Raw genomic sequence first — 64,113 nt, 5'->3', positions numbered from 1 at the left:
ATGAAAATAAGAAGTAAAGGCTTAAACTCTTCCAGGTGGTCTCAAAGATATTCTGCTTGTCAGTTCTGTCACCATCTGAAGTGAAATTATGCAAGGTAAAATGCAGAAGGAAGGACAGATAAAACTGTTTCTGCCCTGGTCTTTGCATGGGTTGGAAAAAAATTTCCAGACACGAGACAGAATGAGAGGAGAATAGAGTTTTTTAGAATGGCAGACACTCTTGGAACAGAGGGCCGGCTCAAGGGAGAGCTGACACTTTCCTGGGCTAGTAGCCAATTTTTATGGCCTCAAGACAAAGAAAATTCCTGTGGAAGGATGTTATTAGGTGACTGGTTAGTATTTTTACCTAGGAGCTGGCCAGTTTAGATTGGGGCTGGGGGGAGGGGGGAGGAGGGGTTATGGCAACAGTTGCTATGGGGCTCAGTGAGTTCTGGAGATGACCGTGGTGCTGGGCTCCTTGTCTGTGGCCTTAGTACAAGGTCTCTCACTTGTGACCTTGGTATAGGATTCCACAGTTTCCATTTGGGGACAGAAAGAAGACATTAAGTTTGAGGGAAGATGAACATATTCTACTTATGCCATCACCAAAGCATTCTATCCATACGACTAATAGGAACACATACAGGAAAATACAGACATACTTTGTATTTTTGTGCTTTTCGAATACTGCATTTTTTACAGGTTGAAGGTTTGTACCAACTCTGTGTGTCAGAGATGGTGAGCATTTTTCAGCAATAAAATATTTAAAAATTAAGCTATGTGCATTTTTTAAACACAACTATTTCACACTTAGTAGGCTATAATATCATATAAATATAAAGTTTATATGCACTGGAAAACCAAAACATTTGTGTGACTTGCTTTATGACAATCTTAACTTTATTGTGGTGGTCTGAAACCAAAACCACAATATCATGGTTGAATGAAATCTACTTGTTCCAAAGGAAGGTCAAGATATAAAATTTTACTCAAAATATAAAACATTTTCATTTCTTCAAAATGTTCCCTGATGTATGTTTGCAATTCATTTCCCTACCCTGTGGAAGCAGGCAGCCACTCACCTCTTATTAATGGAGATAAATTTTGCTGGTTTTAGAATTTTGTATAAATGGAAGCACACAGTATGCATTCTTTGTAAGTCTAGTGTCTTTTGCTCAGCATAAGTCTTTTGAGTTTCATCCATATGGTTGCAGAGACAAATGGTCCATTCTTTATTATTGCTACATGGTATTTGATTGTTTGGATTTATAAAGTTTTGCTTATCATTAGTCCATTGAATTGTTTCTGACTTTTTGCTACTGTATATAAAACTGGCATCAATATTTCTGTTAAAGTCTTTCTGTGGACATTTATTTTCTTATCTTTTGAGGAAATACTTGGGAGTAGAAATGCTAGGTCAGATACAAAATATGTGTTTTGTCTTTTCCCTCTCTTTTGTAATAAGAACACTCCAGTTGTGATCTGGAAGGTGATGAGTATGTTTACCATCTCAGTTGTGCTGAAGTTCTCATTGCTTATGTCCACACTCTTCAGATTGCATGCATTAAATACAAAACTTTTGGTTAGAAATTTTACCTCAAGCTATTTTCCTATTAGATGAAAATATATTTAAAACAGCTTATAAAAGTATAACATTTTCCAAAGAAATTGTACTATGCCCATCATTAATGTAGAATGGTTCAAGTGATTTCATACCAATGGCAACTTTTGATATGGTCAGTCTTTTTATTGTAATAATTCAGTGGTTTCTATGATGCAATTATGCCCAGTGTGGCTGATTGCAAGCTACCTTTGTGACATTACTGAATACCAGAATTTAATAGAGATGTGCAGTAGCAGATCTGTGTATAAATGCACAGTAATTCTATTATATAGATATGACAGATATAAATTAGCTTTTTTTATTCAGTTCAGTTCAGTCGCTCAGTTGTGTCTGACTGTTTGCAACCCCATGGACTATAGCTTGCCAGGCTTCCCTGTAAATCACCAACTCCTGGAGCTTGCTCAAACTCATGTCCTTTGAATCAATGATACCATCCAACCATCTCATCCTCTGCCTTCCCCTTCTCCTCCTGCCTTCAATCTTTCCCAGCATCAGGATCTTTTCCAATGAGTCAGTTCTTTGCATTAGGTGGCCAAAATTTGGAGCTTCAGCTTCAGCATCAGTCCTTCCAAAGAATCTTCAGGACTGATTTCCTATATGCTTGACAGGTTTAATCTCCTTGCAGTCCAAGGGACTCTCAAGAGTCTTCTCCAACACCACAGTTCTAAAGCATCAATTCTTTGGTGCTCAGCTTTCTTCATGGTCCAAATCTCACATCCATACATGACTGCTAGAAAAACCACAGCTTTGAATTTTTGTGTGTTTTTAATTACCTTTGGGTTTTTTTTTTTTTTTAAAAAAGCTTATTGGAGCATAGTTAGTTTCCAACTTTGTGCTAATTCCTGTTGTAAACCAAAGTGAGTCAGCTATACATATACACATAACCCCTCTTTTATGGATTTCCTTTCCATTTAGGTCACCACAGAACACTGAGTAGGGTTCCCTGGGCTATACAGTAGGTTCTCATTAGTTATTTATTTTACACATAGTAGTGTATATACTTTGCATTTAATGTGAGTTATTTTAGTTTAGATAATGTAATTTTCAATAATGATTATATTTAGTGATTGGACTTCAATTACTGAAAGAGAAAGCAGGTCCTCAGAAGGAAGATCTCTTCAATACCACGACTAGTATAAACCTTAATAAATGCTGAGTCCACACTCAAAGTGACTTTTGTTATAGCAACTTCTCAGGCCACCATAAAAAAAAAAAAAATGTGGTGGCTTAAACAATAGAAATTTATTTTCTCACAGTTCTGGAGACTGAAAATCCAAGATCAAGGTGCCAGAAGGTAGATGGCTCCTGAGATCTTTCTTCCTGCTTTACAGATGGTTGTCTTTTCACTGTGTCCTCATGTTACCTTTTTTTTTTTTTTTTTTTTTCTGTGTGCAAGAAGAGAGAGCACTCTCTGGAGTCTCATCCCTTTTAATTGGGGCACCAATCTTATCAGATTAGGGCTCCACCCAGTGTCTTCACTCAACCTTAATTATCTTGATCAAGGCCCTGTTTCCAAATACAGTCACATTTGAAGTTAGGGCATCAATGTCTGAACTTTGAGGGACAAAACTTAGCCCATAATTTTCCATCTTCTGGCTCCCTTAAGGCATGTCTTTCTCACATGTTAAATACATTCAACCTAACAGTCTCAAGAGTCTCAACCCATCCATCAATTCCAAATGCACAGTCTCACCAACAGAGATGGTGAGACTCCAGGTGTGATTCATCCCAAGGCAAAATGCCTCTGGAGCTGTGAAACCATCCAAGTTATGTGCTTCTGTAATACAGGATCAGGCAGGCTCAAGGCAAACACTCCCTCTCCAAAAGGGAGAAATCAGAAAGAATAAAGTAGTCATGGGTTCCATGCCAGTCCAAACTCTGGAGAGGCAAATTCCATTGGCCCTGAAGGTTCAAGAAATATTCTCTTTGACTGGATTTTCTGGGTCTACTGGAGCAGCAGTGTCATCTCCAGGGTCTTAGGTGGAGGCCCTGCCTCCTCTGATCTGAGTGATGTGATGGCCTTGTCCCTGCTGAAGCTGAGGAGGTGGCCCCACATTCAGAAATCCAGGAGGAAATAGTCTTGTCACCATTCCTCACCCCTGTTTGTTTCTGCATGCTCTAGGTTTATGGTGGGAGTAGTAACCTTGATGATCCCCAAATGGTCTTCAGGACCATCCTTCTTGAAGGATAAGGCATGTTCGCAGCTGGATATTTCCAGAAGTCTGAAAACAATCCTTATGTTAGCTTACCTCTGTCCTATTTATTCAAAACTTGCAACGTCTCTGTTGGTATATTCATGGCTTCTGATGATGGTGATGTGTGTTTGTGTATGCTTAGTCATTCATTCTTTTCGATCCCAGGGGCTCTAGCCCAACAAGTCTCCTCTGTCCATGGAATTTCCCAGGCAAGAATGTTGTGGCAGGTTGATATTTCCTACTCCAGGGGATCTACCCACCCAGGATCTAACCCACATCTCTTGCGTTGGCAGGCAGATTCTCTACCACTGCAACCCCTAGTGGGCTGATGATACAGCTAATTAAAATTATGCATAGTTTCTTTATGGAATGATTGTCTGGCCACACTTTTGGTCTTTTCTCCGGAGTATGTCTTTTTACTTCCTTTATATGGGTAGGCTGAGAATTTTCCAAATCTTCAATTTCGCGTTTCTTTTTTGCTTAATGATTCCTTAATTTATCTCTCTCCTCTCACATATTACCATAAATAGTAAGGACACCCTGGCAGAACCTTCAACACTTTGCTTAGACATCTTCTTAGCAAAATATTCAATCTCACGTCTTACAATTTCTACTTTCCACACACCAGAACCTAATTCAGCCAAGTAATTTGTCTATTTACAACAAGGTAGTTGAAAAGAGTCAAACAAAATAGCCACTCTTACCTTGAAACATACAGAATTTTATCTAAAAATCAACATCTTTTCATTTTCATTCACCAACATATCCTGTGTGGTTTTAGATAGCCCTGCCAGAGTGAATTTTGATTATTTTTGGACTTCCTTTTAGCTTTTGGTATATCATGCTTAGGAGAAATATTCAAGACTGAGGCTATCCTCTATTTTATTTTTCCTATTTTCTGGGTAATATTATAAGAAAACACTTGAGGAAATGGAGAATGAAGATGGCTATATGATGCTGAAATTCAAGAATCGCTTTGAATCAAGGAAAAAGTCTAAAGGTAGGAATATTATTCACCTTTATTTAGACTCCAGTTTAAAACTGCATTATTCTCTTAGGAGCAAAATTATCCCTAATGTTTTAAAATTAACCATATTCTGGGATTTTAAAAGACGATCATGAATCATCTAAGATAAATTGTTCAGACTTCTATAAGCATCAACCATAAAAAGATGATTTTTGCAGCCATGGGTACAGAGAAATGCTAATAGGATAAAGTATAATCCCTTCAAAGTAGCAATATGAGAATAAGAATGCAACTTTCAACTAAAAGGTCAAAAACAGTATTTTTGCATAAATTATTTCTTTTACAAAACATAAGAAGGAGACAATGATTTGGGTGTCTTACGTACATGAAGATATCTATTATACTTCCAAAGTAAAGAGCTAGTACTGATGGTGGGAGTAGCAGTGGTATATAGTGTTTTACAGCCTTAAAGTCTTTTTTATACATACCCATTTTCAATGTTCACAGAAGATCCATGGAATTGGCAGAATAATCGATTAGGAATGACAGTCAAATTGAGTCAAATTGACTGAATTCGACCCTAAGCCCCACAAAGTTCCTGACCTTTGACAATTTCTTTTTTCTTTTAAATCTCAATCCCTTTACTTATAATAAAGCAAATATATATATTGTGAATTTTTTCTCTCTCTTCTTAATGTTTATTTAAATATCTACTTTCATTTTATGCTCCCCTCTTTTTTATGGAAGTTTCTTCCTGTTATTTTATTTTATTTTTAATTTTTTTTTAGGCAATGCCATGCAACATACAGGATTTTAGTTCCCTGACCAGGGATCAAACCTGTGCCCCCTGGATTGGGAGTGTGAAGTCTTAACCTCTGAACTGCCAGGGAGGTCCCCATATTGTGATTTATTAAATGTAGACATTATAGTAAATGAAAATAAATTATTAGCTATTTCTTCTTTAATGTATAAATCACTTTGTAATAGACAAGGGAGCAGAGACATATGAAATCTTAGTATAGATACATAGAATATAAGATAACATCCATTTAAATTTAACTCATACTATAAAATAAAGTTACACTTATTGCATAAGTAAGTAAGTAAGCTAGTTAAGTGTTAGCCACTCAGTCGTGACCGACTCTATGACCCCATGGACTGTTGCCCATTAGGCAAGGAAAATTTCCCAACATAAAGCAGATATGAATAACACAACTAATAATCTTGCAGAAGTGATAATAATGAATTCAAAGAGCAGTTTCTTAATATTGAACCACTTAGGCTAATGGCAACCAGTTAAGTGGGTATAAAATGGACCAGTACAATGCACTTCAGGTACCTGGCTTGATACAGTATGTAAATTTTGGCTTATGTAAAAGATCATTGGCCTTTAATTTATACCTATAATAGTACTTGGCATTAAGCTTAAAATTTTCATCTCTGGTAAGTATGGAATCTATTAATTGCAGATCTATGTGGTCATAAACTTGAGAAAATATATTATGAGGATTTTTGGTGAAGTAGAGATCTTTGGTGCTTCCCTGGTAGCTCAGCTGGTAAAGAATCTGCCTGTAATGCAGGAGACCCCGGTTCAACTCCCAGGTCAGGAAGATCCCCTGGAGAAGGGATAGGCTAACCACTTTAGTATTCTTGGGCTTCCCTGGTGGGTCAACTGGTAAAGAATCTGCCTGCAGTGCAGGAGACCTGGTTTCAGTCCCTGGGTTGGGAAGATCCCCTGGAGAAGGGAAAGACTACCCACCCACTCCAGTACTCTGGCCTGGAGAATTCCATGGACTATACAGTCCATGGGGTTCCAAAGAGTTGGACACAACTTCACTTTCACTTTTTCAGAGGTCTTTCTACTTTTGTATGTGACCAAAAATAGATTAAAATTGAAAGAGGATCTTAACATAGTATGCCTGTTTAAGGTATTTGGAAGTTTGTTTTCTCCTCTGTAAAGGGATCATTCCTGTCAATTCTGAGCCAGAGGAATACTGTGCATTAATTTAGACAAGCCTCACTAATCAGAGATCTATGCTGTTTAGGCTGATGTTGATTGCTGTCCAAAATATCAAAGCCAGGAAAATACAGTATAGCATATGTAAAAGAAGAATAATATGGAAATATTCCCAGTACAGTGGCTGGTACATTAATAGAACTTCAATAAATGTTTTATTTGTTATAGTGAGTCATTAAAATAAATAATATACATGGCAATAGCTGATATATATATTATTCTACATATATAATATAAATTACATATTTTGTATTTTATATACTAATGCTTCATATCTTTAATATATTACTTTTGCATCCCCTCCTATTTTATATTTTTAACTTTTTAAATTAATTTTTTAAACTTTTCATTTTGTATTGGGGTATAGCTTATTAATAATGCTGTGATAGTTTCAGGTGAACAGCAAAGGGACTCAGCCGTACATAAATATGAATCCATTCTCCTTCAAACTCCTTAATATATTACTGCACATTATATACATGATATATTATTCATATATACATACATATATACATTATATTTATTCATGCAGAGGTAATTTAATGTCATTGTAAGTCATCAAAAGTCACCAAACAATCAAAGCAAGACAATTTCAGCATAATCAAATACATTCGATAACCATAGCATCTCTTTGCTTTTGTATTGTATTTTAAAATTTCAATTAATCATACTTTTCATCATAATTTGGGTATAAATTAAAATTATAAACTAAAGATTAAATAAAAAGAAATTAAAGTGAAAAGCTTATACATAAGTTAATCACAGATTCTAATGCTGTATCTAAAATGAACAAATTTTCTCTAATAAAAACAAAACAGAAAAATGTATACAAAGTAAATAGTCACAGACTTCTAAATTTTTTTTTTAATTTCAATATTTCAGATTTCATCCTGTATTTACAGTGTTACTGTCTCATGTTAGTACTTGGATGCATTGGCATCCTTATTTTCATTATGTCAGTAATTGGCCTGAACTTTTGGGGTGAGTATGGAATTTTAATTTATTTTTTCACTTTCAAAAATAATAGTTGATCTTTAATTCTTTTTACTATCAAGATAAGCTCCACACTGTAGCTCAATATTGGTAAGCTGACCAGTTATATATTTCATATTACAAAATTATTTTTAAATTAAGAAAAATTAGGAAACACTCAAGTATAAAATTAGCACTTATTTCATATCTCTTCTTATGAAGTACCTCCAATAAAAGATTGACATCAATTTATTAAAAAATTACTATTGTATTTTTATTAAAAGTATATGTTCATTGGTATCACCTTGAGAGACAGGACAGTGATATAAAAGCACCTACACACTTTTTTCCTGAAGTAGTAGTTAATGTGCTTATTCTGTAGTTGTTCTTTTTGAAGTAACTAGACTAATTCATGGTTTCTATAACTTTCTCTCAAAACTGTAGTTCTTGAAAATATAGGGCTCAATGAAACCAATAAAATTTAATACATTGATAAAAATATTAGTGAGGATAATATTCTTTACTATTTATATATATTTTAATAAATTAGTGACAATCTTAATATTAATGTTTCTTTTAGATTTTTGCGTATACTTTGACCAGTTTAAAAATACTTTTCATGCTTCTAGTTTAAAACAAAGTATTGACCATAAATATTTACTTACACTCTTTCCCAAGATTTTATATTTAAATAGTAAAAAATATATATATATATATAATAACAAAGTGGAATAACGAATAGAAACACAAAAGGGTAAGTGAAGAAAATTGTAAAGAAAATGAAAACTGGACGGGCTAATGCTATTGGATAAATCAAGGGAGGGAACCACAGTTCAGAAAACGGTTAATAGACGACTTCAATCTAGATGAAGCGGTTCCTCACAGCAAAACCTGGAGAGGAGCCCCTTTTCAGAGATAAGAGTGCAGAAGCAAAGTCATTAATAGGAAGACTTTATGGTATGCTCTTTTAGATTGGCGTTGTGACAGCCTTACTCTGCTTATGGCAATCCCCATCATATCATATCAAAAACAAATAAAAATGCTCCTAAAGCAATTAGATAGAATAGATTCATTGTATTTCAGAACACCATAGACAAAGACATGATCCTAGATGTTTACATGAAGAATTCATTTCCTCTCAAAGAAAAGACAAATTGGCCTCACATTTTCAAATGTGCATAAACTTATACCACTGTAGCAATGTTCTAAAAATTATGAGCAATGTTCATTTTAATGTAAGATTTTTTATGCATTCTTTTGGAACAAATAAGGGGGTGAGGCTAATTTTAGATAGAGTGAAACTAGCCTGGGAATGTAATCAAAAGACCTTTCAGATTATCAGCTGTTCTGTGTTCTGAAACGCAATTAATTCACTCTGTGTTAAAAAATCTATAGATAATGCAAATAAGAAGCTGAAGGAACTTAATTAGATGAAAGGAGATTCTTGTGTGTATGCCTGCAACAAGATGAAATAATGGCAATTAAAAAGTTCTCTGAAAAATATACAAAAAAGTAAAAGGTATGAATTTTAAGAATGCACAGAATATTTGGATTTTGATTAGTACTTGGAGAAGGCAATGGCACCCCACTCCAGTACTCTTGGCTGGAAAATCCCATGGATGGAGGAGCCTTGGAGGCTGCAGTCCATGGGGTCACAAAGAGTCGGACACAACTGAGTGACTTCACTTTCACTTTTCACTTTCATGCATTGGAGAAGGAAATGGCAACCCACTCCAGAGTTCTTGCCTGGAGACTCCCAGGGACGGGGAGCCTGGTAAGCTGCCATCTGTGGGGTCGCACAGAGTCGGACACGACTGAAGTGACTTAGCAGCAGCAGCAGCAGTAAAGCAGTAAAGCAGTAAAAATAGATATGGTAAAAAGTAGTTAACTCTCAGGATGGAGAGGAATAGAGGCATAGCAGAAAAGAGAGATTTTGAATTTTTATTTGTATGCTTTTATTTTGTGCTAGTATGCTTATTTTCATATACCTAGACTTCTATCCATTTTAAGTTTCTCTTTATATTTTTCCCTTTGCATTGAATGCAGATAGAGAAATGGATTTCCTTCAGAAAGCAAATATCACCAGCCTAGCAGGTAATCATCTGTCTGTAATGCACTGTTCTGTTTGAATCAAAGATTTCAATCAACTGGTCACATGAATTTAGGAAAATTAAACATCAGTTTTGAAAACTTGCAAAGGAATAATGTAATAACTAACATCATAGAACATTTAGTGTAGATTGAACCAAGTGTAACTGTTCAAATTACATGTGTGAACTTGGTTAGGCAGTGCACAATACCCAGACATTTGATCAAACACTTGTTTAAATGTTGCTGTGAAAGCACTTTTTAGGTTATGTTAATATATGTCAATCGATTTTGAGTAAAGCAAATCACCTTCCAGAATGTGGGTGGGCTTCACCCAATCAGTTGAAAGCCCTGATGCCAGAGTCCAGCTCCAGCAGCCAAGGAATCAGCCTGAAGGGGTGAGCAGTGTTGGCAGATGATGATGTAGCCTCTGACTCATAGTATGGAAGTGAAGTGAAGTGAAGTCGCTCAGTCGTGTCCGACTCTTTGCGACCCCACGAACTGTAGCCTTCCAGGCTCCTCCATCCATGAGATTTCCCAGGCAAAACTACTGGAGTGGGTTTCCATTTACTTTTCCAGGAGATCTTCCCGACCCAGGGATTGAACCCAGGTCTCTTGCATTGTAGGCAGACGCTTTACCATCTGAGCTACAGGGAAGTCCATAACTACATGTTTATTTCAAGCTTCAGGTTTTCTTTTATACTTTGACAAAAGCATTAGGTCAGAGGTTTGACATTTTCAGTTTCCCCCACCCAGATTTATTGTCTCCAGAAATCATTGTTGTCCTTCAAACAGAGTTCCTGCTTCAGATTCTCAAAATTGGCTTTACTATCGATTATCTACTTTCTGTTATGTGTCCTATACTTGTGATTACATTGTAACTCATGCCGCATTCCTCAGTTTATTTCTTATCTTTCTAAATCCCATTGGCCCCTAGCATCTTAAGATCACTATCTCCTAAAAAGGCTTCTAACTATTCTTAATTATTCCTAAACCCTGAACTCAGCAAGGTCAGTTTTCATTCCAATCCCAAAGAAAGGCAATGCCAAAGAATGCTCAAACTACCGCACAGTTGCACTCATCTCACATGCTAGTAAAGTAATGCTCAAAATTCTCCAAGCCAGGCTTCAGCAATACGTGAACCGTGAACTTCCTGATGTTCAAGCTGGTTTTTGAAAAGGCAGAGGAACCAGAGATCAAATTGCCAATATCTGCTGGATCATCAAAAAAGCAAGAGAGTTTCAGAAAAACATCTATTTCTGCTTTATTGACTATGCCAAAGCCTTTGACTGTGTGGATCATAATAAACTGTGGAAAATTCTGAAAGAGATGGGAATACCAGACCACTTGAGCTGCCTCTTGAGAAATCTGTATGCAGGTCAGGAAGCAACAGTTAGAACTGGACATGGAATAACAGACTGGTTCCAAATAGTAAAAGGAGTATGTCAAGGCTGTATATTGTCACCCTGCTTATTTAACTTATATGTAGAGTACATCATGAGAAACGCTGGACTGGAAGAAGCACAAGCTGGAATCAAGATTGCCAGGAGAAATATCAATAACCTCAGATATGCAGATGACACCACCCTTATGGCAGAAAGTGAAGAGGAACTAAAAAGCCTCTTGATGAAAGTGAAAGAGGAGAGTGAAAAAGTTGGCTTAAAGCTCAACATTCAGAAAATGAAGATCATGGCATCTGGTCCCATCACTTCATGGGAAATAGATGGGGAAACAGTGGAAACAGTGTCAGATTTTATTTTTTTGGGCTCCAAAATCACTGCAGATGGTGATTGCAGCCATGAAATTAAAAGACACTTACTCCTGGGGAGAAAAGTTATGACCAACCTAGATAGCTATTCAAAAGCAGAGACATTACTTTGCCAACTAAGGTCTGTCTAGTCAAGGCTATGGTTTTTCCTGTGGTCATGTATGGATGTGAGAGTTGGACTGTGAAGAAGGCTGAGCGCTGAAGAATTGATGCTTTTGAACTGTGGTGTTGGAGAAGACTCTTGAGAGTCCCTTGGACTGCAAGGAGATCCAACCAGTCCATTCTGAAGGAGATCAGCCCTGGGTGTTCTTTGGAAGGAATGATGCTGAAGCTGAAACTCCAGTACTTTGGCCACCTCATGTGAAGAGTTGACTCACTGGAAAAGACTCTGATGCTGGGAGGGATTGGGGGCAGAAGGAGAAGGGGATGACAGAGGATGTGATGGCTGGATGGCATCACTGATTTGATGGACGTGAGTCTGAGTGAACTCTGGGAGTTGGTGATGGACAGGGAGGCCTGGTGTGCTGCCATTCATGGAGTCGCAGAGTCAGACACGACTGAGCGACTGAACTGAACTGAAACTCAGCAAACTTCTTTTGCCATAAATATTTCCCTCACCAACAGGTCTCAGATAACAATCCCTCCCTTGGCCTCAAGCTGCAGCCTTCGTGCTCATCCTGGGACATTCTTTGTAAAGATCCTTGAACAAATGTCAACGGTTATTTTATAGATGATTTTCTGGGCACAACTGCAGAAGGCTTTGTGCTTTCTCATGCTTCTCTCAAGCACCTTAACATTCTTTCCAGCCAACTCAACCAAAGAAAGGAAAGAACAAGTCAGAATCACAAGACCTAACTCCATCATCCTGCGGCCGTGCCTGCGAGATGAGGAGAAGGGGTTGGGGCCATGCCTCCATTTTGTCAGTAATGCCTAACGTGGCTCCTGACACCCTGAGAGACAAATACTGAAGTTTTCAGGGGAAGAGGAAATTGAGCCTCTAGAATGCCTTCAGATTTGGGCTGCAACACCAGCTTTTCCCTGGGTCTCCAACCTGCTAGCCTAAACATTTTGGACTTGCTAGCCTTGATGATCACATGAGCCAGTTCCTTAAAATCTCTCTCTCCTTTCATTGTCATTCTTTATTTCTCTCTCTTTAAACATGCACACACAGACACAAAATTCTGTTAGTTCTATTTCTCTGAAGAACTGTAACATACCAGTTAGCATAGGGCAGGATGCCATGATTCAGTGATTAGTAACATGGGTTATGGAACCAAAGTAACTGGGTTGAAACTTCAGCTTTAATATTTATCTGCTGTATGACTTTGGGAAAGTGATAATGTCTGTGTGACTCCCTTTCTCATCTGTAAATTAAGCATAATAATATCTACTTCATAAGGTTTTGTTTTATTATATTCTTGTATTTCTATTGTGTTTCCCTGGTGGTTCAGGGAAACCACCTGCCAATGCTGGAATTTTGATATAGCATTTGATACACAGGTTTGATCCCTGGGTCAGGAAGATCCCCTGGAGGAGGAAATGGCAACCCACTCCAGTATTCTTGCCTGGGAAATCCCATGGACAGAGGAGCCTGGTGGGCTGCAGTCCAAGGGGTTACAAATGAACTGGACACAATTTAGCACTAAATAACAGATTTGTATTATGCAAAATATAACTAAAAGTAGAAAGGATTATATAATAAATCTCCATGTGCCTTTCAATTGGTATCAACAGTTATTAACACGTAATGAAGATTAACTCATCTATATCGCCACCTCCATCACACTCTCATACTAGGTTTTATTAAAGCAATTACTGGCTATCATGCCATTTAATATTTAAATATTTTAGTATGTGATTCTGACAGTTAAGGGTTTAACACAATCACAATGTCACTATAAGTCCTGTGTTCGTTTACTGTGTACAATGGGTTGCTTTAATATACATGTATTGCAAGATGATTTCTATCTCCATCACATCACAGTTACCATTTCTTTCTTGAGGTGAGTATGGGTGTGTTTTCATTTCATATGTAGTAATGCCTAGGAGTAGAATTACTGAGTTACATAGCAATTCTTTGCTTGAATATTTGGAGGAACTGCAACTGTTTTCCAAAGCAGCTGCACCATTTGATGTCTCCTTGGGCCCATTTTAGAATTCTACCACAATTCCTAAAACCAAGTTGACAATAACCTCCTAATATCATCTACTATTCCATCAGCATTCGATTTTTGTTTCCATTTTATTTGTTAGGATCAGAGCAAAGACCAGTTACATCAGCTAAAATGTCTCGAGTCTCTAAATCTGTATATTCTCCTTACTTCCTTTTGTTTCCTTCTTAAACATTTATTTAATGTTGAAAAAAATGGGTTATGGTTGTGTCTAATTTCTCATGTTCTGGATTTTACCATGTCTATCTCTATTGCTTCATTGAATGTATCTGTCTTTTATAAAGTTGTTTTTAAAAATAAATATATGTTAAGTGCTTAGAAACCTGCTTGGCCCACAGTAATGACATTTTGTGTTAGTTATTATTATGCAAACCATCTGAGACAGGAATTGATACAAAGTGTTGCTCAATAAGTATTTTTCTCCATCCTCATCCTCATGATAGTTCTCCTTATTGTAGAACGTGGTGCTTGAAACTGAATTAACTCTTATAACTCTTCTGGACAATAAGTGTCCACATTTTGCATTTTTTTTGTGGTTTTAACATATTACATTGATCATTTGGAGTATTTTCAGTGTGTTTTGCCGCTCTAGACCTGTATCTTTACAGTCTATCAGAATCCATGTAATAGAATTAGTTTGTCCAAATGACTCCTTTTCACTAGTGAATAAATAGCATCTCTCCAATCATAAACTGAGAAGAATATTTAAGGTCATTTTAGCACATGACTATGTACTTGTACAGGCTTCCCAGGTGGCCTCAGTGGTAAAGAACCCGCCTGCCAATGCAAGAGATATAAGACGTGAGTTCAATCCCTGTGTCAGGAAAGTCCCTTGGAGAAGGGAATGGCAACCCACCCCAGTATTCTTGCCTGGAGAATCCCATGGACAGAGGAACCAGGCAGGCTATGGTCCATGGGGTCACAAAGACTCAGACACGACTGAAGTGACTTAACACACAGGCGTGTATGTACTTGTATAGCTGAGATTATAATCCAATCACCCTGAGTCATCACATACTTTTGGAAGATTATAATTATTCAGGATTGTCCACTCTTGCCCTAGTAGAGAGTAAAGATATATTTGATGCTTTATATATTGATAGTCTTCAATATATAAATTTTATATTATTCTAAAATTTTATATTATTATAAATTATTATAAATTTTATATTACATCCACGATAGTCCTCTTCAAGTCATGTCTGCTGATGAAGTTTTGTTTTCCCATCATAGCTAGATATCTTAATTCAATTTCCTAAAATGAATTTTTAAAAAATTTAGACTTTAGATGACAGACTAAAATAGTAGCCATGAAAAGTCTGACATGCTCTAACTTATGGATGTTTAATTCGGTCGTTCAACAATCAACCTTCATGCACTATAATTAAAGTGATGTGTGATAGGAGAGTCAATGATGAATATGTCAGTTACCTGAAGAAACTTCCAATCAGATAAAAGTTATGGAGTCATTCGCAGGTGACAATGACATGGACAATTCATCCTTAGTTATGCAGCACCTGAGTGTTCTGATTCTTAGAGGTGGCAGAAATTATGACTGTTTAAAAACTTTGTTTTGGAGGTGAAAAATGATCTCAGAGAGATAGCAGTGAGCAGTCCTAAAGAGAGATCTTAGTTCCCTCCTCAAGAATTGAACCTAGGTAGCCTTGATGACAATCAGGAATCCTAGCCTCTAGTCCACCAGGGGTTAGAGACTCCAGGAGCAGCCCTGGCTCTTTTCCCCATTTTAAAGCAAGAATGTTTCAAGGAAGCAAAAACTGTAAACACATGCATAAAGTTTATTATTAGAAACATTGTAAAAAGTGGGAGAGCACACAGGGAAGCAGTTTGTTTAAGACAGAAGCAAGGCAGAGATACACATCGATAGAGGAAGAGTGTGGGTGTCCTTGCTAATGAGGCAGAGCACAGTAAAGAGGAAATTTAGATCACTACCATAGGACAGTTCTTCTGGGTCTTTGTTTACCTTTGGCCGATTATCTCAGTTCTTTTCCCACACTTGACTAGTCCTCGGACCCTCCCCAACGTGGGTGCACAAAAACATTTTGCAGAGATGCATCCCACAGCAGAGGCCTGTGGGTACGTCCACACTTATTATCAGATGGTGCACCCTCCATTTTTGACCCCCAAAGAGTCTTCCTGTGTACATGCAGGCAGGGGAGTTTTCCTTGACCTCAGAAGTGGTCATCTTATCTCTTTACTTTAGTAGTGCTCAGCTTCTGCCACTAGCAGTGTCCTTGGAGGGTCTGGATGAGAACAAAAATTTTACTCCACTTAACAAACAGCAGCTGTCTGGCTCAGGGGCTTATCTCCTACCTCAGAAATGAGGTTGATCATTAAAAGATACACATAATTTAGAGGAAGAAGAAGGGAAGGCTATTCAAGACTAGGGAACTGCTGGGGTCCAGCCTGGTTGATCCAGGGAATTTGAAGCAGGGACAGAGTTGGCATCTGAGGAATTAATTGCTTGATTAAAGATATGGAGGGAGATTAGAAAGAAATACTGTAGTAGAACTATTAGTGGAGAAAGAGGCTGAATAACTTGGTTTACACAGAGAACCAATAAAACTCTAAGACGTGAAGTTTGCACCACCCACGTAGGCCACTGGCGCCTGCTTGAATAGAGGAGGGTGCCCTGCCTTGGGCTCCCTCTCACGTGGGTCTTAGAAGCCAGGGAAAGTAAGTAGACATGGCGAGCCTCCATGCTCCAGATGGGAATTCAGCCAGAAAAGAAGAGAACGAGAAAAGACCACATGGGGGAAATCAGTCTTTCTAGGAACTGGTCTGTTTCTTTATTTTCCAAGTCCACTTTTATACTTTCAGTTATACATAGAGATAAATGTGTTCTCAGCATACCTTTGTTCTTACAAGGGTCTTACATTTGTTTTACAATATCTTCCGGTCTGGAGACCGATTAACATTTTATGGCCCCACCTTTATTTCTGTTGATAAAGGTTAATCGATCAGGAAACTTGTTTCCCCTTAAGATCTATTTAGTCTTAAGATAGTGATAAAGTTACATTTTTACATAGCAAGGACACAGTGATTTATAACAAAGAAAGAGGAATACAGTGATCTATAACAAAAGAGAAAATTCATTAACTCAAAAAGTCTAGTATTGCTAACATCAAAACTACTATATTTCCTTTTCTACATTCCAATTACATTGATTAACATACTCCCAGGTGCCTAAGGCTATGGAGGCCTGGTGGCAATCAACTCAGCGATGAAACCCTGCACCAACATAATTTCTAACTAACTCGCTAATACTATACTAATAATTTTCTAACTTCTCAAAAGAATCTGTTGTTAGAAAGTTTAAAGCATCTTGTGCCTCTCAGGGTTGGGAGGCTGTAAACAATCACATGTGGCCAGATAATCCTGTCAGGCAGGCTAGAGAGCCATCAGAGGAGTTTTTGGACCACACCCAGGAGATTTATTAACTGGAGTCCTAAGTTAATTCCTTTACAGAGAGAAGTGGTGGGGGATCAGTTCAGTTCAGTTCAGTTGCACAGTTGTGTCCAACTCTTTGTGACCCCATGAATCACAGCACGCCAGGCCTCCCTGTCCATCACCATCTCCTGGAGTTTACTCAGACGCACGTTCATCAAGTCAGTGATGCCATTCAGCCATCTCATCCTCGGTCGTCCCCTTCTCCTTCTGCCCCCAATCCCTCCCAGCATCAGAGTCTTTTCCAATGAGTCAACTCTTCGCATGAGGTGGCAAAAGTACTGGAGTTTCAGCTTTAGCATCATTCCTACCAAAGAACACCCAGGGCTGATCTCCTTCAGATTGGACTGGTTGGATCTCCTTGCAGTCCAAGGGACTCTCAAGAGTCTTCTCCAACACTACAGTTCAAAAGTATCAATTCTTCGGCACTCAGCCTTCTTCACAGTCCAATTCTCACATCCATACGTGACCACAGGAAAAACCATAACCTTGACTAGACAGACCTTAGTTGGCAAAGTAATGTCTCTGCTTTTGAATATGCTATCCAGGTTGGTCATAACTTTCCTTCCAAGGAGTAAGTGTCTTTTAATTTCATGGCTGCAGTCACCATCTACAGTGATTTTGGAGTCCAAAAGAATAAAGTCTGACACTGTTTCCACTGTTTCTCCATCTATTTCCCATGAAGTGATGGGACTGGATGCCATGATCTTTGTTTTCTGAATGTTGAGCTTTAGGCCAACTTTTTCGCTTTCCTCTTTCACTTTCATCAAGAGGCTTTTTAGCTCCTCTTCACTTTCTGCCATAAGGGGGATGTCATCTGCGTATCTGAGGTTATTGATATTTCTCCTGGCAATCTTGATTCCAGCTTGTGTTTCTTCCAGTCCAGCGTTTCTCATGATGTAGTCTGCAGATAAGTTAAATAAGCAGGGTGACAATATACAGCCTTGACTATTTGGAACCAGTCTATTGTTCCATGTCCAGTTCTAACTGTTTCTTCCCGACCTGCATACAGATTTCTCAAGAGGCAGGTCTCGTGGTCTGATATTCCCACCTCTTTCAGATCCCCCGTAATGTCAGAAGTATAGGTGAAAGGCATAATGCAGCAAGGCAGGCAAACTCTGGTTTTGGGGGCAGATGCACGAGCAGATTTAGTGAGGCTCCCGTAAGGCCCAACTCGCCTTTGCCTGTCAGGCCCCTTAACCTCATGACCTTTGCCACGGGTGGGACTCCTCATGCTGGCTCCTGGCAGGGAACTGTGATTGAAAAGCAATCAACACAATAAGGTAAGAAATGATGATGAAAATTATCTCACAGGAAGGAAGTGCAGGTTGTAAGGACAATCTCAAATTGAAAAGAAATTAGAAACAAGGGACAGAATCAAACAACAGATTTTTAATTTTTTGATTAGTTATAAACACTTAAAAATATTATATATTTGTATATTATATAAATATTAATATTTATGTACAAATAGTTTAATATAGATATTATTTGTGGTAATTATTTATGTTAATTTAAATTAGTAATTATTAATAATATAAAATATTATATGTTAGTATATAAATAATAAATTTAAATATATTATTTAAAATATTATTTTAAATTAATAATAATATGTTTTATTATTTATTAATATATAATATATATAAGTTTAAATATATTATTTAAAATTATTTAAAATTAAATATATATTACACCACAGCTTTCTTATCCATTCATCTGCTGATGCACATCTAGGTTGCTTCCATGTCCTAGCTATTATAAACAGTGCTGCGATTGTATACGAAAGCTGTGGAAAGCAATGGAATATTACTCAGCCATTAAAAAGAATACATTTGAATCAGTTCTAATGAGGTGAATGAAACTGGAGCTGATTATACAGAGTGAAGTAAGCCAGAAAGAAAAACACCAATACAGTATACTAACGCATATATAGGGAATTTAGAAAGATGGTAATGATAACCCTGTATGCAAGACAACAAAAGAGACACAGATGTAGAGAACAGTCTTTTGGACTCTGTGGGAGAGGCAGAGGGTGGGAAGATTTGGAAGAATGGCATTGAAACATGTATAATATCATATAAGAAATAAATCGGCAGTCTAGGTTTGATGCAGGACACAGGATGCTTGGGGCTGGTGCACTGGGATGACCCAGAGGGATGGTATGGGGAGGGAGGTGGGAGAGGGGTTCAAGATTGGGAACACGTGTACACCTGTGGTGAATTCATGTTGATGTATGACAAAACCAATACAATATTGTAAAGTAAAAAAAAATAAATAAATAAAAACAAAAAATTAAAATTAAATATATATTATAAATTTAAATATATAAATAATATAAAATATTAATTAATATAAATTATTTTAATATAAAATATTATTTAATAAATAAATATGAAATAATTTAACATATAAATATTATATAAATGTATCTGTATTAATATTTATATATAAATAATTTATATTATATATTTGTATCTCCTAATTATGTGGTCAGAATTCATAAGCTTTGTTCTCTGCAGCCCATAGCCCCAAGCACTGCCTCCATTCCAGGAAATATACAGATTTTGCATTAATTTCATTCTCGTGCTGCTGATGAGGTACCTTTTAATCACAAAAAAATGAGTTGGCAAAAATCTATTTTCCATTCAATTACACTTGATACTATTCACACTTTCTCTAATGACTGTAGTTTAACTGATTGCTTTCCCCTCTATTTTCCTTCAGGAAATCATTATGTGTGCCCAAGTGACTGGCTACTGAATCAACGAAAATGTTACAGGTTTTCAACTGTTTCTAAAACTTGGAATGAAAGTCAACGTGATTGTTTAAAGCTACAGGCACATTTACCTGTGATTCAAAATTCAAAAGAGCTGGTGAGGAGTCAAGAACAGTTTTTAAGTATAAGGGTGAATCACTAGGTACAATTCAAAGTGTGAGTGGTTCATAGTCATTGCTTTTGAACATTCTTTAACCAGCATACTATTCATGCAGTTCTCAAGGCAAGAATACTGAAGTGGTTTGCCACCTCCTTCTCCAGTGGACCTCATTTTGTCCAGCCCTAACTAGCAGGGACACGCCCTTCAGCCACTCTATGTAGCTGGATGACATGCCTGGTGCCCCAGCTGTCCCACTGCTGGTCCTTGTTGAGCCTGTAAACCTTCACTGGCCATTGGGTATAGGTCAATAAGCAGCCCGGTGTCAGGGAAAGGCCCTATTGGAGTGACTGGGAAGGGGTTCTGGGAGAGGCTGGAGCCAAATTCGGAAGACACCCAGAAGTAGAGGGCACCCTGGTCTCTCTGCTCCCTCTAGCCACCCAGGGGCCTACAATTACTATTGTTTTTTTTTTTTTAAGCCCTATTATTCTGAAAGCAATGGTTATTTATCATTCCATAATGCCTGGCTCAGTGCCTTACTGTATGGTTTGGTTTAGCCACTAAGTCGTGTCCAACTCTTGCAGCCCCAAGGACTGTAGCCCACCAAGCTCCTCTGGCCATGGGATTTTCCAGGCAAGCATACTGGAGTGGATTGCCATTTCCTTCTCCGGAGGGTCTTCCAAGCCCAGGGATCAAACCCATGTCTTCTGCATTGCAGGCAGATTCTTTACAGACTGAGCTATGAGGGAAGCCCTTACTGTATATAAGGCATCAATTTTTTTTTGAGAGCTTGTTTGGAGGTTCTAACAGGGGAGTACAGCTACTTGTATACTCTTGACAGGAGACTGGTCCTCCTCTATTGGGATGGTCGTCCTCCCTGATGGAACTTGCAGCTTCTAGAGGGATGCACACGGAGTGGCTAGGGAGGAAGGGACACCCACCTAGCCAGCCAGATCACCTGAATCAACACTGGCGATCAATATGGTGACAGATGTCACAAACCTATTGCCTTCACATCCCCAAATTTTTTTGAATGAGTGAACGAATATACTATTTCTCTTGTAGGAGTTCATACAGAAGAGTTTGAAATCTGGACAACCTAGTTGGCTTGGACTATATATTACATCGCCAGGAAAACAATGGATATGGATAAATGAACAACTTTTTGTGGAACAAGAAATGTAAGTACTTATTTGCAGGGGGAAATGGTAATGGTATTGATGTTTTATTTATAGAAAGGTATATTTATTTAAGCTTCTTTGCTTTCTGGTCTTTTTCTTCTTTCTTTCCTCATTTCTTTTGAAAACTTTCTCTCTCTTTTTTTTTTCTTTCTTTTTTCTTTCTTCCTTCACTCTCTTTCCTTCCTCTCCTTCTCCTTTTAACATTTACTGAAGACAATAGAGGGGGTTTCCAGGTGGCTCAGTGGTAAAGAATCAGCTTGCCAATGCAGGAGACACAGGTTTGATCCCTGGGTTGGGAAGACTCCCTTGAGGAGGAGGTGGCAACCTGCTCCAGTATTCTTGCTGGTAAAATCTGATGGACAGAGAAGCTTGGTGGTCTAGTCTGTGGGACTGCAAGGATTCAGAGATGACTGAGTGACTGAGCATGCAAAGGGAATAGAAAGTGTTCATTATGAAACCTGTAAATTATTAATTGCAAAAAATGATAGTTACTTTTACATTGTTAAACTGATTTAAATCTCCTTTAAAATATTACCAAGCAAATATTTTCTATATACAAAATGCAAAGATAAATTTTACTTATAAATGAAAAACACCTGAAATATATACAAACATCTCTTGAGCTGAAATCAGAAAGTGAGAATTTGCAATTTTGCCCTTAGAAAATTATTTCAATCTCACTGAAATAATTTTTTTTTGCATGTAGGAAAAAAAATATTTTTTGTATGTATGAAAAGAAAATGAAGCTTTTCTCACAATATTCTTGTGTGAACACTATAACGTAATACATGTAAGAAGGCTTTAAGATTCTTAGGTGTCACAGATGTTTGCATGTTCTCTGCGCTTTGATTTTCTTAACATTCTAACCTGCTAGAGCACCTGAGATTTGTCAAGTTTGGGACAAAGACCATGACATGTCAGTTCATTTCAATCTGTTTATTCAGTCCTGCTGCTGCTGCTGCTGCTGCTAAGTCGCTTCAGTCGTGTCCGATTCTGTGCGACCCCATAGACGAAAGCCCACCAGGCTCCTCCATCCATGGGATTTTCCAGGCAAGAGTACTAGAGTGGGGTGCCATTGCCTTCCTAGATATTGCTATTCTCCACTCAGTCTTGTCTTTCACAAACATTAAAGTATGAAGTAGTATTCATTCTTTGGACATGCTTTGATTGCAAACTTGACAAAATTTAGTTAAAAATAACTAGGCTCTTTTTTTATTCTTTTATTTAGAAAGCAGAATATTGTTACGGCAGCATCTCTCTCTCTCTCTTTTAATCCTGTAGCCAAAAGAGAAATGTATTGTAGAAGGAGAGTAGATAACCGAGTAACATATCTCATTTTAAAAGGTTTCATTTAAATATTTAAGGAAAAATGATATGCAGATGAGGCTTCTCAGATGTCTCAGTGGTAAAGAATCCGCTCGCCAGTGCAGGAGTTGCAGGAGGTACCAGATCAATCCCTGAGTCAGGAAGATCCTCTGGAGAAGGGAATAGCAATCCACTCCAGGATTCTTGCCTGGAGAATCCCATGGACAGAGGAGCCTGGTGGGCTACAGTCCATGGGGTTGCAAAGAGTTGGACATGACTGAGTAACTAACAAACACAATCAATGACTAGAAAAAATAGTTAAGGAAATAGCTCTCTCAAAAATTATTCTATTCACACTCATTCCTAACCCTGTCATACCACTGAAGAATTAGCAGTTATTTAAACAGTTTTAACTTGAAACTATCCCTAGTTTCCAACTTTGAAACTCCTGAAACTCCCACTGGTATGTAGAATATCTGTCACCACATAACCTTTATCAAAAACTTTCATTTTAGCATTTAGCTGTCTCGAAAGGGCATTATTTATGCTTCTATGTGAAAAATGAGTAGATGGAAAGTGACACGGAAATGGATTTTCAATCACAAGGCTATGACCAGGGAGAAAGAGAGGCAATGGTAGCTTGGGAGAGAAGTAAATGGCTGTCAGGACTAATCTTGAGATGGAATGCCCAGGACTTGCTGATGCATGTGATTTGAGGGTTAAGAGGGCAGGAACAGCCAAGAATGCTCCTAGTCTTCAGACTAGCACTCCAACAGTATTGATACTCAGGTAAGAGCCATCCCAGAAGGGAGGGCATGGGGGATAAGCAAATCAAGAGTGCCCCACTGGCAACAAAAGAAGAGTTTGGCAACAAAAGAAGAGTCTATTCTAAAATCTTTTGTTGTTGTTATTGTTGTTATAACAATATAACAGATTTGTTATAACAAATGTGTTGTTGTTATTCTAAATCTTTTGTTGTCCCTGGCAACAAAAGAAGAGTTTATTCTAATATCTCTGCAACATTTTGACTGCTGGAAAAAAAAATTACCTGCAAAACTTGGCTGGGGGAAACTTTAAGAAGTATAACCATTATTTTAAGATAAATGCTCTAAAGTCTGCCTTGTGTCTTCTAGTTTCTCGGTGATTGGACCCATTGATAACATGAGCTGTGCTGTCATAACAAGAAATCAGGTGTATTCTGAAGACTGTGACTCCAAATTTAATGGCATTTGCCAGAGAGATGCTGTCTGAACAACGAAAGCAAATCTGTGCATTTAAATAATTGGAAGAGAAATATATGGATGTTAACAGTGCCTATCTTTTTTTGGAATACAAACTTATTTTTTAATACAAATAAAAAATTTTCATGTATTCTATACAGATACAACACTCCAAAATTAGAAAATGGAGTAACTTATTTTTAAATTAGAAAATGTAATTCCCTATTGATTTTTTTATAATGCTATTAGAGATTAGTATTAATTACTTTTAGATGTGGTAATTGTATTGTGGTTATGTTGTATAGACAGGGAAACATTCACATGATATTATGTCTAGAATTTGCTTAAATAATAAATGATACAAGATTGTTGTTGTTGTTGTTCAGTCACCCAGTCGTGTCTGACTCTTCTTGACCCCACGGACGGCAGCATGCCAGGCCTCCCTGTTCCTCACCATCTCCTGGAGTTTCCCCAAGTTCGTGTCCATTGCATCGGTGATGCCATCCAGCCATCACATCCTCTGACACACTCTTCTTTTGCCTTCAATCTTTCCTAGAATCAGGGTCTTTTTCAATGAGTCAGCTGTTCACATCAGGTGACCAAAGTATTGGAGCTTCAGCTTCAGCATTGGTTCTTCCAATGAGTATTCTGGGTTGATTCCCTTTAAGATTGACTGGTTACAAGATTGACAATAAGTTAATAACTTAAAACTGAATAATGAGTATATGCGACTTACTGTATTATTTTCTCTACTTTTAAATAGTTTGATGATTTCCTAACACAAAACAAAACATGTTTTGGTTGGGGAAGAATGTTGATTTCTGACTTCAGTCTTTGACATTCTTATTTATCCCTGTTGCTGCAGTGTCTAAAAAATATGAAATTTAATCTTCTAATCCTGCTTATTCTCTATTCCTTGGGTTTTAACTCTTCCTGTGCACTTGATGAAATAACAGACCAGTGCATAGATGTGGTTATACAACATTTTTTTCCTTCATGGTGGGCTTTGTCCTTAATTACTTTCAGTTTTTATCAAAAAGAAATCAAACTTTCAACTGATAATAAAGTACTCAGCCATTGTAATTATGAATATCTTTTTGAAGTAATATACCATCTTGTATTTAATGTGATTCTACAATTCATTTCCCTTTAATCAAATTTGCATTTAAACATTGTTATATTGAGAATTGTCTCACTCTCTTAGTTTTCTAACTGAAATTTTATACAAAGTACCTTATTTTTCTCTCATCTATCCAAAATGCACTCATATTTCAAAATAAATTCAACAGTTTGTGTCTCCTAAGTAGGTGAGGAGGTATGACATAATATCATCAAGAAGTTCTCTGTAGCTCATGCTGAGCCATCAGGAATTGATTCACCCTGATAGGTATGACTTAAAGGAAAACACGGAGTGAATTACTTTAAATCATTAAGCAGTTAAAATTAATTTGTAATCATGAACCAACAGCAAAAATAAAACACATTGTGAATAAAGCAAAATTTGAACTTAATCCGAGCCAAAATGTAACTTTGGCTAAATTTCATATTTTTAACTTTTCTTGGTGACAAATGATGACTAGATAAAATATGCCTGTGCTTGCTTACATGCTGATATCTTCCAAGTATTTGCATTCACATATAGTACCAGGAACAACATTTATGGTTGGGACTCACAAGAATCTCCTTTTCTTTTATCAGAAAGTTTCATCTGCAACTAAGTTAGGAATGAGCCTCCATTAAAGATATGGAAGAAAGATTAGTCTGTGTGTTTCTGTATGTTTATCCTGTAACCTAGATACTTTCTTTTTCTCCAGCTTCTCCATCCTAAGTGTCTATGTATTCTCCTACACTCTCATCCCTTCTTGTACTGAGAGGTTGCAGTTACCTAGGCAGGAAGTTAACTCAAACTAATGTAACAAAGAAGGGCTTGATATAATTTTCCCCACACCCTACAGAGATTGAATTTTATGACACATCCAGGGTTGCATCATAAGTCCATCCTATTCCTTGTTCTTACTTGGAAAAGGGAAATATTTTTCGATAATCTATTCTCTATTTACTTTTAATGTTATTTTTCTAGTTTATATTCTATAATCTAAGCTTTGTAATTTTAATATAGAACTCTGATAATGTATCTGTGTTTATTACTTATAGAGTTAGGGTCCTTCCTTTCCCTTATTTGTAAGATATTATTTAAGTACATGTTTGTTCATAGGTGATTCTCTTGTAACATTTCTTTAAACCAAAGTTGCTATGCTTAGTGGTTTGTAATATTTACACATATTAAGTACATATATGTCTCTAACGTTTAAGCAGTAGGTCTTGGCTGACCTATCAATATAAATCCCTTTAAATTTGATTATCATAACTACTAATGCAGTAAATGTCATCTAATTGTATACTGTAACTTTGTTTGGTCATATTTAACAGGTTTCCTGACTTGTGCTCATGATGGGCAATTATGTGCCTTGAATTAATAAGATTCTATATATAATCATTCATTCATTCAACAATTTTTAGTTCCTTCAATTCTTGCAAAATTCTACTGTATGCCAGAAACTAACATTTGTAAATCAACTATACTTCGATTAAAAAAAATTGCAAAATTCTTTGTTGATTTCCTAATTTATTCTCTGTTTTAGATATTGGTTTGCTGCAAATCCACTTGATATCAACAAATCCCCTGGAACTGTGGACTCCATCAGAATTCAAAAAAGCAAAGTGTCCATTCCCACTGATTTCAAACCTGAAAAGAAACAAAATCAGTTTGGGACCACTTTCAGCTGTAATCAAAAATAAAATTAAGAATAGAGCAATTTGACACATTTTATACACAACACTGAGCTTTACTCACCTATCACAATACTCTACCTCCCCAATATCTGTTTTTTTAAAGCAATGTAGGTATTTAATATTACTATTATTATTAGCATAATCTGTCAACTTATTTAGGGCAATAGGTAGAAATACAGAGATACAAGTAGACAAAGAGAAATAATGGATATAAATAAGAGCTTATATCTATCTCAACTTATCTAACTATATCTATTTCTTTTGAGAAAGAGAAAGTGTTTCTAAATCGAGTGATATATGGAATTTTTTAAAAGCAGTTCCCTAGCATATTACCTTGGAGAAGGAAATGGCAACCCACTCCAGTGTTCTTGCCTGGAGAGTCTCAGGGATGGGGGAGCCTGGTGGGCTGCCATCTATGGGGTCATACAGAGTTGGACACGACTGACGTGACTTAGCAACAGCAGCAGCAGCATATTACCTGGTATATTTTTTAGCCAATGTGCAGTTTTGAAAGTAAGAAACAAGATTTATATGCATTTGGCACTTTTGAAATATACTGATATGGAAACCAAGGAAACTAATTATAATAATTTTTTATCAATTTGCATCACTGATTTAATGGACATGAACTTGGGCAAACTCCAGGAGATGGTGAGGGACAGGGAAGCCTGTCATGCTGTAGTCCATGGAGTCAAGAAGAGTCAGATATGACTTGGCAACTGAACAACAACAACAAAAGCAATATTATTTATTTATATAACTATTTCTTGAGGAAATGTTGTTTCCTGACTTTGTATCCATGTCTTCCTGCCTTAATATAATTAATTGCTAGATAGAAAAATGGAAACCAATTTAGAAATATGGAAAGACAAGAAAGATTATACTCATTGCATAAAAAGAAAAAGATTGATCATCAACTGAACAAATTGATAAAAACTTTTTACAATGAATTGGCTGTTCATATCAGGTGGTCAAACTACTGGAGCTTCAGCTCTAGCATCAGTCTTTCCAATGAGTATTGATGGTTGATTTCTTTTAAGACTGACTGGTTTGATCTCCTTGTTGTCCAGGGGACTCTCAAAAGTTTTCTCCAGCACCACCAATTGATTTGAAAGCATCAATTCTTCTGTGCTCTGCCTTCTTTATGGTCCAGTTCTCACATCCATACATGTCTACTGGAAAGAGCATAGCCTTTACTATACAGATCTTTGTCAGCAAAGTGATGTCTTCTCTTTTTAACATACTGTCTAGATTTGTCATAGTTTTCCTGCCAAGAGGCAATCATCTTCTAATTCCATGGCTGCAGTCACCATCCACTGTGATTTTAGAGCCCAAGAGGAGGAAATCTGTCACTCCTCCCACATTTTCCCCTTCTATTTGCCATGAAGTGATGGGACCAGATGCTATGTTCTTAGTTTTTTTTTAAATACTGAGTTTTAAGCCAGCTTTTTAACTCCTTCTTCACCCTCAACAAGAGGTTCTTTAGTTCTTCTTTGCTTTCTTCCATTAAAGTGATATCATCCACATATCTGAGGTCGTTGATATTCCTCCCAGAAATCTTGGAGAATTAAAGACTTTTAACTTGGAAATATGATTATTTCCATATGGTCTCTAACACTTTAAAGAAAAAAAAGAGATCTTACAAAAATTTTAAAAGTACAATACATGTGCTTTGACTTTGAATTTGCAGAATAGTTGAATTTGAGTTAGCAACAGGAGGGTTTATTAGCAAGAGCTTGGCAATAAAAATACAATTAAATAAGGAATAAAAATAAAAGTGGAAAATTTCACTGCATGCCGTATAACAAAATAGAAGGAAGGTGGGTTGTTCTCGGGTATGTTTCAATCTGAGACGACACATGTCACAGGGTAGAAACTGAGAAAGACAATTACACATAGAAAACAGGGAGACTTATTTATAATAATGCAACTCAAACTGATTTAAAGTTTGTATACAACATCAGAATAGAACCTTTCCTAGTAAATTTGAAACTCACCCAGCATTGAATGTAGTGCCATTTGTCCATTTCCAAGACTCTCCTAGTTTTCTGCTTAATCCAATCCAGTACATAGAAGTTCCTGCATGCTTCTTCAAAAATTTCTTTCACACAAATCAGAGAATTCTCCGTTACTCAACTTTTTATAGCATATAGCTAACATACTTCTCACTGGAACATCCCATCTTTATGATTTACATCCTAATTTGTGTGCCCTAATGCTTCCATAGCAACAAGCAACACAGATGGTGATGTTCAGGCTAGCTTTATCAGAATAATTTTCACTTTGCTCTTTTACTTCTTAAATATATTTAAGTAGTAGAGTGACTTCTAACAAGTAGTCAAAGCTCTTTGAGCTACTATGTCTTGAATTACCATTAAGGGTAATTTCTATCTCTCAAATGAGAAACTGATGAAAAAATCATATTTGACTTCCTTTCCTACAAGTTCTACTGCATAAAGCACCAGTATGTTTCTCACAGAGTAAAGGACAAAGACTCTAAACTGACAGGATGTTATGTCTGGATGACAAATTCAGGAGCTGAGCATTTTTATAGGAACAGGCATATCATGTTTCTTAAGGGTGACAGAGGACTAACACATATCTTATTCTGTGCACAGATCTTCTCTCCCAAATTATAGAGAGGTGAGGGTGTTTAAAGGAAAGTATAAGTACTGTTAAAATAGGAAAACTCAGAAACTACTTTGAATAGATACCAGTGGATACTGTTGCTGAAGCTGAAGCTCCAATACTTTGGACGCTTGATGAAAAGAGATAACTCACTGGAAGACTCTGATGCTGGGAAAGTTTGAAGGCAAAAGAAAAGGGGGTGCCAAGTGGTGAGATAGCATTATCCACTCAGTGGATATGAATTTGAGCAAACTCTGGGAGATAGTGGAAGACAGAGGAGCCTCGTGTGCTATAGTCCATGGAGTTGCAAAAAGTCAGACACAACTTAGTGACTAAACAACAACAGATACCAGAATAATAATGTCATTGCTGTATGATTTCACTTATATGTGGAATCTAAAAAACAAAACAAATGATTAAACACAAGAAGACAGAAACAGAGTCTCAGATACAGAGAATAAATAGGTGGTTATCAGTGGAGAGATGGGTGGGGAGAGCAAAGAAATAGTTGAAAGAGCTTTGAACTTCCAGTTGCAAAATAATGAGTCATGGGTATGACATGTACAAAGTGAGGAACATAATCTATAACTACTTGATATCATTTGGTGATATATATCATATGGTGACATATCATAACTAGAATTATTTTAGAGGTCATTTTGAAAAGTATTGAAATATCAAATCATTATTTTGTGTAACAGGAACTAACATATGTTACAGGTCAATTAAACTTCAAAAAAAAACAAATAAAAAAACTCATAGAAAAAGAGATGGGATTTGTGTTTACTAGAGGTGGGGTGGGAGGAGGGGGGGGGATGGATGAAGGTGGTCAAAAGGTAAAAACTTCCAGATACAAATAAATGCTAGGAATGTCATGTACAACATGATACATGTAATTAACATATTGTATGTTATGTATAGAATTTGTTAAGAGAGAGATGCTCAGAGTTCTCATCACAAGAAAAAAAAATTATTTTCTATTTCTTTAATTTTGTATCTACAGGAGATGATGGATGTTCACTAAATTTATTGTGATAATCATTTCATGATGGATGTATGTAAATCAAATCATTATGCTCTACACCTTAAACTTATACAGCTACATCTCAATAAAACTAGAAGAGACAATGTAATTTCCATTGCACATTATCTCCTATAATCAGAAGTTTAATTTATGGGAGAATATGATTTCTTCTAATAAAGTATATTGAGTGCCATCATTCCACAGTCTCTCCTACTGATTCTTTGCTACTGAACCACAAACCTATAGTTTTTCTTCATAAATAAACAAACCGCTCCACCAAACATTTGCCTTTCAACATAAGAGATCAAACACATGGATACCAAGGTGGGAAGAGGAGAGGAGGGATGAATTGGAAAATCGGGATTGACATATACACACTTTTGATAATATGTATATAACAGGTAGCTTATGTGAACCTCAGAATCAGTGCTCTGTGGTGACCTAAATGGGAAGAAAATCTTTTAAAAAGGGGATATATGTATACATATAGCCGATTCAATTTGCTGTAGTGTAGAAACTAACACAACATTATAAAGCAATTATACTCCAATAAGCTAATTAAAAATAAATTATTTATATTTCCATCTCCTGTGAATTGCTTTCTTTCACTTTGATGTTCCAAACCCTTACTCCTTTCTTCTTCTCTCAGATGAATATAAGCCTCAATTGCCTAACTTGTCCTTGGGAGTCATTTCTTATAAAGCCCTCATACGTACATAATTAATTTGGTTTTCTCTTGTTAATCTGTCTCATGCCAGTTGAATTCTTAGATCAGCCAGAAGAACATAGAAGGGTAGAGGAAATTTTTCCCCTCTCTGACATAATCATGGAGTATTAGCTTTTATCATTTTTTTTCTCTTTGTACAAAATTGAGCTTCAAAATAATTGAAAACTTTTCCCTTTTCTTACCATATCCTCTGGTGTATCAATCTGAGCAAGCTCTGATCCATGTGAACTGCAAAATCTTTTACTGGCTGTCCAATTTCTGGTATCATCAGAAAAGTAGAAGCACTTCCTTCTTACACCAATCCACTCCTCTGAACATTCCATAGCTTTGGTACTTTCTGAAGATATCAAACGTGATACTGAAAAATATAATCCTGAAAAAAAGAGAAATGAATAAAAACAGTTACAAAGTGTTTGTACTCATTCTGGTGAATCAATTTTAGTTTTTACTGCCATGGTTTGAAACATGAAAACTAGCTTCACTCATGGAATGATGGATGAATTCAAATCCTCTGTTGTCCATAAGGAAGACCATTTAGTGGTTGAGAAGTCTAGATTTTATTCTATTTTCCTGGCTTCTATTTTGAGAAGAGGAACTGCAAACCTCTCATAGTCTATATTGACATCCTACCAAAAATTATGCAGCAGATTTAGCAACCAAGGAAGAGACAAAAATATAAATAGTGTCAAGGACCAACGTAAGAAATAAAGGCTTACTTTTACCTCAAAGAAACGGAAAGGTTAAGGACAGGAGAGGACATACGAGCTAAGGAAGTGAAATTCACCATAGAGGACAATGAATCATTGAAATCAGAATTAATCAAATATTGGTTCTATGTCACCAATATTCAGTGCCAAAGAAGCTGGAATAATGATGACTTTATTTCTCTGTACGTTGTTTTGAGAATTTACTGTTTCCAGATTTTAGTGAGGTGCTGAGTAATTAGGTTAGATTAGATAAAGTCCTGGCCCTCCAAATGTTTAAAGCTAATTAACGGGTACAGTGTCAAGTAAATGTTTAAATGTAGAGCCAACTCCAAACTCCTGACTTTTTCTCTTCTGTAATACTCAGAATTGGATCCAGACTACCACAAACGGGTAATAAAATACATCGTTTCAATTTTACCTTTTTAGTGAATAAATGAATATAAATGTGTCTTAGAGAAACTCTTCCCTCCAAATATTTAATTTCTAGATGTTTAAATATAATTAGTATTGCACTCTCAGAACTTTATAATGACAGAAGAGGCTATAAACAGGAATAATATCAGAACTTTTGTGAATGACAAAAAGAAAGAAAATGAGACTCTAGAATGTTAAGTGTTTATTTAATTTCAGAGCTAAATTCAGCAAAACTTGCAGATGGAAAATCAAGTTCTGGAGACTATTAGGCTACAAGTCATAAATTAAAATCTACCTTTGAATATTTTTCAGAAAATAGACCCATAATATACAGAAAAAAAATGTAAATATCTTCATCTTTGCAAATTTACTCCAACAGAGAAAATCTTGAAGTAAATCCCTAGTTCCATATTTTCCTTTTTTCTTTTAACATAATAGAAATAAACAAATATTTTACAGAGCAACTGTTAGTAATATAACTCACTCTTGATCCAAAAGAAATTAAAGAAATACTGCAATTATGGAGACAATGTTGTATGGTAGTTAAAATATCAGAAATTAGAGAACTGGAATTTAGCCAACAGAAAAGAATCTCAAGTCTGGTTGGCCCTGGAATTTGTTATTTGTAAAAAGCGACTAATTCACTCTGGTTGCTATTTGTTTGTGTGTGAATGGATTTCATAACCACTTCATAAAAATATAATAATAAATATAGTATATTTAACATTAGCTTTTCAGTTTACACAAAATACTCTCAATTAAAGTTATTGCTGCTGCTGTTTGAGGGTTATCTGAGAACCTATGATTATTTTATTCAAAGATCAAGAACTCTTACGAAGTCAAGAAGATGACTAAGTTCTGAGAGTAATTTTAAGAGAGGCAAGGAAGATGGTACATGTGTGCTCACTCACCTCAGTCATGTCTGACTCCCTGTGACCCCAAAGAACCATACATAGTCAGCTTTCTCTGTTCCTGGGATTTTCCCGGCAAGAATACTGGACTGCGCTGCCATGTCCTCCTCCAGGGGATCTTCCCGACGCAGGGATCAAACCTGCGTCTCCTGCAGTGTAGGCAGATTCTTTACAGTGGAACTACTGGAAAGTCCCAAGGAAGGTGGCAAATGCTGCCAAGCTAGTAGGAACCTGAGGTCAAGTCTCTACAGTCTTTTTATTACTGCAGAGTTGAGAGATTTGGGACTAAGCGTGAGGTATAAATGCATAGCCTGCTGCATAAAGAAACAGAAAATTCACAAGTCACCCACCTGTTACTACTACAAGGACACATATGAGAAATTTCTTCCACCAGTCTTTTCTTAACTTGCAAACTGTAAAATGAAAATAAATAAATAAAATTTCCAGAGAAATTCTGACTGGGAACTGATTATTCACTTATTCCTCTGCCATAATAATCAATCAAGAAACTCACACTAAAAGCATCTACATCCTAAAGTAATAAAGGATATACTGGCCTTATAAAGTACTAACACAAGAAAGATAAGCCCCAGTGATTGCTATAACTGCTCAGATTGGCAGTGGGGAGTGAGGAGAGTACTTAGATTTGATGGAAGGAAGAAAGAAAAACAAGGTTATCCCTAAGCTGGAAACAGTGTGAATGAAAGATTAGAGTCAAGAAAGCATCAGAATCAACAAAAGGGCTATAATCAGACAAATGGCTATAAAAGAAATATAAATCAACCAAAACAAAGATAGGGAAGAAAAAAAAGTCATAAGTATGTATGACAGGAGAATTAAAATGGAAAATAAACTTTTTTTAAATTTGATAAGCAACAGAGGGCAGAAGTTTAATGTCTTTGAGCAAAAGCATGTTAAGCTAAAAACAGTAATTTGTACTGAGCAGAATGAATTAGAAAGAAGGAAGTTAGCACTTGTGGAAATGTTAGGACATTAGGAACAAACAGTAATAATTCTAAGTAATAATGACTAAGATCCCCATGTCTGACACATTATTCAGTTCAGTCATTCAGTCGTGTCTGACTCTTTGTGACCCCATGGACTGCAACACACCAGGCTTCCCTGTCCATCACCAAACCCCAGAACTTGCTCAAACTCATGTCCATTGAGTCGGTGACTCCATCCAACCATTTCATCCTCTGTCATACCATTAGCAGATATAAAAACAATCTGGGAAGATTATGTACACACATGCACACACACATTTAATACAAGAAAAAGGAAATTTTAAAGAAAAAAATTAAAAAGATGTCATACACTCTGTCTCTCTTCAGAGTTGTACCACAGACTTAGTGGTTGAAAATGAAGTTTTTAGGTTTTGTAGGGGAGGCAAAACTTTAGCTATACCCATCTTGGGTTTTCAGCTGGCTTTTTTTTTTTTAACAAAAAGACAGATTAATAAGAGAAAAACAGTTTATTAATGGCTGTGGTGCACACCACTTGGGAAAAACCTACTTGAAGAGTAATTAAAAGCAATAGCTTAGAACCCCAGCTAATGGAGCATCTTCCACCAAGGACAATACATTTCTAGAAAAATGAGAGGACAGAAAAAGCAGTTTTTGACTTTCAAGAGTAGCCAACTGTGAGAAGGCAAATATGTAGGGAGAAATTAATAGAGTAATTGAGAGAATTTGTATCCTGTCTTTGGGCAAAAACAAGAGCAGGCACAATGAATTTTCTCTGCTATTTACTGGTTTCTACATGCCTTCAACTCAAAGTCATTTTTATATCAAAAGGCAAATTTTGAGGTGACATATTCTGGTTTCCTTCAGTTTCATGATCACAATAAAAAGGGTAAAGGATTCTAATGGAAGAGATGTATCTGCAATGATTTTAGACAGTATGATTACATAAAAAGAAACACCAACAGAATCAACTTTTATTTCCTTTAATTTTCTTGTACCACTGACAAAAGCTAGAGCTCTACTAGGTTGAAGGGTACCCAGGAGTGAGCACCTTTTCTTGTCCTTAATCATAAATCTGTAACATTTCATTACTAAACATCATAAAAATGCTGCATAAATTTAACATATAATAGAGAGATGGGTGAAGATGGCGGAGTAGGAACACCCTGAGGTCACCTCCACTCACAGACACATCAAAATCACAGCTACCTGCTGAACAACCATCAATGAAAAAGACTGAAACTTACCAGAAAATATCTTCTGTAACTAAGGATATAAATAAAGAACCATAAAGAGATGGGTAAGAGGGGTGAACTCACAGTTTAGTCAAGTCCCATATGCCCCGTGCAGGTGATTCACAAACTGGAGAGTAATTATATTGTAGAGGTTCTCCCACAGATGTGAGAATTCCTTAGGCTCCTCAGAGCCCTCAGCCCAGGGATCCTGCTCCTGAAAGATGGGCACACAGAGCTTTTGGCTCTGAAATTCAGCAGGGTTTAATTTTAAGAGTCTCACAGAACTGGGGAAATAGAGCCGTCACTCTTAAAGGGCACACACAGAATCTCACACACTTCAAGACCCAGGGTAAAAGCAGAAATTTGATATAAGCCTGGGCCAGACCCACCTGCTTGTCTTGGAGCACCTCCTGTAGAGGCTGGGAGGGCCTGCTGCTCACCTTGGAGACACAGACACTGGTGGAAGCGAATGGCTTCCACACTGGGAGGTTCTTCTAGCAAGTGAATGCTGGTGCAGGACGAAGTCATCCTGGAATCTTCCCTCTAGCTCTTTGGCACCAAGACCCGGCCCTGCTCGACAGAAAGTAGATACCTGTAATGGCAGGCTTCAGGTCACGCCCCTTGCTGAGTGGGGCCACCTAGCCCCACCCACAAGACGACAGGAGATAGGCTGCATAAAGTTCTTCTGAGCCCACAGTAGCCTATGGCCATGGTTGCCCTTGCCCACAAGAGGGCCCCAGGACCCAATTTCACCTACCAGTGATCTTGCTCTCCAAGGAGCCTACTCTGGACTCTGAGTCAGCCTTACTCACTAGGGAGCAAACAGTAGAGGTAAGAAAATGACAGTCAGACAGCCTGTAAAACCAGCCTGTTCACAGCAGGCCAGACTATGCCCTGGGATCAGCTGAACTTCAGTCCTGACCACTAGCAGGCCAACACAAACTTTAGGACACCCCAAGCCAGACCATGTACCCAACCATGAGAGGAATCAGCACCCCCTCACCAGCAGCCTGACACCAGATCTGGGATCCCTGGGCCCTGCAACCAGACTCCAGGGCTGCTCCGCCTGCAGGGAGTTCTGCACTAACCCCAGAACCTGGCTTCACCCACTAGTGGGCAGGCAACAACCTTAGGGTCTTCTGGATCTTGACACAAAAAAAGACACAAGGACTTCCCTGGTGGCCCAGTGGGTAAGAAACACCTTGCAATGCAGGGGACGTGTATTTGATCCCTGGTCAGGGAGCTAAGACCTCACATGCCATGGAGCAACTAAGCTCACACTCCACAATTAGACAATTCATGTACTACAAAGATCCCACAAAAGACAACAAGAATCTGCATGCTGCAACTAAGACCTGATGCAAATTAAGATAAATTAATTAATTTGAAAAAAGAAGAAGAAGATTCACAGATAGGGAACACACTATTGGTTACCAGTGGTGAAAGGGAACCTCTAATGATGTGAATGTAGACATATTAATAAAGCTTCTGATTCTCAAATTTTTGCATTTATTACTGTAATCTATTTGTACCTTTCTATCTGTCATGTACACAGCCATCTATCCATCCATCCATTCACATGCACACCCCAAAACACAGGTGTGTGTATATGTGTGCAGTTACCCTTTACCAAGAATTCAGTGTTTATCCGGCAATGAAATAAATGGTCTTCATAGATTCTGTCTTATTTATTCCTTATAACAATAGCTATAACACAGGATTAATTATCTTTATTTTATAAATGCAGAAACAAATGCTCAGAGAGATAATATTTAAGGTCATCTAAGGTCACTTTAAAATTATAAAAAGCTCTTATGTACACTCAATATTTTTTGTCCTTTTGCTCTCAAGCTGTTTTCCTGTCCCACTTGTATTCTTCTTGTTTGAATTTATTTTCTGCTAGTTCATAGCTTAGAGAACATTCCATGAGGGACTCCTGGAAACTCTTTTGGAGATCTAAGACTACTCTATGCATATATGTAAGCATTTTATCCACTTTTAAATGAATCATGAGTGACATTATATCCATTCACTAAAGAAAGACACTTCTAGTTAAAATTTGTCAAAATTGAGATAGACAGCCTTGAAAGGCAGAAATATTCTCATCACTGAAGATCTTCTAGTACAGGCTGTTAGGAATGCTGTAGTTGGGAATACCACATTAGACAAGAAGTTTTGTTAAGTGACTGCTGAAGTCTCTTTAACTTTTAAGATGATCAGATTTATTTATTAAGAGAGTTATTGAGTAGTCATCATTGGAATTTTTATCAGTGGTTTCAATTGTTATCTGCAATTCATATCAAACTTTTAATTTTTTCCCTTTAGTGTCTTTATCTTGAAGTTTTATAGGTTGCCTATTCCAGTCCTTTGGCACACAATTCACTCATTTTGTCTAACATAAACTCTATGAACTATTGTGCATGGTGGGGTTTTGTTTTGTTCTGTTTTTGTGCCTTGTTGTCACTTGTTTGTTCATATTTCAGGTACTAAATACAACTCTGTTAGGTTCATTCGATCCTAAACTTCTTTAAAAGCACTTTTAGATCTCATTATGCATCCTTAAGCCACCTTCAGACTTTCTCTACTTCTATTTCTTTTTTTTAAATTGGAATATAATTGGAGTACAATGTTACATTAGTTTCTGCTGTATAATATCATGAATCAGTCAAATATACACATATATCCTCTCCCTCTTGAGACTCCCTCCTACTCTCGTCTCTACTTCTATTTCTATTTTCCATAATATTAAGGTGGTGATGAGGAAACAACAGAAGCTGCTAGATGCTTAATGATTCTTGAAGTCAACCAGAGTTAAGATTAGTCATTTAGAAACATCTTCATTCACTTTAGCCAGACATTAGCTATTTCTACCCATTCTTGGGCTGTGCCAGTTGAATCGGGGGGAAAATATCTTGATTACAGGACGGGGCAAAACTGTAGTAAACAACCTCTTTCATTTCTGTAAAAGCACATTTAAAAAATCTTTTGTATTGGAGTATAATACACATGCCACAAAATTTAACTCTGAATATCTTTATATACACACAAGCTTATGTATGCCCACTCTTGCAGACATAAAGCTCTGCACATTCTCCCAAGCCTTCTGCTACTTTGCAGTAGTACTTTCACCCATACCTCACTTCTTTTAGCAATTTTCCTCCTTAAGTAAGGCAGTTAGCATTTTGAGGCTGTCTTGTACTTGATTTTTATTTCTCTTTTATTCTCATTCATTCTATGCAACTCAACTGTCATGTGTATCCAATTGTCATGCCTGTCGATAACATAGTTCCAGAATAATAATGGCAAAGGTGGTAATTAATCCAGATCAATAGGAGGAAACCAAGATCCTTGTATACACCACTTATAAAAAAAAACACTTATAAAGATAAAATCTTATAAAGATAAAATTCTATCTTATAAAGATAGAATTAAAACAACTGATGATCAAAATAGGCTCTTGGAATCCAAATAAACTGGCACTACTGGTTTAAATCAAATATAAATGTAGACAAACTTGTTAGTTCAGAAAAGAAATCAGAAAATTGACTCATCCACAGGCAAGGGACATCATGAAATTAGTGAAAACTTTTTGTTCTCTAGCAAGAAAAACATCTTGAGTGGAGCACATAAAAAGTAGTATTTATCTTGTATAGCACTTCATGCTATTTTTGAAGTGGTCTCTCATTTCTCATTTTTATAGAAAACCTATACACCAATCATTGATAATAATTATAAACAGATATTAAGCCTGTATAAATTCAAACACATTTATTATTTGTGTGACTTTGAGCAAGTTACGTAAATGCTCTTGCTCAGTTGTCCATTTTGTAAAATTGAGAGGAAAATTGTACTAATCTTGTAAAAATGATACAATGATCAGATGAGACATTATAGGGGCAATGCTCAGAATGTTCATGCCTGGCATTTATGTCAAACATATTTCTCTCTATCTCTCTTATCTATCTGTACACATATATTCTGGTATATTTTGTGTTACTTTGGAATCTGCTTATGAATCTCAGCATTTATGTGAGCTAAAATAAAGCTATTCTTTGTGAATAATTTTATGTATGAAGCTATATTATGTTTAAAGAATGTTACATCTTTATGTCCTTCATTAGATCACTGATTCACTTTCATTGCTAGTCAGCATTACTCTCTGGGTTTTAATGTATTGAAATACATGCAATTATGACAACCAAAATCTGTGCATACCTTTTGTTTGCTGTGTAGAGCCAGCACTCTGTTCATTTCTGTGGAATTGAGAAGCTTATATACAAGGACCAATGACCATCCCCTAAGTTTTGCTCGATCTTGCTAGAAGCTTGGGTACCTTCATTGTGGTTGGTCCATGTCTGGTGAATTTTTGGAAGGAGCCACTTATGGAATTGGATCGACCTGATTCTAATTTTGGGTTTACAATTGCTTTTTTTTTTTTCTTTTGACTTCTGGAAAGTTACATGAACTCTTTTCATTGGGTGTTCTTTCACTGCTCCTGTAGAAAAACATGTCTTTCCCAATTTAAACTCATGACTTCACCAAAGTACACTGGCGGCACAATGGGCATATAAGCCTGTGGTAACACTAAAAGATGATGCTGTGAAGTGTTGCACTCAATATGCCAGTAAACTTGGAAAACTCAACAGTGGCCACAGGACTGGAAAGGGTCGGTTTTCATTCCAATCCCAAAGAAAGGAAATGCCAAAGAATGCTCAAACTACCACACAGTTGCACTCATCTCACACACTAGTAAAGAGATGCTTAAAATTCTCCTAGCAGGCTTCAGCAATATGTGAACCATGAACTTCCAGATGTTCAAACTGATTTCAGAAAAAGTATAGGAACCAGAGATCAAATTGCCAACATCCACTGGATCATCAAAAAAGCAAGAAAAGTCTAAAAAAACATCTATTTCTGTTTTATGCACTGTGTCAAAGCCTTTGACTGTGTGGATCACAATAAACTGTGGAAAATTCTGAAAGAACTGGGAATACCAGACCACCTGACCTGCCTCTTGAGAAAGCTGTATGCAGGTCAGGAAGCAACAAGGCTGTATATTGTCACCCTGCTTATTTAACTTATATGCAGAGTACATCATGAGAAACGCTGAGCTGGAAGAAGCACAAGCTGGAATCAAGATTGCCGGAAGAAATATCAATAACCTCAGATATGCAAATGACACCACCCTTATGGCAGAAAATGAAGAACTAAAGAGCCTCTTGATAAAGGTGAAAAAGAAGAGTGAAAAAGTTGGCTTAAAGCTCAACATTCGGATAACCAAGATCATGGCATCTGATCCCATCAGTTCAGTTCAGTTCAGTTCAGTTGCTCAGTTGTGTCCGACTCTTTGCAACCCCATGAATCGCAGCACGCCAGGCCTCCCTGTCCATCACCAACTCCCAGAATTCACTCAGACTCACATCCAACAAGTCAGTGATGCCATCCAGCCATCCCATCCTCTGTCATCCCCTTCTCCTCCTGCCCCTAATCCCTCCCAGCATCAGAGTCTTTTCCAATGAGTCAACTCTTCGCATGAGGTGGCCAAAGGACTGGAGTTTCAGCATTAGCATCATTCCTTCCAAAGAAATCCCAGGGCTGATCTCCTTTAAGATGGACTGGTTGGATCTCCTTGCAGTCCAAGAGACTCAAGAGTCTTCTCCAACACCACAGTTCAAAAGCATCAATTCTTCAGTGCTCAGCCTTCTTCACAGTCCAACTCTCACATCCATACATGACTACTGGAAAAACCATAGCCTTGACTAGACAGACCTTAGTTGGCAAAGTAATGTCTCTGCTTTTGAATATGCTATCTAGGTTGCTCATAACTTTTCTTCCAAGGAGTAAGCGTCTTTTAATCTCATGGCTGCAATCACCATCTGGTCCCATCACTTCATGGCAAATAGATGGGGAAATAGCAGAAACATTGGCTGACTCTATTTTTCTGAGCTCCAAAATCACTGCAGATGATGATTGCAGCCATGAAATTAAAAGACACTTACTCCTTGGAAGGAAAGTTATGACCAACCTGGACAGCATATTAAACAACAGAGACATTACTTTGTCAACAAAAGTCCATCTAGTCAAGGCTCTGGTTTTTCCAGTAGTCATGTATGGATGTTAGAGTTCAAATATAAAGAAAGCTGAGCGCTGAAGAATTGATGTTTTTGAACTGTGGCATTGGAGAGTCCCTTGGACTGTAAGGAGATCCAACCAGTCCATCTTGAAGGAGATAAGGCCTGGGTGTTCATTGGAAGGACTGATGCTGAAGCTGAAACTTCAATACTTTGGCCACCTGATGCAAAGAGCTGACTCATTTGAAAAGACCCTGATGCTGGGAAAGATTGAGGGCAGGAGGAGAAGGGGACAACAGAGGATGAGATAGTTGGATTGCATCACAGACTCAATGGACATGGGTTTGGGTGGACTCCAGGAGTTGGTGATGGACAGGGAGGCCTGCAGTGCTTGGTTCATGGGGTCACAAAGAGTCGGACACGACTGAGCAACTTTACTGAATTCCCCTTATGTGTCCCTCACAGTCTTACTTACATGGCAACAGGGACAGGTTTCCTGGAAGACAATTTTTTCATGAATGGGGGTGGAGGGCTGGGATTGGTTTCGAGATGATTCAAGAACATTACATGTATTGTGTACTTTTATGCCTATTGTTACTACATCAGCTCCACTTCACATCACAGGGCATTAGATCCTGGTGGTTGAGCACTTGTATTAAAGCACCCCACATTTTGTCTTGCAATCACCAATGTTGTTTTCCTTAAACCTGACAGAGGCAACAAAATACTCATATGTATCAATACTACTAGGGCCTGGTAACTTGTCAGAATGCTGTGATTACCTGGTCATACTTTAAAAATACAAATTATATTACCCACTTCAGTTTCTGGGGTGACATTAAACTAGTGACTACTTTTCCACCTGGGGACTATGGTCATGGGATATCCAGAAACAAAGATGGTGAGGCTGTTTTCTACATTACAGATTCTCAGTGAGCATTGATTCCACACCTAAATCCAAGCTTCTTTAGAGCTACATTATTTTTCTTCAATATTTCACACATGTAGTTTTCTTTATCTTCTATCTGCTAGAGAATTTAAATATATTTAGAAGGCAATGGCACCCTACTCCAGTGCTCTTGCCTGGAAAATTCCATGGACAGAGGAGCCTGGTGGGCTGCAGTCCATTGGGTCGCAAAGAGTCGGACATGACTGAGCAACTTCCCTTTCACTTTTCACTTTCACACATTGGAGAAGGAAATGGCAACCCACTCCAGTATTCTTGCCTGGAGAATCCCAGGGACAGGGAAGCCTGGTGGGCTGCCGTCTATGGGGTCGCACAGAGTCGGATACAACTGAAGTGACTTAGCAGCAGCAGCAGCAGCAGCAACAGCAGCAGCAGCCTATTTTGGGGTCTTCTGGTTGACCTTGAGGGTTTCTGCTTTGTACTTTATTATTAGTGAATAATCCCATGCCATACTCTCTGGGTTGGCTTATGTTGGAATGGCAACTTCCAACCTTTCACAATACAAAATGCACCAACAGAAAGACTGCTGTTTACTTATAAGGTATCTAAAAGACTGATGTTTTGTTTTGCCTTCAATCAGTTCTAATGAGGTGGATGAAACTGGAGCCGATTATACAGAGTGAAGTAAGCCAGAAAGAAAAACACCAATACAGTATACTAACACATATATATGGAATTTAGAAAAATGGAAATGATAACCTTGTATGTGAGAAGCAAAAGAGACACAGATGCATAGAACAGTCTTTTGGACTCTGTGGGAGAGGGAGAGGGTGGGATGATTTGGGAGAACGGCATTGAAACGTGTATAATATCATATAAGAAGTGAATCGTCAGTCTAGGTTCGATGCAGGACACAGGTTGCTTGGGGCTGGTGCACTGGGATGACCCAGAGAGATGATATGGAGAGAGAGGTGGGAGGGGGGTTCAGGATTGGGAACTCATGTACACCCGTGGCGGATTCATGTTGATGTATGGCAAAACCAATACAGTATTGTAAAGTAAAATAAAGTAAAAAAAATTTTTTTTTCAAAATATTTGTTAATGAAATAAAAGGTGTTTAAAATAAATCTTCTTACTAAGAAATAAAAGGATGAAGTTATATTACTGTTTGTGGTTTTTCTGGTGGTTCCAAAAGAAACTATCAAAAATATACTTATATTATTTTTTATAGATACTATCTTTTAAATTTCTTACTGATAACTGAGGATTATCAATAAAAATCCTGAGGAAAATAGCAGCCCTACTTCTTCTTATTTGATTCTTATCTAAACACACACACACACATACTTTTGTATGTGTGTGTATTCAGTGGTCACTTGTAAAATTTAAATAGCACATTTAATGTCTATTTTTTGTTCTCTCTGAGAAGTATATCTTGAGTTTCTGTTTAATCAAAGAAAATGTGAGAAATCACTCCTATGCTGTTTTTACATATTTTTCAATTATGTGGTTCTGAAGTTATTTTTGTCCAGATAGGAGGATAGAGCATAGAGCTTGAATTATAAATGTGCATATTTAAACATAGGATATGTGAACCTCAGTTTGTTCTCTGGCCTCAGACTTAGTAAATGTCAGAGGAAGATATATATACTCAGATGTCATACACACACACACACACACACACACACACACACACACACACACATGAGATTCCCTGGTGGTTCAGACAATAAAGAATCTGCCTGCAGTGCGGGAGACCTGGATTAAATCCCTGGATCAGGAAGGTCCCCTGAAGAAAGGAATGGCAACCGACTCTAGTATTCTTGCCTGGAAAATCCCATGGACAGAGGAGCCTGGCAGGCTATAGTCCATGGGGTTCAAAGAGTTGGACACAATGAGAGATTAACACACACACATAAATTTATACACATATGTTCACATACAGGTGTTTATATTTTTGTACAAATATTAACATATAATGTATATTATTCTGCACCTTCTTTTTTAACAATAAATCTTAAAAGATTTTCATATAACTCCTTTTTAAGAATTATATGAATATAAGGTATTCTGTATGGGTAAAACAAATCTAGTTTGCTCCTTTAGATACTATGGTTGTTTCTCAGTCTTCTAAGTACAAATCCATTTACATTTATCTTTAGATACATCTTCAAGTGTATCCAGAGGACTAAATCTTGTAAGTGGAGTCAAAGACTATGCATGGAAATTGTGATGGATCTGGCTACATTGCTTTCCAAAGAGATTATACCAATTTATATTTCCACCAAAAATGTGACATCATCTAATAAAATTTAATAAAATGTGTTGAACTGGACATTTCAGAGGTGGTTCATGTGTAGATTACAAGTTGGTTTCCTCTTTTCAAATATTCCGTGGGGTCCTGGTCCCTTCCTATTTCCTCTTCTTTTTCTGCCTTTCTTTTGTCCAACCCAGTTGTGTGAGGACTTTTTCTTGTCTTTTTAGGTGTCCAAATTCCTCTAATAGTGTTCAACAGTTGCTCTTCGAAAATTACTCCATTTATAAATGTACTGCTTTAAATATACATATTTGGCTGCATGTGGGGTCCAGTTTCCTGACCAGGTACTGAACCTGGACCCACTGAATTGGGAGTGCAAAGTCTTAGTCACTGGACTACCAGGGTAGTCCCTGTAGTTCTACTCTTGATGCATTTGTGGGGAGAGGCAAACTCCACACTCTACTAATCCACCACCTTGACTCTTGTCTTCTCAGATAAATATTTAAATGAAGATGAGAATGATTGAATATTTCATCAGTGAACTTTAAAAAAAAGTATGTCTACTAGAAAAGGAAGAATTGGGGAACCCCAGAGTTAGTAGAAGGAAAGAAATCTTAAAAATAGGGCAGAAATAAATGCAAAAGAAACAAAAGAGACCATAGCAAAAATCAACAAAGCCAAAAGCTGGTTCTTCGAAAGGATAAATAAAATTGACAAACCATTAGCCAGACTCATCAAGAAGCAAAGAGAGAAAAATCAAATCAATAAAATTAGAAATGAAAATGGAGAGATTACAACAGACAAAACAGAAATACAAAGGATCATAAGAGACCACTATCAGCAGTTATATGCCAATAAAATAGACAACGTGGAAGAAATGGACAAATTCTTAGAAAAGTACAATTTTCCAAAACTGAACCAGGAAGAAATAGAAAATCTTAACAGACCCATCACAAGCACAGAAATTGAAACTGTAATCAGAAATCTTCCAGCAAACAAAAGCCCAGGTCCAGAAGGCTTCACAGCTGAATTCTACCAAAAATTTTGAGAAGAGCTAACACCTATCCTCCTCAAACTCTTCCAGAAAATTGCAGAGGAAGGTAAACTTCCAAACTCATTCTATGAGGCCACCATCACCCTAATACAAAACCTGACAAATATACTACAAAAAAAGAAAACTACAGGCCAATATCACTGATGAACATAGATGCAAAAATCCTCAACAAAATTCTAGCAATCAGAATCCAACAACACATTAAAAAGATCATACACCATGACCAAGTGGGCTTTATCCCAGGGATGCAAGGATTCTTCAATATCCACAAATCAATCAATGTAATTCACCACATTAACAAATTGAAAAATAAAAGCCATATGATTATCTCAATAGATGCAGAGAAAGCCTTTGACAAAATTCAACATCCATTTATGATAAAAACTCTCCAGAAAGCAGGAATAGAAGGAACATACCTCAACGTAATCAAAGCTATATATGACAAACCCACAGCAAACATTATCCTCAATGGTGAAAAATTGAAAGCATTTCCCCTAAAGTCAGGAACAAGACAAGGGTGCCCACTTTCACCGCTACTATTCAACATAGTTTTGGAAGTTTTGGCCACAGCAATCAGAGCAGAAAAAGAAATAAAAGGAATCCAAATTGGAAAAGAAGAAGTAAAACTCTCACTGTTTGCAGATGACATGATCCTCTACATAGAAAACCCTAAAGACTCCACAAGAAAATTACTAGAGCTAATCAATGAATATAGTAAAGTTGCAGGATATAAAATCAACACACAGAAATCCCTTGCATTCCTATACAGTAATAATGAGAAAGTAGAAAAAGAAATTAAGGAAACAATTCCATTCACCATTGCAACGAAAAGAATAAAATACTTAGGAATACATCTACCTAAAGAAACTAAAGACCTATACATAGAAAACTATAAAACACTGGTGAAAGAAATCAAAGAGGACACTAATAGATGGAGAAATATACCATGTTCATGGATTGGAAGAATCAATATAGTGAAAATGAGTATACTACCCAAAGCAATTTACAAATTCAACGCAATCCCTATTAAGCTACCAGGATACTTTTCACAGAACTAGAACAAATAATTTCAAGATTTGTATGGAAATACAAAAAACCTTGAATAGCCAAAGCAACCTTGAGAAAGAAGAATGGAACTGGAGGAATCAACTTGCCTGACTTCAGGCTCTACTACAAAGCCACAGTCATCAAAACAGTATGGTACTGGCACAAAGACAGAAATATAGATAAATGGAACAAAATAGAAAGCCCAGAGATAAATCCACACACATATGGACAGCTTATCTTTGACAAAGGAGGCAAGAATATACAATGGAGTAAAGACAATCTCTTTAACAAGTGGTGCTGGGAAACCTGGTCAACCACTTGTAAAAGAATGAAACTAGATCACTTTCTAACACCATACACAAAAATAAACTCAAAATGGATTAAAGATCTAAATGTAAGATCAGAAACTATAAAACTCCTAGAGGAGAATATAGGCAAAACACTCTCCGACATAAATCACAGCAGGATCCTGTGTGATCCACCTCCCAGAATACTGGAAATAAAAGCAAAAATAAACAAATGGGATCTAATTAAAATTAAAAGCTTCTGCACAACAAAGGAAACTATAAGCAAGGTGAAAAGACAGCCTTCTGAATGAGAGAAAATAATAGCAAATGAAGCAACTGACAAACAACTAATCTCAAAAGTATACAAGCAACATATGCAGCTCAATTCCAGAAAAACAAACGACCCAATCAAAAAATGGGCCAAAGAACTAAATAGACATTTCTCCAAAGAAGACATACGGATGGCTAACAAACACATGAAAAGATGCTCAACATCACTCATTATTAGAGAAATGCAAATCAAAACCACAATGAGGTACCACTTCACACCAGTCAGAATGGCTGCGATCCAAAAATCTGCAAGCAATAAATGCTGGAGAGGGTGTGGAGAAAAGGGAACCCTCCTACACTGTTGGTGGGAATGCAAACTAGTACAGCCACTTTGGAGAACAGTGTGGAGATTCCTTAAAAAATTGCAAATAGAAATGCCTTATGACCCAGCAATCCCACTTCTGGGCATACACACCGAGGAAACCAGAATTGAAAGAGACACATGTACCCCAATGTTCATCGCAGCACTGTTTATAATAGCCAGGACATGGAAACAACCTAGATGTCCATCAGCAGATGAATGGATAAGAAAGCTGTGGTACATATACACAATGGAGTATTACTCAGCCGTTAAAAAGAATACATTTTAATCAGTTCTAATGAGATGGATGAAACTGGAGCCGATTATACAGAGTGAAGTAAGCCAGAAAGAAAAACACCAATACAGTATACTAACACATATATATGGAATTTAGAAAGATGGCAATGACGACCCTGTATGCAAGACAGCAAAAAAGACACAGATGTGTATAACGGACTTTTAGACTCAGAGGGAGAGGGAGAGGGTGGGATGATTTGGGAGAATGGCATTGAAACATGTATACTATCATGTAAGAATCGAATCGCCAGTCTATGTCCGACGCAGAATACAGCATGCTTGGGGCTGGTGCACGGTGATGACCCAAAGAGATGTTATGGGGAGGGAGGTGGGAGGGGGGTTCATGTTTGGGAACGCATGTACACCCGTGGTTGATTCATGTCAATGTATGGCAAAACCAATACAGTATTGTAAATTAAAATAAAGGAAAAAAATTGTTATAAAAAAAAAGTATGTCTGATGGAAAAGAAAATGCAACAACATGAATTTATAAAGTATAAAAAGATAAGTTTTTCTTTAATCACTTTATTTTCTGTATGGGAAAAACTCTTTATCTAAGGACAAAACCCTTTTCTGCTGCATGTGTACTTTCTTGCATCACTACAATTGCCACTGCTTATGCCCTTCTGAAACATGCAGGCACATTCTCCACTTCCGTCAATACTGAACCTAGAACAAAACAAAAAGATGTACTCTTCATTGACTGAACTTCATGAGAAACAGTAAAGCATAACCTAAAATATGCAGTTCAAACTCTGGTGACTATGTTTCAACACGTGGGATGTGGAAGGAATAGAGGAAGTGAAATAAGCCACATTTCTTTTCTTATCCAATTGTTACCTCCAAACTTTACCTGTGATAGTGAGAAGAAAGGGTTATGAGGGTTCAGTTCAGTTCAGTCGCTCAGTCGTGTCTGACTCTTTGTGACCCCATGAATCACAGCATGCCAGGCATCCCTGTCCATCACCAACTTCCAGAGTTCACTCAAACTCATGTCCATCAAGTTGGTGATGCCATCCAGCCATCTTATCATCTGTCGTCCCCTTTTCCTCCTGCCCCCAATCCCTCCCAGCATCAGAGTCTTTTCCAATGAGTCAACTCTTCGCATGAGGTGGCCAAAGGACTGGAGTTTCACCTTTAGCATCATTCTTACCAAAGAACACCCAGAACTGATCTCCGTCAGAATGGACTGGTTGGATCTCCCTGCAGTCCAAGGGACTCTCAAGAGTCTTCTCCAATACCACAGTTCAAAAGCATCAATTCTTCGGTGCTCAGCTTTCTTCACAGTCCAACTCTCACATCCATACATGACTACTGGAAAAACCATAGCCTTGACTAGATGGACCTTTGTTGGCAAAGTAATGTCTCTGCTTTTGAATATGCTATCTAGGTTGGTCATAACTTTTCTTCCAAGGAGTAAGAGTCTTTTAATTTCATGGCTGCAATCACCATCTGCAGTGATTTTGGAGCCCAGAAAAATAAACTCTGACCCTGTTTCCACCATTCCCCCATCTATTTGCCATGAAATGCTGGGACCAGATGCCATGATCTTAGTTTTCTGAATGTTGAACTTTAAGCCAACTTTTTCACTCTCCTCTTTCACTTTCATCAAGAGTCTTTTTAGTTCCTCTTCACTTTCTGCCATAAGGGTGGTGTCATCTGCATATCTGAGGTTATTGATATTTCTCCCGGCAATCTTGATTCCAGCTTGTTATGAGGGTAGTCAACACTATAACAAAGGTCCATCTAGTCAAGGTCATGGTTTTTCCAGTTGTCATGTATGGATGTGAGAGTTGGACTATAAAGAAAGCTAAGCGTCAAAGAATTGATGCTTTTGACTGTGGTGTTGGAGAAGACTCTTGAAAGTCCCTTGGACTGCAAGGAGATCCAACCAGTCCATCCTAAAGGAGATCAGTCCTGGGTGTTCATTGGAAGGACTGATGTTGAAGCTCAGACTCCAATAGTTTGGCCACCTCATGCGAAGAGCTGACTCATTTGAAAAGACTCTGATGCTGGGAAAGATTGAGGGCAGGAGGAGAAGGGGATGACAGAGGATGAGATGGTTGGATGGCATCACCAACTCGATGGACACGGGTTTGGGTGGACTCTGGGAGTTGGTGATGGACAGGGAGGCCTGGCGTGCTGCAGTTCATGGGGTTGCAAAGAGTCAAACACAATTGAGTGACTGAACAGAACTGAACTGAAACACTATAAATTATTTCATAAAGGATGGAATTCTTCCTTTTATACTTCAGAATTGTGCATTTTCAGTCACCAAGTCATGGTCTCTTTGTAATTCCATGGACTGTAGGCCTGCCAGGCTACCCTGTCCATGGATTTTCCAGGCAGGAATACTGGGGTGGGTTTTCATTTCCTTCTCCAAGGGATCTTCCCTATCGAGGGATCGACCCCATGTCTACTGTGTTTCCTGCACTGGTAAGTGGATTCTTTACCACTGAGCTACTTGAGAAGCAATATACTTCAGAATAAAAATGATCAAATAAATTTCTTTTGCCATTTAAAGATTATATAAAGGGAGACATTATAACTGACATTAAATTGACCACCCTTCACTTGTTAAAAAAAAAATTGGACAATCTTAAGGCTGAAATAGATGTTCATTCATCTACTCTTTCAACTACTGTCATGGTTAAGTGGGTATTTCTTGCTGGATAGGTTATGACACACATAAATAATTATAAATAAAATATCTTGAAAGGGTTTACTAAATACCTATTTTGGGTCATATATAAAGAAAGGAAATTGAGAGTTCAAAATAGAATGGAGAGTTATGATGATTCCTGGTATATAATTTCTGTTAATTAAAATGCTTTCAGCAATTGGGGAGTTACTTTGTGACACTGGTGTCACTTCCTAACTTCTAGTGTAACTTGAAATTTTTATCTGCCTGTTTCCGTAATGTATGTGGTTTCTTTTCTTATGCATTCTTTGGTGTTGAGAGCTCAATAATTGTCATAGGCTGAATTATGTACCCCCTTCTTCAAATTTATATATTGAGGATCTCACTGCTCATAGCTCAGAATGCAATTATCTTAGGAGATTAAGTGTTTTAAAATGTTGGTTAAGTTAAAAAGGGGTCTTTACAGGGGGCCCTACTCCAGTATGGCTGATCTCATAAGAAGAAATCTGGGCACAGATAGGCAAGTGCACAGGGAAGAAGACCATGCGAAGACACAGAGGAGAAGATGGCTCAGGAGAGAGGCCTCAGAAGAAATCAACCCTGCCAAACCTTTATCTGAGACTTCTAGTCTCCACAACTATTATTTAAGCCACCACGTCTGTGGTATTTATTACAGTAGCCTTAGCAAACTATTGCACCAATTTTAACCAACTTAGTTTTACTTCTCTCTCATCTTTTTTTCAAAGTGGAGCTATATATAATATACGATATCTTCTCTCAAGAAAATTCCATAATTGTTAAGTTTGGTAGTCAGAAAGTTTATGTTATACTTTGTCATATATTTTTCAAAGTTGAAAACATAATGATTGGCTATATTATTGGGCTCAAATCATTGCATGTGTATTTTCACCCCAAATTGGATATAAACACAGTGATGACAGAAATGTCTCTAAATTTAGCAACTCCTGTTTCTCTGTTATGTCATACACATTCTATCATGTCTAGCACCAAATGCCACTGGATTGAGACAGCATCTGTCTTTAATAGGTGCTCAGTAAATTGTAGCTAGTGCCCCCTGTCTATGGGGAAATCAGTATCCTTCCAATTCCTTTCTCCTCCATGAAGTTGGAGAAAATCTTAAATATTTCAAGAACAGAAGCCTACAGGTACAATCAGTTCTTCAAGCTTAGGAACACAGAGAAAGTCTAGATTTTCAATGGTCAATGGAAGCAAACATTTTGCCTTTATCACTTAATTTTCTTCCATTTCAGGCCACCAGTGGGTGTAGTAAGTGTAGGTTTGAGTAATCTTTCTAAGATTCCCATGTCAATGAGAATTCAAAGCAATAGTAAACAAACAAACCAAAGGCAAAGCCCTGAGAATAAGACAAGGTTCTTACACGCTGGATTTTCATTTCATCTAGAATAAAAGAAATTTTTTGTGGCTCACAAGTGATATAGTCCATCTCAATGTGTAGAAATAAATATTGGTATCTGACCTTCACTCAAGACCATATATTTGTCTGAAGCTTCTCTTTGGCATTTAATTTGTTGAGGGTCCTTTTTGGGAGATGGTGTGGAGGAAAATATGGAGGTGGCTAATCATAGATTTCTGCTTCCCTGGTGACTCAGCAGTAAAGAATCTGTCTGTAATGCAGGAAATCCAGGTTTGATCCCTGGGTTGGAAAGATCCCCTGGAGAAGGAAATGGTGACCCCCTCCAATATTCTTGCCTGGGAAATCCCATGGGCAGAGGAGCCTGGCAGACTGCATTGGGGTTGCAAAAGAGTCAGGCACAACTAAACAAACAAGAACAATTATAGATTCAGAGTTCTTACCATCCTTAACACATTTATGAACAAATACATGCTATTAATGCTTACCAGTTGCTGAATACATCTCCATTTGTCCATATCCAGAGTTTGCTTTTGCTGTCCATTTTCAGTCCAATCCAATAGCAAGAGGGTCCCAGATAGGGCATCAGAGATTCCTTTCACAAAATACAGAGTGCTCTCCTAGTTTTCTCATTCTTATTCCCTCCAATGCTATGGTCATTTTGAGCCCACTACCCTCTTGCTAGAGTTATTTGCAACAGCCTAATAACATACACTCTGCTTTTATATTTGTAATTCATGGGCACATTACATTTAAAAGAAAATGACTGTTTTAAAACTTAAGTCAAATTATGTCATACTCTTTATTTTTCATTTTCTGCAATATCTCCTAATTCTAGTTTAAAAAAGCCTACAAGACCTAGATGATCCCTATCCCTCACTCACATTCTCATGTTGGGTACATTGACCGGCTGCTTCTTTTCTGTTCATTGAATTTTCCAGGCAAGTCTTATCTTAAGATTCATATTCTCACTATTTCCTTTTCTGGGAAGTTTGTCTCCCAGATATTCCCTTGACCAACTAACTCCCCTATGTACATTAAATTTTCCTCAAGTGTTATCAGTGAGTTGATTATCTTACTTGCAGTTTACCCACTGAAAACACTCATAAAATCCTCTCAACTTACAATTTTTTGCATAAAAGTTACTAACTTGCAACATACTATATAATTTATGTTTATTATGATTATTTTTTATTCCTTGTCTCTTCCTATGTGATTTAACCTCTATAAAGACAAAGATCTTTGACTGTCTCATTGACTGATCTATCACACCCTTGAAGTATACCTGTTACAGAGTAGCTACTCAGTAAATTAAATGGAATATATACTGTGAAGGAGACATCTAACCACTTCATTCTTGGAGTTGAATATGGCCAGAGATCCAGAGTGAGCCGTGCATTTTGTCTGGCCATCCATCCAAGTTTTTTCACGTTCAGATTGAAAGAAGCAATTATTATTGATTTGGTTCCAGCTTTGTGGGCATATAATTGCATCCTCAGAGCATGTCTTGTTGTTGAAGATCACTGGATTTTTAGCTAAAATTAACACAGTAATTGAGGGGGGAAAATGAAGAAAGTGTAAGAAAATAAAAGATTTTCATCTTCACTGTAAAAGATTCTCATATGTTTCAGACTGAGAAAATATGTTATTTTCATGTTCAATTGAAATGATTTAACTGATATAATTCAGGAAAGTTAAAGGTCAAGAACAGAGCATAAAACAAATCATCACTGAAGAATGCAGATCTATGCATACTTTAAAATGGTAATAATAAACAAACTTTTAGAAACTCAATCTTCTTTAGACATCTTTCCTCCCATTTTTTTTTTCATACTACTGGTATTTTCTTTATTTACCAGTTTTCTTCCCTGTAATTTACTGTGATGGCTGGGACATATCTCATGATAAATAAGGTATTTCTCCCTGTTGTTAATCCCAGAGACTTGGCTCCCTATTGCTGAATTAATTGAGACTAGATTGTCTTTCAAAAACAGCACCTCTCATTAAAATTGTTCCTTTACCCTTAAACTCAAAACAATGGAGAGGAAAAAATGTTGAAATCTTACTAACATCCACTTTTTACTCTCCAACTTACTGGCACTAGGTAGATAAAATTACTCATGAAAGTGAAACAACCTTCAGAGAAACTAGGTTTAATAAAAAGGGCACCTCTAACCCCAGCTGAAAGAAATGACTGGCTCACACTCAATACTCTGAATTTGAAGACCCTCAAACTGTGTAATAAACCAGTAGTGTGGGACTATACATATGAGTCCTGGTATAAAAGTCAAGTGGAAAAACTCAGGTCACCAATATTAATTTCAAAATGATTTTAAAATGTCAAGTTCAAATAAACATCTTGTTCAAAAATCAAGTATTTGGCTCAGAACTTGGGTCACCAGAAAGCCATGTTTTCTGATTCACTCACTAATTTGTTCATTCATTCAACAATTATCATTTGAGCTTCCACCATGTGACAGATAAACTTTTGTAGCTTTAGAAGTACAACTCTATAAATAAGATACAAAAATCCTTCTCCTTAATGGGACTTACATGTCTAGTAAACTATACTGCTGCTGCTACTGCTGCTAAGTCACTTCAGTCATGTCCTACTCTGTGCAACCCAATAGACAGCAGCCCACCAGGCTCCCCTGTCCCTGGGATTCTCCAGGCAAGAATACTGGAGTGGGTTGCCATTTCCTTCTCCAATGCATGAAAGTGAAAAGTGAAAGTGAAGTCGTTCAGTCGTGTCTGACCCTCAGCGACCCCATGCACTGCAGCCTTTCAGGCTCCTCCATCCATGGGATTTTCCAGGCAGGAGTACTGGAGTGGGGTGCCATTGCCTTCTCCGAGTAAGCTATACTAGTTTGTCATAAAATGCATTAAAGTAAAGGGGAAATTAAAAGACACTTGCTCCTTGGAAGAAAAGTTATGACCAACCTAGACAGCATATTAAAAAGCAGAGATATTACTTTGCCAGCAAAGTTCTGTCTAGTCAAAGCTATAGTTTTTCCAGTGGTCACATATGGATGTGAGTTGGGCCATAAAGAAGGCTGAGCACCGAAGAATTGATGCTTTTGAACTGTGGTGTTGGAGAAGACTCTTGAGAGTCCCTTGGATTGCAAGGAGCTCCAACCAGTCAATCCTAAAGGAATCAGTCCTGAATATTCATTGGAAGGACTGATGCTGAAGCTGAAGCTCCAATATTTTGGCCACCTGATGCGAAGAACGGACTCCTTGAAAAAGACCCTGATGCTGGGGAAGATTGAAGGTGGGAAGAGAAGGGGACGACAGAAGATGAGACAGTTGGATGGCATCACTGACTCGATGGACACAATTTGAGTAAGCTCTAGGAGTTGGTGATGGACAGAGAGGCCTGGTATGCTGCAGTCCATGGGGTCATAAGGAGTCAGATATGACTGAGCGACTGAACTGAACTAAACTGTAAGATTGCAAGCAAATACATAGACTTGACAGTGAAGATGTGGAAAAACTCCCTAAAGGTTTGGAGAGAAAGGATAAAGTATAAAATAATCATCTATGGAAGTAAGAGAATTAATGCACTCAGTTCAGTTCAGTAGCTCAGTTGTGTCTGACTCTTTGCTACCCCATGAATTGCAGCACGCCAGGTCTCCCTGTCCATCACCAACTCCCGGAGTTCACTCAAACTCATGTCCATCGAGTCGGTGATGCCATCCAGCCATCTCATCCTCTGTCATCCCCTTGTCCTCCTTCCCCCAATCCCTCCCAGCATTAGGGTCTTTTCCAATGAGTCAACTCTTCGCATGAGGTGGCCAAAGTACTGGAGTTTCAGCTTCAGCATTAGTCCTTCCAATGAACACCCAGGACTGATCTCCTTTAGGATGCACTAGGGGAATGTAATATAATTGCTAGACCCCAACCCATTTATTTTTAACTATCCTAATTGCACCTGGTATGATTCCCTGATGCTTATGTTTTTTTTCTCCTCAAAGGCAAGCTCACTGATAAATGCCTACTTGATCTCCTGATTCAGCACAAACACTCCTCCCATCACAAAGTCTCACTTGACTACTAGCGAAGTGAAGTGAAAATCACTCAGTAGTGTCTGACTCTTTGCAACCCCGTGGACTATAGAGTCAATGGAATTCTCTAGGCCAGAATATTGGAGTGGGTAGTCTATCCCTTCTCCAGCAGATCTTCCTGACTCAGGAATTGAACTGGGGTCTCCTGCATTGCAGGAGGATTCTTTACCAACTGAGCTATCAGGGAAGCCCAACTCTGCTTCAAACTGAATGTGCTTCTACTTAGTAGTTATTTTATCATGGCTCAGGCAGTAAAGAATCTGCCTGCCAATGCAGGAGAACCAGGTTCGATCCCTGGGTCAGGAAGATCCCCTGGAGAAGGAAATGGCAACCCACTCCAGTATTCTTCCCTAGAAAATCCCATGGATAGAGGAACCTGGGCGGCTACAGTCCATAGGGTTGTAAGAGTCAGATACGACAGAGCAACTGACACTTTTTTCTTATCATCTTTACATGCTTTTTTCTTCAGTTAATAATGAATTCCTTCCAGGGCAGAAAAATCTACTTTTTTTTTTTTTTCATTTTGGTATCATCATATGCCTGAAGTTCAAGAGATATTTATTAAAAGAATGTTCATTCTAGAAGACAAAGCAGAGTAAATAATTTTGAAGAAAAACTAGATGGCTCTGGTAGGGAGAATATTTTCTGAGTCCATTTGTTCAGTGAAGGGGAAGGAAAAGCTAGTCACTGGTATAACCAAATCAGTATTACAATCAATATATTTTTAGCAGCAATTGCTTACTCACATTTTTGAGGAAATCCTAACACTGCCCAAAGAAGAAAGGCGATACCTCCACAAATCATACTTGACATGATTAGCATTTTCTTTGTTACTATACCTGTGGAAAACATGTCACTGTTTATCTTGTAAAGAAAAGCGAACAAGTAAAGAAACAAAAGGCCCAAATAAGTTTTCCCCTCTATCGTCTCTACATGCTATAGCTCACAACCCAGTAATTAACACTTAGGAAAATGAGGAAAGGCACAAATATCTAATTTGCAGCAGCAGTAGTCTCAAAAGTGCTTTGGCTCTACTTTTTGGTGTCATTTCTGAGAATTATGTTACTCAATCTTCTATCTGGACTCCAGACAAGAAAAACAAGTTTCTCCTGGTGCTTTTTAATGAAATACTGCCTCTTCCAAGAGATGGGGGTTAATCTGGTGGAGAAGGGTAGATCCACAATTTCTCTGACGTCTTTGCTTTCTTTGTAAAGAAGATTGTTTCTACTTAAGGGTCAGATTACATATGATATAAACCAAAATTCTGAGGATGCAAGGTGGGATCAAGAAAGGATGCTCAGTTCCTGTATCCGAGGACAACTTCTGTCTTCCCTCTTACCTGGCCTTTTGATCCTCTGCTCCACAACCTTCCTATTCTCAATCCTTTCACTCTCCATCTCAGACGCTCTTGGAGTAGGCTCTTTGACAGTCATAGCGGGTGGAATAATCCTGGGGATGAACTGATAATTATATCTGATCCTCACTGCAGGAAAGCAAGAAGCCAGTTTTCTCTGGGAAGCGGGCGGAAGAAAGATTCAGCTGGAAACAATGCAGAAATCTAGCATCCTCCACTCAGTCTCGGGACTGGACTTCAGGCAGATGCCCCCTTGGCTAGCGCATATCATGTGTCCTTTTCTTTTATGTTTTCATGAACCTGGGTAGTAACGGCTGTCAGGCAATTACCAACCGCTACCCTAGCTGCAGGGGCGGTGGATCAGCAGCCTGGGATTGGCTGGAGCACAGTGACAACTCTGAGAATTTCACATCTGATTGGCTCCTTACCTCTCACCGGGTAACTACTCAAGGCAGAGCCAGGAAAAGCCACTGTGATCCAGTTTTGGCTTCTTTATATAGTCCCCCAAAAATCTCAAATCTGAGACAATTTTACATGGTGGGCTTACAGTCCATGGGGTCATAAAGAATCGGACAGGACTGAAGTGACACGCATACACGCACTTCAGAAGGAGTGTTTAAAAGTTTCACATACAAAGAAGAAAAGGTTAAAACATGAGGTTTGTAATGAATATTGCAAATAGATACAATGACAGATATGTGGCTGGAGGGGTGGTCAGGAAACAGCTTTCTTCCGTTTAAAATAAAATTTTCTGCCTATACAAATTTGCCTTCATTTTTCTAGCTGACCCTTTCCAATGCAATTATGTGCAGACTGACCAGATTTAGCAAATTAAAACCTAGATTTTCCACTTGAATTTGAATTTCAGGTCAACAATACATATTAAAATAAATAGAAATATTGCATAAGGTATACTTACTTGAAAAACATATTATTTTTAAGCTAAATTTACAATTTAACTGAATAAGATATTCAGGTATCTTATTCAGTTAATTCAAAATACAAGATGTATTTTACCTGACAACTCTACTTAGATCACAACATTTTTTAAATCTTTTAAATTGTTAGGTGTTCCAGGGCTTGGTTGGGGGTTTTCCTCGATTCTCTGTTTATATTTCTCCGTGAACGTTAGGTTGTGATGCAGCCCAAGGACTGAGAACAGGAAAGGAGCAGGGAACAAAGAGAAGACAGATTGCTGTTTCTTTCAAGGTGGAAAGAAACTAGAGAAAGCGGAAGTAGAAAAAGAGGACATGAAATGCTGATAAGCAGATGTGGAGAACTCTAGTGCAGGCAGTTTATTTTGAAAGTGAGAGAAAGGAACAAGAGAATTGAAACAGGAGACATGTCAAGCAAATCACCACTGTGGATATCTGGAGGTTCATTTAGCAGAGAAATTCTAGCAGTCATGGTTAACACTATCAGGCTGTTCCCCTCTCTGTCATTTTCAGCTGTAATGAGCTTCTCTTGAGCCTGAGAAGGAGAGCTTGCTATTTTGCCTTCACTGGCATAAGGCTCTTGTTCCCTAGGGGAGAAATTTCAGGCTTTGTGTCTTTTCAACAGTGACTGTTCTTCATCTCCCCAGACCTGAAACATAAGGGAAATTTGCCAATATGTTGTGACCTGCTTTCAAACTTACAGCATCTGGTGCAGTTTGTAAAGTACCTTCAGGTATCTGTGATTTACCTTTGTATCCCCAGTGCTCAGGGTGTCTGTGCACTCAAGCAAAACCACAGTCTGCCTTTAGCAACTTGTTAAACATTTTGGTTGAATTCTTTATAACAGCTTCTATGAATTGAGTATTTTCCCCAGGTGAAAAGATTGCATGTCCTATCTTTCTTTGAAAGTACCTGTCTTTTTCAGATTTCAGCTTAGATGACTACCCTATAACCTCAGAGCTCTGATAGGTTTAAGCAAAGTTATGAATTTGTGATGATGCAGCTCTATTTAGTTGTAAAAGCAGAAGTGATCGACTTCCCACCCTGTCCTCAGAGTGTCACTGTTTCTTCCCTTCCAGGGGCTCTGTTCCAGGGACCCAGCCTTACAGCCCTTACATGTTGACGTGTTTGCTCAGTTGCAGTGGGATAAACTTCCGCCACTTGCCATCAAGCTTGCCGTCAAGACCTGAAGGAATTAATGGATGCTGACAAAGCAGAGACATTACTTTGCCAACAAAGATCTGTCTAGTCAAGGCTATGGTTTTTCCAGTGGTCATGCACGGTTGTGAAAGTTGGACTGTGAAGAAAGCTGAGTGCTGAAGAACTGATGCTTTTGAACTGAGATGTTGAAGAAGATTCTTGAGAGTCCCTTGGACTGCAAGGAGATCCAGCCAGTCCATTCTAAAGGAAATCAGCCCTGGGTGTTCTTTGGAAGACATGATGCTAAAGCTGAAACTCTAGTACTTTGGCCACCTCATGCGAAGAGTTGACTCATTGGAAAAGACTCTGATGCTGGGAGGGGTTGGGGGCAGGAGGAAAAGGGGACGACAGAGGATGAGATGGTTGGATGGCATCACTGACTCAATGGAGTTGGTGATGAACAGGGAGGTCTGGAGTGCTGCTATTCATGGGGTTGCAAAGAGTCGGACACCACTGAGCGACTGAGCAGAACTGAATTGAAGCTTCAGGGTAGGTCCTGTAACTCTCCAAAATAACCTGGCTGCAGTGCTTAAGACAACCGTTTGATTCGTTGCGTCACAGTTCAGGTGATAGGTTTTAACACATCCTGCAGTTACAGACATGAGGATGGGGTCAGGTGGTTTCTGTGGTTAAATGCTTAGGCAGCAGAATGTGGGAGAAGTGAGGCTTTCCCATGCGATAGTGGTGTGACCAAACCACCTAGAGTTCAGCCCTTGAACACACTAGCAAGGAGGTGCTAAGTTCCTAGTCAGGCACCTAAAACCCACTTGCAGCATCAGAATCTCCTTTCTGGAATCTGACATGCAGACCTTCCTACTTACTGTGCATAACCCCATATCATGAAAAAGGAGAGGAGAGCTAAGCAACTGCTATGCTTCCTATATGCGTGATACTGTTTCCTAATAAATGTTCTGTTGGGAATGCATTGTTTGACCATTAGCTTTTAAATATGTATGTGCTCGGTAGGTGTTGTGTAATCAAAGAAGGGCGATCTCCCTGTTCTGACCACAAAACTGTGGCTTGTGTCACATAAAACGTCCTACCAAAAATTATTATCCAAGTTGAACAGAATTTGTAAAACAATTGAGAAGGCAAACTCAAGGGACTTTTTATATTCTACATGCCTGCTAGAAAGCAAACAAACACCTCTTTTTGTAGAAAAATATCATTATCATTCATAATCTATACTGTTTTTATTTACCTGTGCATGTGCTAAGTCACTTCAGTTGTGTCCTGTTCTTTGCTGTGGACTGTAACCCCCTAGGCTCCTCTGTCCATGGGATTCTGGAGTGGGTTGCTGTGCCCTCCTCCAGGCAGTCTTCCCAACCCAGGGGTCGAACCCAGGTCTCTTATGTACATGGCTGGCATTTAATAAAAAATTGTGAAGCATCCTAAAAAAAATAGACTAAATGACAAAGCATTAATGGACAAGTCAAGTAATAAAAACTGACCGATTGATACTTCAGATACTGATGATATCAGATAAGAAATTAAAAATAAAAATGATCAGTGTGTTCAAGTAGAGAGAAAAATGTAAAGAATCCCCACAGCATAGAAATAATTCAGGAGTCAAATGAAAATTCCAGAACCTAAATGAGTTAGAAATGACATTAAAAATAATTTAATTAAGGATTCAGTTCAGTTCAGTTCAGTTCAGTCACTCAGTTGTGTCCGATTCTTTGCGACCCCATGAATCGCAGCACTCCAGGCCTCCCTGTCCATCACCAACTCTCGGAGTTTACCCAAACTCATGTCCTTCGAGTCAGTGATGCCATCCAGCCATCTCATCCTCGGTCGTCCCCTTTTCCTCCTGCCCCCAATCCCTTACAGCATCAGGGTCTTTCCCAATGAGTGAGCTCTTCGCATGAGGTGGCCAAAATATTGGAGTTTCAGCTTCAGCATCAGTCCTTCCAATGAACACCCAGGCTTGATCTCCTTCAGGATGGACTGGTTGGATCTCCTTTCAGTCCAAGGGACTCTCAAGAGTCTTCTCCAACACCACAGTTCAAAAGCATCAATTCTTCGGTGCTCAGCTTTCTTCACAGTCCAACTCTCACATCCATACATGACCACTGGAAAAACGAGGGCAGAAGGGAATTCAAGAAATAAAAGTGTTTAGCCACTGGCATCAAAATTCCACTTTTAATGTTTGTACTTGTTTTTCTCTTTGGAACCTCTCTGTGGGTCTCTTTTTTGAAACTGAATATGTCACTATGACTGTGGTCTCTGTATTCTGGAATGAAGTTACCCTTCTCCAGAAAAGAGTCACATGTTACTTCCCTCTGGATCCAGGACTTTACAAATTTTGACCCGTTAATCCCTGAATAAAGGTTGAAATTTCTTGAGAACACAGACGATCACAACCTGGGCTGCAAGATTTTCAAAGGGCTTGTTTCCTTTTGGTTCAATCTTACAGTGAAGGTAGAATTATTTGAGTCCCTATCTCATAGTATTTAGAAAAGCCAGAGGAACCAGAGATCATGGATTTAGAAAAGGGAGAGGAACCAGAGATCAAATTGCCAACATCTGTTGGATCATCAAAAAAGCAAGAGAATTCCAGAAAAGCATCTACTCCTGCTTTATTGATTACACCAAAGTCTTTGTGTAGATCACAACAAACTATGGACAATTCTCAAGAGATGGGAATACCAGACCACCTTAACTACCTCCTGGGAAATCTGTGTGTAGGTCAAGAAGCAACAATTAGAACTGGACAGGAAACAACAGACTGGTTCCAAATTGGGAAAGGAGTACGTCAAGGCTGTATATTGTCACCCTGCTTATTTAACTTATATGCAGAGTACATTATGCGAAATGCCAGGTTGGATGAATCACAAGTTGGAATCAAGATTACTGGGAGAAATATCAGTAACCTCAGACACGCAGATGACAACACCTTAATGGAAGAAAGTGAAGAGCAACTGAAGAGGCTCTTGATGAAAGTGAAAGAGTGAAAGAGTTGGCTTAAAACTCAACATTCAAAAAAACAAAGATCACGGCATCTGGTCCCATCACTTCATGGCAATTAGATGGGGAAACAATGCAAACAGTGACAAACTTTTTTTTCTTGGGCTCCAAAATCACTGCAGATGGTTACTGCAGCCCTGAAATTAAAAGACACTTGCTCCTTGGAAGAAAAGCTATGACCAACCTAAATAACATATTAAAAAGCAGAAACATTACTTTGCCAACAAAGGTCAGTCTAGTCAGAGCTATGGTTTTTCCAGTAGTCATGTATGGATATAAGAGTTGGACCATTAAAGAAATCTGAGCACTGAAGAATTGATGCTTTTGAACTGTGGTGCTGGAGAAGACACTTGAGAGTCCCTTGAACTGCAAGGACATCAAACCAGTCAATCCTAAAGGAAATCAGTCCTGAATATTCATCGGAAGCACTGATGCTGAAGCTGAAATTCCAATACTTTGGCCACCTGTTGAGAAGAGCTGACTCATTGGAAAAGACCCTGATGTTGGGAAATACTGCAGGCCAGAGGAGAAGGGGATGACAGAGGATGAGATGGCTGGATGACATCACCGACTAGAGATGAACATGAGTTTGAGCAAGCTCCAGGAGTTGGTGATGGATAGGAAAGCCTGATGCTGCAGTCCATGGGGTCACAAAAAGAGAGACACGACTGAGCGACTGAACTGAACTGAGCTCATAGTATGGAGATGACTTTGTTCTAACTTCCATTTCTCCAAGGCCCAGTATAGTGTTAGTCTCTCAGTCATGTCTGACTCTCTGAGACCCCATGGACTGTAGCCCACTAGGCTCCTCTGTTGACGGGATTCTCTAGCAAGAGAACTGGTGTGGGTTGCCATTTCCTCTTCCAGGGGATCTTCCCAACCCAGGAATGTAACTTGGGTCTCCCAGGTTGCAGGCAGACTCTTTATTGACTGGACCATCAAGGAAGACCTCCAGGTCCCAGGATCTGTCTAAATAAAAGTTCAAATTTGTGTGAAAATGCAAGAATCTTCTCAGAAAAAATAGAAGTAATGATTAGATTAGTTCTCTGAGCTCCTGTTTTCTCCTGTTTTGGCCTGATTACTTCTTAGTTTTAATGAATGACTAAGGATATTTTAGTCTAGGGCGTCCCTTGTACTTCAGTCGGTAAAGATTCTGCCTGTAATGCAGGAGATCCTGTTTCAATCCCTGGATCAGGACGATCCTCTTGAGAAGGAAATGGCAACCCACTCCAGGATTCTTGCCTGAGAAATCCCATGGACAGAGGAGCCTGTCAGGCTATAGTTCGTGGGGTCACAAGAGTCGAACATGACTTAGTGACTAACCCACGACCACCAAGGATATTTTAACATAAAAGAGAGGATTAGTACTAGATTACATATTCCTTAAGTATCAGTTTTGTTGTCTTGAGAATCCTTCACAGATTTCCTGTTGATAAATATATGTAGTAATCTGGAGAAAAAGAATGATATTATCATAAAATGGAGCACACCTCAGATGCTTGTTTTATTAGTTGAACTTTGAAAGCTATCAGAAATTATTTTACATAATTCTCACAAGTGCAAATTTCAGGGATTTTTGCAGAATCTCACCTACAGGATTTTTGTAGAATCCCGCCTACAGGATTCAGTTTTCATTTACCAGAGTGTATTAACTCTGAGTAATCACATGAAGTACAAACTTTGATGCTATATAAACAACAGATACTCAATCTTGTCACTTTAAAAATAAAAATTTCTCCGGAGTTGGTCATTGAGTATCTCTTATTCAGTTCAGAT

The 64,113-nt window shown here is 38.0% G+C and overlaps 3 protein-coding genes across 4 annotated transcripts; 1 reads left to right on the top strand and 2 right to left on the bottom strand.

Moving 5' to 3' along the window:
• On the top strand, positions 4,729-23,859 carry KLRF2 (killer cell lectin like receptor F2). Its single transcript, XM_018049112.1, has 6 exons — positions 4,729-4,798; positions 7,665-7,763; positions 9,801-9,848; positions 19,974-20,122; positions 21,188-21,303; positions 23,742-23,859. Exons 1-6 carry the CDS (start codon positions 4,729-4,731, stop codon positions 23,857-23,859), a joined length of 600 nt encoding a protein of 199 aa, XP_017904601.1.
• LOC102188567 (C-type lectin domain family 2 member A) lies at positions 25,983-35,819 on the bottom strand. 2 transcript variants are annotated; one of them, XM_005680860.3, is made up of 5 exons: positions 35,622-35,819; positions 33,383-33,445; positions 31,183-31,373; positions 28,619-28,722; positions 25,983-26,574 (listed from the first exon to the last, which is right to left on the bottom strand). In XM_005680860.3, exons 1-5 carry the CDS (start codon positions 35,758-35,760, stop codon positions 26,406-26,408), a joined length of 666 nt encoding a protein of 221 aa, XP_005680917.2. In that variant the 5' UTR covers positions 35,761-35,819; the 3' UTR covers positions 25,983-26,405. The 2 variants fall into 2 exon arrangements, with proteins under 2 accessions (XP_005680917.2, XP_005680919.1); XM_005680862.3 differs by lacking the exon at positions 25,983-26,574 and adding an exon at positions 28,127-28,238.
• LOC102188293 (C-type lectin domain family 2 member F-like) lies at positions 48,299-57,537 on the bottom strand. Its single transcript, XM_005680859.1, has 5 exons — positions 57,221-57,537; positions 56,628-56,720; positions 53,165-53,352; positions 52,306-52,412; positions 48,299-48,452 (listed from the first exon to the last, which is right to left on the bottom strand). Exons 1-5 carry the CDS (start codon positions 57,312-57,314, stop codon positions 48,338-48,340), a joined length of 597 nt encoding a protein of 198 aa, XP_005680916.1. The 5' UTR covers positions 57,315-57,537; the 3' UTR covers positions 48,299-48,337.

Source organism: Capra hircus, chromosome 5 (assembly GCF_001704415.2).
Source record: "Capra hircus breed San Clemente chromosome 5, ASM170441v1, whole genome shotgun sequence".
NCBI classification, from domain to species: domain Eukaryota; kingdom Metazoa; phylum Chordata; class Mammalia; order Artiodactyla; family Bovidae; genus Capra; species Capra hircus.
The sequence above is the reverse complement of the archived record's forward strand: the minus strand, read 5'-3'. Positions and strand labels throughout refer to the sequence as shown.

Coding starts and splice junctions, on each gene's coding strand:
- LOC102188567 (XM_005680860.3), bottom strand. CDS start 35,760: ATGACTTCGTCCTGCACCAGCATTCACTTGCTAGAAGAACCTCCCAGT. Junction 33,446..35,621: donor AGGTGCTCCAAGACAAGCAG/GTGGGTCTGGCC, acceptor TTCATTTTACAG/TTTGCAAGTTAAGAAAAGAC. Junction 26,575..28,618: donor GGCACTACATTCAATGCTGG/GTGAGTTTCAAA, acceptor GTTTCTTTTCAG/GTTTGAAATCAGTGGGAATG.
- LOC102188293 (XM_005680859.1), bottom strand. CDS start 57,314: ATGACTGTCAAAGAGCCTACTCCAAGAGCGTCTGAGATGGAGAGTGAA. Junction 53,353..56,627: donor GTTAGGATTTCCTCAAAAAT/GTGAGTAAGCAA, acceptor TGTTAATTTTAG/CTAAAAATCCAGTGATCTTC. Junction 52,413..53,164: donor TCAACTCCAAGAATGAAGTG/GTTAGATGTCTC, acceptor ATTTTGTGAAAG/GAATCTCTGATGCCCTATCT.
- KLRF2 (XM_018049112.1), top strand. CDS start 4,729: ATGGAGAATGAAGATGGCTATATGATGCTGAAATTCAAGAATCGCTTT. Junction 4,799..7,664: donor ATCAAGGAAAAAGTCTAAAG/GTAGGAATATTA, acceptor TCAATATTTCAG/ATTTCATCCTGTATTTACAG. Junction 7,764..9,800: donor AATTGGCCTGAACTTTTGGG/GTGAGTATGGAA, acceptor CATTGAATGCAG/ATAGAGAAATGGATTTCCTT.